At 36.1% G+C, this 72,089-nt stretch overlaps 3 protein-coding genes and 2 pseudogenes across 3 annotated transcripts; 4 read left to right on the top strand and 1 right to left on the bottom strand.

The window, feature by feature from the left end:
- Nucleotides 1–5,248: 5,248 nt before the first annotated feature.
- On the top strand, nt 5,249–6,181 carry LOC134379936 (olfactory receptor 2A2-like). Its single transcript, XM_063099340.1, has one exon. It carries the CDS (start codon nt 5,249–5,251, stop codon nt 6,179–6,181), a length of 933 nt encoding a protein of 310 aa, XP_062955410.1.
- A 26,030-nt stretch (nt 6,182–32,211) lies between these two features.
- On the top strand, nt 32,212–33,144 carry LOC134379969 (olfactory receptor 2A2-like). Its single transcript, XM_063099416.1, has one exon. It carries the CDS (start codon nt 32,212–32,214, stop codon nt 33,142–33,144), a length of 933 nt encoding a protein of 310 aa, XP_062955486.1.
- Nucleotides 33,145–36,591: 3,447 nt separating this feature from the next.
- On the top strand, nt 36,592–38,038 carry LOC134380829 (olfactory receptor 2A2-like; annotated as a pseudogene).
- Nucleotides 38,039–44,698: 6,660 nt separating this feature from the next.
- Nucleotides 44,699–46,269, top strand: LOC134381159 (MARVEL domain-containing protein 2-like; annotated as a pseudogene).
- An 11,094-nt stretch (nt 46,270–57,363) lies between these two features.
- LOC134379994 (olfactory receptor 2A2-like) lies at nt 57,364–58,296 on the bottom strand. The gene has a single exon (XM_063099455.1). The coding sequence runs from the start codon at nt 58,294–58,296 to the stop codon at nt 57,364–57,366; it is 933 nt and encodes a 310-aa protein (XP_062955525.1).
- Between the last annotated feature and the right edge of the window lie 13,793 nt (nt 58,297–72,089).

The following is a 72,089-nucleotide window of genomic DNA, read 5'->3' as shown; positions in this document are numbered from 1 at the left end:
CTCCTGAGACAATCAGACACAGTCTTTGCTCTCCTCCAGAGAAAAAATTCAGAGATCCCCATCCCCCTCCATCCCCACCTTAGGGAGACAATAAATAGGTGTGATACCTTGTGATCCTTCTGGGAATTTTAACTCTCAGTAGACAATCTAGAATGTTTTTATTCATCTGATTCTAAAATAAAAGCTATGTTCCTGGAGCTCATTGGAGACGTTTCATCAAGTCCAGTGAATCCTCCCAAATGTGGGATTAATTTTATGAAGGTTACTAGATGGGGTAGAATTCCAGGCCCAATAAAGAGGTATGTTTCTCATCTCTGTAGGGTTTATTCTAGGTCAAAGTCTTTTCCTGAGAGAAAATCCAGGACTAACATTTCCTTGTCTAAAAGAGATTCATTTGTGCTGAAAGGTGGTTTTCAGTACAGATAGTTGAAGTAGGACAGGATGACAGCAGAAATCACCATGGCGATCCCAGAGGAACGACATTCCCGGGTGATCTTTCCTCCTGACTCCAAGTCCGCATTGCATGTGGTTGGGATAGACACCCATGTTTCCCTCCCCACCAGGGAACTTCTTCCTGCTGTGCCATGGACAGAAGCTCCCAGGACTCCCTCAGCTTCTTTCTCACCATCACCTGCCTAGGGACTCAGTGGTGGTGCCCAGAGCTGACACAATAATCTCAGTGAGAAAGGGCTCAGAGATGAGCAGCTTTATATCCAGGTGTTGTCTCTATAATGTTCTGAAAGAGCCAAATTAACGAAAGGACTTTATATATCACCTACCCTAAATGAAGATATTGGTGGCCAGGAAAGCATCGTCTCAATGGAAAAGAAAGCCCTAGCAACAGTTGCGGTAAATCGTTTCCTTGCTATAAAGGGTAAGTCTGTTATGTATATATACATATGTTTTTTGTTTTTTTTTTTTTGGAGCTAAACCAGGTTACCACCCATCATAATAATTATCAAACTCAAAATTACCATATTATATATAAATATTATTTCCTATTCCAAAATTGAACAGAACAAGTCAGCAGCCGAAACTGCTGGTATGAGCTGGAGAAATGGAATAAAGCTCACTATCTGGAGAAATATTGTGGGTTGCAGAAATATCTGCATGGAAAATTGTTCAAAATGATCATAAAAACCTTTTCCTTTCTGAGCTGCTATTTTATTTTCTCTATTAAAAATGTAAAATTCTAGTCATCATTACTGTGATATTTTCTTCTCTATTCCAGTGTGATAGCTGCTGAAGGATTTAATCTACCTTTGATTTTATTTTTTATGTTGCATTTTTTAACAGTAAAATGGAAATGATAATGAAGATAAAAAGATTTGTTAATCTAGACACAAGAATAACCAGACTAAAAAGCCAAGAAGCAAATGTGTCTACTAGGTAGCCATAGAGTGAATTATCTTCAACAATATTGTTATCCTTTATATTCACAAATTAAATGTGTTTCAGACACTGCTCATTGTGTCCAACTGTGTCTAAATAAAATTTTACAATAAGGTGTTATTACCACCTATTTGGGATACTATAGAAATATTCTTTAATTGTACCAAAAATAATTCAATGCATATTTGTGTAGAACTCTCCTCAAATATAATAAATTAATAGAAGTTAAAGAATCTATGATTTTGTCTCTGTTTTACTGAGCCATTGTTCTCAGAGAAACACTGCCCGTGTAACTGATCCCTCACATAGGCTCATAGTATGTAAAGTTCATAATGTGACACATGTATCCTCAAGCCTACTTCTTTGGTTATTTTACGTTCATATGAAGTAGTTTCTGCAGAGCTATTAATTATAGTATGTCTTCTTATTAACACCAATTCAAAGTCTGAAATCTAGCAGGATCATGCCTCCTTTGGGGATTCTAGGGGCGAACATGTTCCTTGCCTCTTCCAAATTCTCATGAGTGTCAGCATTCCTCGGTTTCTGTTCATATCTCTCTGCCCACCTTTACATCATTTTGGCCTCTGTGTGTTTTCTTCAGTTTACTCCAAATCTTCTCACTATGTCATAAGGACACTTGCTATTATAATTTATGTAATTTATGCATGGTAGAGACATTCCCTTTTCTTTACTGTATACTGAAAATTAAAATCATTTTGGGTGTCATTCTCCCATAAAAAAGAACTTCCTCTCCAGCCCAAATTGAAATTGAGAAGAAAACACTAGGTTGGATTCAAAAGGAGAAATCTTTATTTCCAGATCTGAAAAATACAAGCAGAAAAATGTCTAGGAAGAAAATCTAAGAATTGTGTTAAGATGGTTCTTTCACATGGAACTATATGAAACCTGGGAAGTAAGAAACACAAATGTCACACAAAATTGTGTCACCTCCTGTGACTTAGAGGGTAAGTTGCTCAGGGTTTCAGGTAGACTAGGGGAAAAATTCTTCCTGGTAACAAAGTAACTAAATGCATTAAAAGTCAGGTTATACTTGAACTTTGTGGGTATTAATTTCCATTTAATGTATTTTTCTCCTTTTTTTGTATACAATATTAAGCTGAGTTAAGAATGGACCAAAGGAAGTTGATTTTAGACAGGATTTCAGCAAAGCATTAAAAGCAGATCAATGCTCCTCCGGCAGCTGATGTAAAAGTAACAGAGACAGAAGTGGAACAACCATGTGGGAAAGGTTAACCTAGGATTGCAGAATCATGACTGTGAATTTAGACACCCCTTCCCACTGTCTGATTCTTATAGGATAAGCCTTAATAAATCTGGGTTTCTCACTTGTTTGATTTTCAGATAACTAGAGATAACTAGATACCTATACATACATATATAGTTAGATTTTTTGATTAATTTGACAGGGCACTTCTAAGTCTCAGAATGCACTATTAGGATTTCATGAAGCAACAAAACAAACAAACAATGACAACAGCAAATATGGGTGTGTTTGTATTTCTGTGTACATAATTTCATTACTGAAGAGTTATATGAGGGTACCTTAAAAGGTTCATGGAAAGATTTGTATTATCTTTTACTTCTATTTTTCCAGGAACTTTTGGACATACCCTTCTACTGCATTCAAGCTAATGATGTGAAAACACATTAAATCAATTATAATATTTGTATTTAAGGAAATAACAAGCAGCTGTTGAAGGTATGTTGCAAAGAAATATTTTGATAGGGAAAATTGTTCATGATATATTTCTAAATGATAAAAAGATTTAAATAATCAATACGGTTCATATAATTTTAAATTTTATATATGAAAATAAATTTAGAGTAAAAATGTATAAACGCTTATAATACTAAAAATGATTACTATTGTATGTTTTCTCATTAGTCTTTCAATTTGCATTTCATAATGCTTTTCTAAGAAGCTTTTAAAACTTGATGTCACAATCTCATAGAAGGTAGGAACCACCTTATGAACACAATGAACCACACTCTTGAAATGTTAATCTCTAAATCTAGAATGTTCAAAAGTAAGAAATAAGGCAAGAAAATAATATAAACCAGTTAATAAGGTGCTACAATTAAAAAGACATTTTAAAATAAAAATAAAATATTAAATAGTATCAGGACCAATTTCTTTCACGCTAATGTTAATTTAATGAAAGAGACTGACTTCCTAAAGAAAGTCAATTAAGTTATATTCAGTTTTCAGAAGTAACCTTGAGAATATATTGTCCCTTGTAACAATTTTTATATTTTTCCAAATTACACACTCATACTTTTAAATGAAGATACCAGAAATTCATGATATCCTTGTGATAAAAACTTGATAAAATATAAATATTTATTATAAAAATACAAATTATTAAAAGTTCAAAAAGATATTGGTTTATAAATACGACTCTTAATTAAAAGCAAACAGAACTTTGTGTAGACATAGGTGTTTTGTGACTAAAGTGGTGAATATACAAGGTGAGCATGAAATATCTGGGCCTATCAGAGGTAAAAAAAAAAAAATGCTCAAAAATGGGGAGAAGATGCTAAAAGGACAGAGAAGCAAGCTTGGAAAGTCCAAATAAAGAAAAGTTAAGCTTCAAAAAATAATAATAAAAATAACACAAAACCATTGGATAAAAAAATTTAGCATCCATAGTGATGGACGAATAAATAGAAAGTTAGGTAGATAGATAGATAGATAGATAGATAGATAGATAGATAGATAGATAGATAGATAGATAGATAGATAGATAGATAGATAGAAAGAAAGAAGGATGGATATATGGATGAATGGATGTGTGGATAAACGGGTGGATGATACATTTATTTATATTAAAATTGCCAACTAATAAATGTAAAAGCAATGATGTGGTAGAACAACACATTTGCAGTGATCATTACTATATAATTGACTCAGACAAGATAATCAATGCATGCTAAAACTAGTGACTAGTTCCCTATTGAAACAAGATACTTATATAATAAGCTTAAATATGCCTCAGAAATTAATTAGGGAAAATAATAATTATGTAATGGAGATAATTGGGAAGCACAATCTTTATCAAGTTATCCAAGTTAACTTCAGCAATAATTACACAAATTCACATTATGCAACCACTCACAATGCACTGAGAAGAGCATTTGTTTTCTTGCAGAAAGTAAATATTCAGAGTCAAAACATGAAGAACATTGTATAATCCCAGTTTTAGGAATATTCTACTAAGGAGCTGCTGTATAATCTCAAAATGTCAATGTTTGAAAAAGCACCAAAAGACATAATAAATGTTCCAGATGCAAGGAAACCAAAGATAGATGATATTAAACATAATAAGCAATCTTACATTATGTCCTGGGTTGGTAAGAGTGGAAGGAGAAAATACTGCAGATTAGAGAAAAGAACCATGTCAATGTTAAATTTTCTGAGTTGGTTAATTATATTGTCGTTGGGTTAGTGAATGTCTTTTTTCTTGGTGAAAAAATGAGGAATTGGGGGGTAAATGGGCATCTTGTCTATACTTTAATTCCAAATGCTTCTTGTATATAGTGAGAAACAAAATAAGACAAGAATGTAGGAAATGTGAGCCTGTGCTGGATCTGCACTGAAGTATATGGAAGTACTTTGCCTAATTTTTGACACATTCCTGTAAGTTAAAGTTTATTTCATAATAAAGTGTTCAAAAGAGAAAAGTTACAAATCTTGAAAAGCTGGAGAAGTTGTTAAATAGGAAAAAGCATAAAAATTTTCTCAGAACTCATTCGGAGATAAATAACTAATTTTCATTGGTTTTACAGTTCTGACCTTTCTATCACACTCCAGGCCTTGACAGACTGTCATTAAGGAATGGGTGGCAACCAATCATGGGTCACAGAATTCACCCTGGTGGGATTCCAGCTCAGTGCAGACATGGAGGTGCTCCTCTTCTGGATCTTCTCCCTGTTCTATATCGCCAGCCTGTTGGCAAATGGCACAATCTTGGGACTGATCTGTCTGGACCTTAGACTGCATACTCCCATGTACTTGTTTCTCTCACATCTGGCCATCATTGACATTTCCTACACTTCCAACAATGTCCCCAAAATGCTGGCAAATCTTGTGAACCAGAAAAAAACCATCTCCTTTGTTCCGTGCATAATGCAGACATTCTTGTATTTGGGTTTTGCTGCTACTGAGTGCATGATCTTGGTGGTGATGTCTTATGACAGATTTGTGGCCGTCTGCCACCCTCTCCAGTACACTGTCATTATGAGCTGGAGAGTGTGCACAGTACTGTCTGTCACTTCCTGGGCATGTGGATTCATTCTGGCCCTGGTAAATGTAATTCTCCTTCTAAGGTTGCCCTTCTGTGGACCCCAAAATGTAAACCACCTTTTCTGTGAAATTCTGTCTGTCCTCAAGCTGGCCTGTGCTGACACCTGGATCAACCAAGAGGTCCTGTTTGCTTCCTCTGTGTTTGTCTTAGTCGTACCCCTTTGCTTAATGCTTGTCTCTTACATGCAGATCATCTGGGTCATCCTAAAGATCCAGTCAAAAGAGGGTCGTATAAAGGCCTTTTCCACATGTTCCTCCCACCTCTGTGTGGTTGGGCTCTTCTTTGGCATAGCCATGATGGTTTATGTGGTCCCAGACTCTAATCAACGAGGGGAGCTAGAGAAAATGTTGTCCCTATTTCACAGTCTCTTTTACCCAATGCTGAACCCCCTCATCTACAGCCTGAGGAATGCTCAGGTGAAGGACGCCTTCCACAGAGCATTAAAAAAGATGACGTCCATGTGAGGCATGAGTGGAATGTTGGTTCCGTAGGAATTTCCTTTAAAATCACATGGTTGGGGGCCGGCCCCATGGCTCACTTGGGAGAGTGAGGCACTGGGAGCACCGGGCCGGGCCGTGGGTTTGGATCCTATATAGGGATGGCCGGTGCGCTCACTGGCTGGAGTGGTGCGGGCAGCACCAAGGCAAGGGTTGCGATCCCCTTACCGGTAAAAAAAAAATAAAAAATAAAAATTCACATGGTTGGTAATTCAAAAATCAGAAAAAAAATTTCCAATTACAAGTGCTCTGAAAATCTGGCAAAATTACAGTAAAAAATATAATACATTGTTATAATTTCCAGTATGTTCCTCACCCTCTCCACTGAAAACTCTTTGTGGAGAATGAACTCGGTGTCTGAATTAAATGCCAAAATTGAGGGTCACTTCTTTTTGTCATAGAAAAGCTATATTCCCCTATATATTTGTATCAGTTTTTTGGCATTTTATTGCAAAATATGCACTTTGAAAGAAAAGCAAACTAAACTCAAAGCAAGTAGATAGAATGAAATAATATATATTAGACTGGATATAAATGAAATAGAGTGGAAAACCAATACATAAAATCAATGAAAGCAGAAGTTGGTTCTTTGGAAAGATTAACAAAATTGACAACTTTAGCTAGGTTGACCAACAACAAAAAAGAGGCAGAAAGAACGCACAAATTACTATAGAATACTTATGTTACCTTAAAAGAACTGTTTGTAGAAAAATTGAAATTAAACATGCTGCTGGTAAGGGATCAAAAGAAATGGAGGAGCACGGCAGAGGAAATCTATATTCTCTTTGAGAATATCTGAATAATCATACGCAGTCTGTTGGTAGAAATATAGACATTAAAAGTACTTCTGGTGAGGGCCTGGAAGGAAATAAGCAATATTTTATTACAACTAGAGCAAAGGGGATCCTTATTGCATTGTGGCACAAAACTTAGCTAAATTGTGCCCGTATGTGGAAAACAGACTTTGCAAACAATGATCTTGAAATTTTAGGTGAGTAGATTTCCAACCAAAGTATTTAGATAAGTCCCATTTCTGCTTGTTTTTTTATAGTAAAATGTGAGAGGAATGAGATAGACTGAGGAAAAAATCTTTTAAGCAAAGAAGAAACAGGAATTAATGATTGGTATAATTTCAGTCTATCTAGATTGCAGAAGATGCCAAATTTGGAGATTCGTTGTCAGGAAGCATACTCTGGAGAGAAAGCCAAGGATTTTGCTGAACATATTTTTCTACTGCTTCAAGAGAATCAAAGTTAGAGTGTTAAACTACCCAGACGGTTCTCAAGAAATTAGTCATCTACTCATAGATGTCTTTACCATTCTCTGCCAAAGCCAATACTAGGAAAGTAGCCAGGATAGATCAATAGAGGAACCACTTGTATAAAGGGGAATATAAAAGGGGCATATGTGAGACATCCACAAGATTTTTGAAAATACGTTAGCAGAAACACTGCCAGATTGGGCTAAAAGGGATAGAGCAAGGACAAAATGAAAGAAAACTGTCACACTCCCTAGATCTACTCGCTGGAAACAGCCTGATAAAACTACAAAGCTACAAACACCTGCCACCCTTCATGAAAAGAAGGTTGGAATTAGAGGCTAAAGGAACAAGGGTTATTACCAGATCCTGAAACACAATGGAAAGTACACTGCTGTATTTGAACACTTCTTGGGATGATACACTTTTCTTTCATTTTCTCCTTTCTTGAATGAGAATGTTTATAACTGGTACTCTCATTTGGGGGAGTAGATAACTCATTTTCTAGTTTTACAGGTTGACACATGTTGCTGAAGTTTGTCCTAGGATGGATGACACTCAGGATCTAATCTATACATGAATTAAATGATGATATTGGAGACATTTGAACAGATGATATTATGTGAGATTTTGCATTTCAATTGATGATGTAATGAGTTGAAGCTTGAGATCAGGAATGAGACAAATGAAATTTGCATGGTAGATGGACATCAGTATTTGGTGGGCCAGAGAATGAACTCTGGTAGACAGAATAGTGTCTGTCAAAGATGTCCACATCCCAATCCTGGAACTTCAGTATATGTTACTTTACATGCAATAAAGAATTCACAGGTATAATTAAGGTAAAGATCAAGGTGGTGAACTTAACATGAATTATGTGTCTAGGCCCAATGTAATCACAAGGTGTTTTCTTTTTATTTTTGCTTTTGTTTTCTTTTCTTTTCTCTTGTTTATAAGATGGAGGCAGGAGAATAGAGACAACGTTCTAAACTCTGGCTTTGAAGATGGAGGAAAGTGGCCATAACCTATAGGATGCAGGCAGCCTCTGGAAGCTGTACAGGGCAGGGATATCGACTGTCTTTTAATTCCTTTTGAATTCAGAAAGGACACAACACAGTGAACAGATTTTAGACATTGGACCTATAGAATTATAAGATAATAAATTTGAGTTGTTATAAGCCACTATGTTTGTGGTAATATGATTCAGCAGCAGCAAGAAGGAGAAATAAGGACCTTCCAAAACAAGCAAAAACAGGAAATTCATCACAACTGAACTGTCCTCACAAAAAAATGCTTAAGGGAGAGTTACAACTGAAAATAAAAGGATTATAATTACTATCATGGAAACACATGAAAGTATAAAACTCAGAAGTATAGATAAATTTATAATCATATTCAGAATATTCTAGGGATGTAATCATGCTAAGTAAATCATTTTCATCCTCTAGTATGCAGGTTTAAAGTCACAAAATGTCAAAAACTTTAACAACTGCAACTAACGGCTGAGAAAAAAAACAGACGAAGATATAAATTAAGGCAACCAAAATACAAATGGATGGGAGATGAAATGTCTAGAGTACTTTTATGCAATCAAAGTTAAGATTATCTACTTAAAATAATCTATTATAATTAGGAGGCTCTTTATGGTAGTCCCATAGTAATCACAAAGAAAGAAATTGCAGTATATACACACAAGACAAAGCTTAGCATCACAGAGGGAAACAACAAGAGGGGAAGAAAGGAACAAAGGATTGACAAAACATTCTGAAAACAATAAACAAAATGGCAGGAGTAAGTCCATACCAATCAGTAATGCTGAATATAAAAGGGCTAAACTTTTCAATTAAAAGATACAGAGTGGCTGAATAGACAGGAAATAAAAAACAACAAGACCCAACTATATGCATCTTACAAGAGATTTATCTCACTGTTAAAGAAAAACATAGACTGAAAGTGAAGAGATGGGAAAAGATATTCCATGCAAATGAAAACCAAAAGCAAGCAAGAGGAGCCATATTTATGTCAGATAAAATATATCCCAAGTCAAAAACTGTAAAAAGAGTCGAAAAAGGTTATTATATTATGACAAATGGGTCACTTCAACAAGAGAAAATAACAACCTTAAATATATATAGACACAACACTGGGGTATCAAAATATATAAAGCAAACGTTATTAGATCTAAAGGGAGAAATACATTTCAATATAGTAGCAGTAGATAATGGTAACACCCTACTTTCAACAGTGGACAGATCTTCAAGACAAAAATCAACAAAAAAACATAGGACCTAAGCTACACCACAGACCAAATAAACCGAACAGACATTTACAGAACATTCCATACAAATGCTACATAATACATGGTCTTCTCAATGGCACATGGAGCAGAATCCAAAATAGGTCATATGTTAGAACACCAAATAAGTCGTGAAAAATTTAAGAAGATAGAGACAATATCAAGTAACTTTTTGGAAAACAGTAGTATAAAACTAGAAATCAACAATAAGAAAAATTCCAGAAACCTTAAAAATACATGAAAATTCAATAATGTGCTTCCAGATAACCAGAGAGAATGAATACAGTAAAAGAGAAATTTGAAAGTTTCTTGAGACAATTGGCAAAGGAAACACATCATACTAAAATGTATGAAACTCAGAAAAGCAGTTTTAAGAGGGAAGTTCATAGCTATAAACACCTCCACCAAAAAAATATTATTATTATATTATTACTTTTAATAAACAACCTAAGAATGTACTTCAAGGAACTGGAAAAACAAAAACAAACTAAAACCAAACTTGGTAGAGTGAAAGAAATAATAAAACTCAGACCAGAAATAAAGAACATAGAAACAAAAAGTAATGAAAACGATCAGCAAAACCAGCAGTTTTTTTAAAAAAGATAACAAAATCAGCAAACTTTTGCCTAGACTAACCAAGAATGAAAAAGACCCAAATAAATAAAATAAAATAAAAGATGAAAAAGACATGCGACCAAAATCACTGAAATACAAAGGATCACGAGACTAATATGAACAAGTGTATGCCAAGAAATTTGAGATTATAGGAAAAATGGATAAATTCCTAGACCCACAATCTACCAAGATTAAATTATGAAGAAATAGAAAATATGAAAAGGAAGATAACAAGTGAGGAAACAATCACACATCAGTAGTCATCCAACAAAAATCCAGAACATGATAACTTCTCTGCTGAATTCTACCAAAAATTTAAAGAACTAATACCAATTCTCCTCCAACTGTTCCCACAAATTAAAAAAGAGGGAATACTTCCAAATGGATCATGAAACCAGCATTATCCTGATACCACAATCAGAAAAGGACACCACAAAGTAAAGAAAACTATAGGCCAATATCCCTGATGAACACAGATGCAAAAACTCACAACAAGATATTAGCAAACCAAAATTGATAGCACATCAAAAATATCACTTGTTATGATCAAGTGGAATTAATGACAGGGAGGCAGGGATGGCTTAACATACATAAATGTGATACACAACATTAGCAAAAAGAAAGAGAAAAACTACATGATCATTTCAATAGACACAGAAAAAGCATTTGAGAAAAATTAACATTTCTTCATGATAAAAACTTTTAACAAATTAGGTATAGAAGGTACATACCTTAATGCAATAAAGGCCATATATGACAAACTCACAGCTAACATATAGACAAGAGAAAAATGCCCACTTCTACCAGTCCCATACAATGTAGTGCTGAAAGTCCTAGCCAGAGCAATTAAGCAAGAGAAACAAATAAATTCATCCAAATTGGAAAGGAGAAAGTCAAATTTGCCCTGTTTGCAGACAACATGATTTTATACATAGAAAACCCTAAAGACTGCAACTAATAAACACATTTAATAAAGTTGCAGGACACAAAATCAGCATACAAAAATCAATAGTGTTTCTATATGCTAAAGCAAGCTATATTTAAAAAATCGAGTAACAAAAATATAAAATAAAATACTTAGGAACAAACTTAACCAATGAGGTGAAAGATCTTTACACTAAAAATCATAAAATATTGATTAAAAACTGAAGACGCAATTAAATGAAAAGATATGCCGTGTTTTTGGACTGAAAGAATTAATAGTGTTAAATTGGCCATACTACTAACAGCACACTACAGATTTAATGTAATCCTATGAAAATATTAATGACATTCTTCACAGAAATAGAAGAAAAACAATCCTAAAATGCATATGGAATCACAAGAAAAATGAAATCCCGAGTGAAAAAAAGACAGCTGGAGGCATCACGCTACCTGATTACAAAAGTGACTACAAATCTCTAGTAACCAAGACAGCATGGTAATGGCATAAAACAGACACGCAGACCAATGGAATAGAAGAAAGAGCCCAGAAACACATTTATGCACCTAGAGCCAACTGATTTTCAACAAAGGTGCCAAGAAACACACACTGAGGAAAAGATAATCTCTTCAATAAATGGTGCTGGGGAAATTGGATAACAACATGGAGAAGAGTGAGACTAAATCCCTATCTCTCGGGGTGTGTGTGTGTGTGTGTGTGTGTGTGTGTGTGTGTGTGTGTGTGTGTGTGTGTGTGTATAAAAATCAACTCAAAATGGATTAAAGACCTAACTGTAAAACCCAAAACTACTAAAATAAGAGAAACACATTGCAACACTGAGCTGGGTAAGGATTTCTTAAATAAGACCTCAAAAGTGAAGACAACAAATAAACAGATTACATCAAACTAAAAAGATTTTGCACAGAAAAGGAAACAACAGAGTGAAGGGAGAGCCTACAGAGTGGGAAGACATATTTGCAAGTTATACATCTGACAAGGGGTTAATATCAAGAATACATAAGGAACTTAAACAACTCAACAGCAAAACAAAAAATACCCCAAATCTAAAAAATGGCAAAAAGCCTTATTAGATATTTTTCAAAAGACGCTTAAATGGCCAAATGTATATGAAATCATACTCAAAATCACTAATCACCAGGGAAATGCAAATCAAAACCACAGTCAGATACCACTTCACTCCAGTTAGAATGTCTATTATCAAAAAGACAAAATAAGAGTTGAAGCCAATGTGGAGAAAAGGGAACACTTACACACTATTGGTGGAATTGTAAATTATTACATCCACTATGAAACTCAATATGGAGACTTCTCAAGAACACAAAAATAGAAGGACCACAGGACCCAGCAATCCCACTACTTGCTATAGAACCAATGGGAATAAAATCAGTATGTCAAAGAGGCGTCTGCATTCCCATGTTTACTGCAGCACTATGTACAACACCCTAGATATGGAATCAACTCAGGTATTTAACATGGATGAATGCACAAAGGAAATGCGCTAGATATACACAAGAGAATACTATCTAGTCATAAAGAAAATCCTGTTATTTGTGACAACATGAGTGTACCTGGAGGACTTTATGTTATGTGAAATAAGCCAGGCATGAAAAGACAAATGCTACATAATGTCACTCACATGTGGAGTCAAAAAGAAAAAAAGTTGATATTATAGAAGCAGAGAGCAGAGTAGTGATTACCAGAGACTGGGGAGAGGAGGAGGTTAGAGAGAATGAACAGAGCTTGGTCAACAGATACACAGTTAATGTTAGATAGGAGGAACAATTTCTCGTGTTCTACTGCACAGTAGGGTGGTGATGGTATTGTACAAGTGTAATTCAAAAAGCTGACAGAAAAGTGGAATTAAAAGTTAATGAAAATTTTTGATAAACTTTTTGAAGCACCCTTGTATATTATATAATAGCTAGAAGACAGGTTTTTGAACATTCGCACCATAAAAAAAATGCATGAGGTGATGGGTATGCTAAATACCATGATTTCATCATTGTACAGTATATACATGTATATGTATGTATATATTGAAATAAATTATACCCTAAAATATGTAGAATTACAATACATCAATGAAAATAACTGGATAAATAAATAAAATTTTAAAACAGACTGAAGTCCATAAAAAAGAATAATTGCAAAAATAAAAAAGGATACTTTAGCTGATAACTGTACAAACCAGCCTTTAATGATTTTACCATTATTAGAACAATAAATATTGTTCACTCTTGTTTCACAAATCCAAAGAACGTTTTGTCACTACAAAACGTAGATGATGATGGTCATATCAAAGCTGTCTCATAAGTCTTTGTGTCACCAAATACCACTTTAAATTGATTCAAACATTAAAAGTAGTCATAGAATAGAAGAAATTTAAACTACAGCCTCTATAGGTGACACAATCTTGCCTTATTGGTAATTATTACAACCCATGAATATAGTTATGCCCCAGTATCCACAGTTTCATTTCCCGTGGTTTCAATTAACCACAGTCAATCACAGTCCAAAAATATTACAAAGCAATAAATATTTTGAGGGAAAAGAGAGACATAGACCACACTCACATAACTTTTATTGCAGTATATAGTAATAATTGTTCTATTTTATTGTTACTTATTGTTGTTAATTGCTTACTGTACATAATTTATAAATTAAAATGTATCATATGCATGTACTTATAGAAAAAAAAAACTGCATACAGAGCTCAGAACTATCCACAACTTCAGACATACACTGGGGATCTTGCAGTGTATCCCCCTAAGGCAAATAAGGGAGGATTTCTGTAAATGTAAAATTTCAGAAATGCTTAAATCCTTTCTTCCAGGAACGTTAAACATTTGCAAATAGATTTCATTCACTTGATTATACCATACAGTTTGAAATATATTTTTAATCTGTGATATTCTGGATAGATTAAAACTTTCCAAAACTTTTTTCTCCTTTATTCCTGTATTACTTCAAACGGCAATTCAGAGTTTCTCAGTCAATTATTTCATTACAATCAGTGAGCTAGAAACACATCACTCTGCATTGTTGTCAATTAAAGTTCTACTTTTCACAGAAAGTTTTCTCTGTCAATACTAATTTTAACCTAGCATTTTCAGCTACTACATAGGTCCAAGTTGATCAGCCAGAGTAATGTGTTGATGTCACTTTCTGACATTTAAAATAACGATTTATCTCCATATATTTGCATTTCTGATTGTCAAAGAAGATGTCATTATTTTAAACAAAATATTAAATATTCTAATTGAGCCATCTCATTTACTAACATGGCTACTCAGTCTAAGAGAATACTCATATCCATGAAATGGGTTTCCATTTCCATGGCCAGAGTGTAAATAATTCTCATTCTTAAATAAACCCTCTTCTTGGGGAATCTTTCTCATTTTTATTGCATAGGCAAATCAAATCTTTTTTTTTTTTAATCTATTTATTTATTTATTTATTTATTTTACTTGATTGCCTTTTTTTCAATGTTTCTTTGTCTGTTTTAAACTTTTTATTTTGAATTAATTCTAACTCTCAGGTAAATATCAAGAATTATAAACAATACCCCTACATATACTTCACCCAGATTTAACAATTATTAATATTTTTTATATTTTCTTATTGTTCTACTTTCTTATATTAATGTGTATTACATAAATTATTTTTCTGCGCCACTTAATTCTAATGTGCAGCCATGGTACCAATTTACCCCTAACTTTTTAATTTTGTCCAAGAAAAAAGTTATTCACTAAACTAACCAGAGTACCATTACAAAAGTCAGGAAATGTGGTATTGATTTGATACTCTTTTCTAAATGCAGCATTTTCTGTTCCTCTGGTCCAAAATGCGAGCCAAGACAACACAGTCTATTTAATCTATTCTAACCTGGGATCATTACTCAGCCTTTTTCTGCCTGTCTAGACATTGAGTTTTTTGAAGCTTACATACCAGTTGTTTTGCAGAATGTTCCTCAATATGGATTTTCTATTTATCCCCCAGGCTTTGGTTCGGATTTTACTTTTTTTGGCAGGATAAAACTAACGTGTGTTTTTTAATGTCTTCCAGTATTAGGCAGATAATGTTAATTGGTTTCCTCATTGTCTATTCTAGTGTGGATCCCTTGGCTAAGTTGTTGTCTCCAGATATCTTTATTATAAAATTATTATTTTTCACTAATATAATTTTTGTGAAAATATAACAAAACTACTGTAGAAGTATCTTCTTTTTGTTAAACTTTCAGCCACTCATAGCAGCCATTGATTATTTTACCTGACTCGTGTATAAGTACTGTATTTATACCGACTGAAAATCTGCTGTTCTAACTCCATCATTCCTTTGATATTTGCCAGTTGGCTTCACTGTGAGGATGGGCTTTATCTGTCTTTCTGTCTAGCTATATAATCTATCAATATGGACTCATGGATATTTTCATTCAATGGGTTATAACTATAACAATTACTATCTTTATTTATGCTAGAATTAAATTCCCCTATATTTGAACACTTCCAGCTGATTTCTGTGCCCTTTCAACATGTTCTCTTTTTTTTTTTTTTTTTTTTTTAGCATTTTCTTACTTTGGGTTTAGCAGAAGGTTCTAGGCTCGTCTTGTAACATTTCCTAACTCAGTTTGGATCAGTTAATTGACTAAAAAGGTCTGGTTTCTTAGTGGAGAATTGTATTTAAAAGCAATTTCTTTTTTTTAAATTTGGACCTATAATAATATTTTTATCACAGTTTTTGCCAAATTTTTTCCTCATTTTAAAAGGAGAGCATATAATTTAATACAGTACACAAAATCTTACAGGGCATAATGCATTATTAAACTTATTCCTTAAAGCCTAATAGACCCTTACTGACCTCCTTTAGATATCCAAATCTAGTTTAAAATTTAACAAGAGCATCAAAGACAATGAAATTGAGAGCATTCAGTAGTTTAATTCAGGCCAAGCTATATTTATAATCCCAGAACATTATTTCTTTTTTATAATTTTTCCTTTTACTTCCTATTAAGTTCATTATGGACCCTTAGCAATTTTAGATTTACAGATTAAAGATGCAAGATCCATACAGTTTATTGTGTGAAAAAGTGGCAATTACCTCATATGAGATTTTGATATCAAGTTTTTAAAAAATTATTTAAAAAATTAGAAATTTTTGTTTAAAGGACTAAAATGATAATATGCTGAAACGTGGCCATTTTGAGTATCGTCAATAATTTGTTTGTATAGTTTTCCATTATTTACTGTACGTATATTTACATATATATAATTAAAAATTATTTGAGGCAGCATTTTTAATCTATTTCTTTCATTTAGAATCATCTAAATTGTATTTTTCATGTGAAAATATATCTCTGCAAAATACTTCAGTTACATACAAATTTATTGCATACTGATACTTTAATTTATGTGATATATAACCCCTAATTGTATTGTGTGCAATATAATGCTACAGTGATTAAATTTTATACATATATCTTTGTATGTCTTTTATTAAATTCTTATAGTTAATTTCAGGACATGGAAGTTCTCAGTCAAGTATCTTCCTCTCTCATCATCATAATCATCATCATCATCCTCTGTCTCTATCCATCTAAAATGCAAACAAGTGAAACAATCAAGAAATATCTTCCACTACAAGAAACAACCAAACAGGAAAGAGTCTCTAATTTTGCCATCAGAATCCTATACACTCACGATCACCTTTCCTACGATGTTCTCCTACTTTAAACTTTTCAGCTTATGACATGCCAACTCTGACTGGTACATTGGTCCTGTCTTCATATATTTCAGTCAGACATGGAATAAAATCCACCCATTAGAACTTTATGGGACATTTGTCTGTGCTTCTTACTATCTGGGATCCAGAAGTTATCTATGGAAGTAGCTATCTCAACACCCACTATTCAGGATCAACATTTTTCTCCTCAAGATGTATTTGTGACCCAACAAGTACTCTGTTACCCAGACAAGTGACATTTGGAAATACTTGATTTTTCAAAGCTATATTATCAAAACATAGATATGCCTTTACCCATACAGTCATTAAAACTTAAATAATATTTTAATATAATTAACACCACAGCTCTTAAATACAAAATGCTGCATAACCGTGATGTCATTTTTGTTACTTAGGGCCAAGGCATATGTTCTATGGAGTTAACATATGCCCAGGTAAATATAAATTCTATCCATTCTGATGATGGATATAATTTTAACTTGTGTTTATTAAGGATTTCATTTTTATCTTCATGAAAGTAGGATGAATTTAGTAACATAAAAAATTTGGATATTATTGTATATCCCTTTGCAGAATATCAGACTTAGTTAAATGTAAATTCTGAGGCAGGCCTATATGGAGCTGGAAATTGCATATAGATCATTCAAAAATACTAGTGTCATTACACACTGTGCTTATCCACTACCTCATTGCATAGTCCAGAGGGGTGGCTCAGAGAACAGCAAAGATAGAGGGCTCCTTCTTATTAGAGGGATTCACTTCTGTGTCTATAACCAGTTACCATAAAAAGGAAGGTGATAGTCTACGTATTCTTCCCTATGCCTCATTAAAAGTCTAAGTAATTGGAAGTCTATAGAGGGTCTTTCTATTTTAGGAACTCAGTGGAGATTTATATGAGGAGGCTCTACAAGTCCCTATTAAATATGTAGGCTTGGTCAACAATAACTGTAAAAATAGCTATATTCTTACTCTGAAGATCTGTTACATGCTCAAGTTCTAACATAAAATAAGCAGAGGATTAAGACCAAATGTCATTCATGGGAACTGAAGTGCCTACAGTTACAAAAGTGTTGTGCATGAGTTATATGTTTTGTACATCTTTATGCCTCTTACAATGACTAGTATAGAACTAGATGAAACAGGAACTCAGAAAATGTTAGCTAAATGAATTGTTTTTTGTTTTAAATATATATATACTACTCATCTTCTATTAGTCTGTTTTTATCTATTACCCAAGACATGCTTTCTGTTTTAAGAAGAAACAAAAAAGTTCTCAATTAGAATTTAATCATTTAAACATTGAATTTTATAAATCTATGAACATCCAGATAATTTAAAATATACTGTTTCTATGGAATAGGCTTGAATATGTTTAAACATGCACTATATTATATCTGCAGAAAACAATAATAATACATAAATGGATTAGCATCTTATGCCTGCTTTGAATGTGTAACATGAGATGATGGCTACAGGATAATTGAGTTATTGAAAAGTTACTTTATAAAACAGTAATGTAAAGTCAGAAGACACTTTCAAGATACACACGGCAGTGTTTTGAGCTTTTGTGAACATCAACATAAGGAAGGCATAAGTGACATGAGCAGTGGCACTGTAAGAGGAATGGTTAAGGCAAAACTGACAGTCCTGGAATCCTGTGTTCCTATAAATGTGAATACATTTGAGAAGATTTATGTAAATGCACATAAAGTTTGTAATTTTAATTTCTGCACAACTAAAGAATATTCCTGTAATGTGTAGAATGGACATAGTAACAGCTTAACTTTTTAGTTTAGCTATCTTTGTCCCTGAGCTCATAAATCCTATATCTTCATCTCGTTGCCATCAATTTTATTTTACTGCTAACTTTCAGAAGGTGTGAACAGATCTATGGTTACGAGAGATGGGAAAGGGGTAGGAAGGGGGTTAGCAAAAAAGTGGGTAAGGGATACGAAGAAAAATTACTATTTGTATTGATGAACATGCTAATAATACTTATTTGACGTCACACATTGTACACAAAAACTGACAGTCAACTCTGTATTCCATAAATATGTGCAATCATTTACATTTCAATTAAAAATGAATTTAAAATTAATATGAAAATAACAGTAAATGAACACTAAAACTTTTTAGAAGGTGGAACACTGAAATATAGAAAAAAAAATATGATGATACCTAATCAGAATTTTTCCTTCCCAATATAGTCAATAAAATAATAGCAGCTCAGAAAACAATGTTTTGCTTGGTTATAATGTGTAACAATCCACCCAGGCAGTCGTGTCACTGAGTTAGGGACCTTTATCCTATTTCTTCAATTCTTATCAGCAGTGTTGGCGCTCATTGTATCTTACTGTGCTGTAGGACAAATCATGTATCAAATACAATGATTTATTAGTCTAGTAATTTTCCATGCAGAGAATGACGACCAAGAAAATTTTAAAAAGATATAAGTAAATTACAAACTTACTTCTTATCCTGTTTCAGCAAGGAAGATAACTTATTGTAACTGCTTCAAGATTTGTATTTTCCAGTAACAGAAGATTCTCTGATGGTGAATATCTTTGTTTGTGTTTGGACACACACACACACACACACACACACACACACAAATCTTCTATTCTTTTGGTTATATGAGAGTATTAGAGACAATGCCTGCATATGAGGCCCCTCATACTTCTTAGTGGCTTCTTAATAGAGCTGGCAAGTTTGGATGACCAGCACCCATCCACACTGGGAGGTGGTAAGTAGAAAGTTGCTGACAGATCAGAGGACACCCTGCCCCAGCACAGCAGGCAGAAGTTCCCAGAGCTGGGGATAGGAGTGTATCTAGATGTCTGTTCCGTCTCCTGGAACACAAACCTTGAGTTAGAAAGAATTCAGGATATGCCACCCAGGAATGTCATTCCTCTCTGCATAGCCATGGCAATTTCTGCTGCCACCCTGACAACTTCAACTATCCATACTGAAAACCATCTCACAGTACAAAGGAATACTTCATGCATAAGGTATAAGTAATGGATATACCATATTTCTATTTAGAATAAACCCTTCAGAGGTGAGTTACATAATACAAGAACCTCTAGCAGGCTCCAGAGGAACAAATCCCAGATTCAGAGCATTTACTCCATCTGCTCACGGTACCAAAACAGAATACAAAGATCTAAATTAAACATCCAGGAGTAAAGGTTATATTCAGAATTACATAAGAAGTAAATTCCCAGCAGGATTACAATACATCATTCTTCTCTATCTTCTCCCTAAGGATGAATGAAAAGGTTTCCTGAATATTCTCTTTGGAGAAGAAAGATTGTTTCTGTCCTTGGAGGAAAACTGGAGGGAAAAGGCAGGGCACATTTTGGCATCAGATTGTATCCACACAGATTTTCAAATATCTCAATAGTTGAATATCTTAGAGAGATATCACAAATTACAGTATCCAAACACTTAAAATTATTACATATTTCCGAGTTCATGCATCTGTTTAGTCCCCATGTATATCTATGAGAGTCTGGGAATTTTAGATAGTTAAGAGGTAGTTTCAAGGGAAACTGTTATAACAACCCAGAGAAGGAATAGATCCTCCGAATTCAAGGTGTATCTATGTCTGCCATGGGGTTTATAAAGAGGAAGAAATATAATAGTCAGAAACAACTATTATTGAGACCCCTTTGTATTTCAGAAAATGTGCCACATGCTTTACATGAATTATATGGTTTTTTAATTAGTTTTTATTTGTTATATTTGTTATGAATATTCATGAAATACAAAGCTGATTGTCAACACTCATGCCCAAGATGTGATGGCCTAGATCTATACTGGCAGCATGCCCGTTACCACAAATTGTGGTTATACCCCATGTCCCCCAATGAATTATCCCCAACCTACCTCCCCATCACCTTTCCCCCCACTCTACATTATATCCCTACGTATGCTCTTTCACTCTGCAAGTCCAACGCACCACTGTGGTCTTTCTTTCCTTCCTTCTTTCTCTCTCAGTTTCCACTTAGAGTGAGTATATGTGATGTTTATCCCTCTGTGCTTTGTTTATTTCAGTCAACATAACTTTCTCCAAGCTCATCCATGTCATTGCAAATGGGAGGATTTCATTCTTTTTTATGGCAGAGTAGTATTCCATGGTGTATATATACCACATTTTCCTTATTCAATCATCCATCAATGGACATTTAGTTTGGTTCCATATCTTGGCTATCGTAAACACAGCTGTGAGGAACATGGGGGTGCAGTTATCCCTTCAACATGATGATTTCCACTCCTTTGGGTATATAACCAGAATTGTCATTAGTGTATTTTATGGAAGATCTGAGTGTAGGGGGTTGAGAACGCCCCGTACTATTTTCCATAGTGGGTGTACTAATTTACAGTCTCACCAACAGTGTAGGAGCATTAACTTCTCTCCACAACCATGCCAGCATTTGTTAGTCTCCATCTTTTTTATTATAGCCAGTCTAACTGGGGTGAGGTGATATGTCAAAGTGGTTTTAATTTGCATTTTCCTGATGATTAGTAATGTTGAACATTTTTTTCGTGTGCCTCTTGGCCATTTGTATGTCTTCCATTAAAAAATGTGTATTCAGCACCTTTGCCCATTTTTGAATTGTGTTATTTGGTCTTTTACTGTGTAATTGCTTGAGTTCCTTGTATATTATGGATATTAATCCTTTGTCAGATGCATAGTTAGCAAAGTTCTCCCACTCTGTAGGTTGTCGTTTCACTCTCTTATTTTCTTTGCTCTACAGAATTTTCTTGGTTAGACATAGACCCATTTGTTTATTTTTTTGTTGCTGCTTGTGCTTTCAGGCGCATGTTCAGAAAGTCTGTGCCCAGACCTAGTTCCTGAAGTATTTCACCTATTTTCTCCCTTAGTAACATTACAATTTGAGGTCTTATACTTAAGTCTTTAATCCATTTTGAGTTGATTTTAGTACATGGTGAGAGATGTGGGTCTAGTTATATTCTTCTGCATATGGATATCCAATTGTACCAGCACCACTTATTGAAGAGGCAGTCTTTTCTCCAATGTATGTTTTTGCTGCCTTTGTCAAATATCAGATGGCTGTAAGCCTGAGGGGTGATTTCTGGGTTCTCTATTCTGCCCCACTTGTCTGAGTGTCTATTTTTATGATAGTGCTATCCTTTTTTGGTTACTATGGCTTTGTAGTATAATTTGAAGTCAGGTAGTCCCATTTCTCTGACTTTATTTTTTTGTGCTCAGGATTTCTTTGGCTATTTGGGGTCTTTGTTGTTCCATATTGATAGAGTTTGGATTTGTTGTCCCCTCCAAAAATCATGTGGAAATTTGATCTCCAATGTGGCAGTGTTGGAAACTGATTGAGTCATGGGGGCGAATCCCTCATGAATGGATTAATGCTTTCCCTGGGGGAAGAGGGGTAGTGAGTGAGTTCTCACTCTATTAATTCCCATGAGAGCTGATTGTTTAAAGGACCCTGGCACCTCCTCTCTCTCTCTGTCTCTCTCTCTCTCTTGCTTCCTCTCACCATATGATCTGCTCATACACACCAGCAGCCTGCCACTTTCTGCCATGAGTAGAAGCAGCCTGAGGCCCATGCCAGATGCGACCATCCCAGAATCATAAGCCAAATAAACCTCTTTTCTTTATAAATTACCCAGTCTCAGGTATTCTGTTGCAACAACACAAAATGGACTAAAACAGAAAATTGGTACCGAGGAGTGGGATGTTGCTATACAGATACTTGAAAATGTGGATGCAGCTTTGGTACTGGGCAAAGGTTGGAGGCATTTGGAACACTTAGAAGAAGAGAAAAAGATGAGGGAAAGTTTGGAATGTCTTAGAGACTTATGTGGTGGCAAGCGGAATGCTGATAGAAATGTGGACAGTAAAGTCCATGTGGATGATGAGGTCTCAGATAGAAATGAGGAACTTATTGGGAATTGGACAAATGATGACCCTTGCTATACCACAGCAAGGAACCTGGCTGCATTGTGTCCATTCCCTTGGAGTTCGTGGAAATTGGAACTGAAGAGTTGTGAACCAGAGCATTTGGTCAAAGAAATTTCTAAGCAGCAAAGCATTACAGAAGCTGCATGGTTGCTTTTAAGAGCCTTCTCTGAGTTATGGCAGCAAAATCATGATGTAAAGCCAGAGTTTAAAAGGATATCCAAGAATAAAGATTTGGAAAATTTGCAGCCTGGCCATGCAGTAAAGAAGTGGAGAGCCGGTGAACAATGCAAGGGTGAATCAGATAAACTGATTGCTAAAGACATTATGTTGCCTGTTCCACCATTGTATCTTGGGAGTAGATAAATTTGGTTTTGACCTTTACAGGTTCACAGCTGGAAGGACTTTTGCTTTTGGTCTTAGAGGAGATTAGAGGAGACTTTGGACTTTGGACTTTTAAGTTGGTGCTGGAACAAGCTAAGACTTTTGGGACGGTTGTGATAGAATAATTAAATTTCGTATGTGAGAGTGACATGAGTTTGGGGGGGCTAGGGGTAGAATGATGGAGTTTGGATGTGTTGTCCCCTTCAAAACTATGTGGAAATTTGATCTCCAATGTGGCAGTGTTGGAAATTAATTGAGTCATGGGGGAAGATCCCTCATGAATGGATTAATGCTCTCCCTGGGGAAGGAAGGGTAGTGATTGAGTTCCCGCTCTATTAGTTCCCATGAGAGCTGATTGTTTAAAGGACCCTGGCACCTCCTCTCTCTCTCTCTCTCTTTTGCTTCCTCTCACCATGTGATCTGCTTGTACCCACTAGCAGCCTGCCACTTTCTGCCATGAGTAGAAGCAGCCTGAGGCTTGTGCCAGATACAACCATCCCAGAATCTTAAGCCAAATAAACCCCTTTTCTTTATAAATTACCCATTCTCAGGTATTCCATTATAGCAAAACAAAATGGACTAAAACATATGTGAATGTTAAGATTATTTTCTAAGAATATCATTGGCATTTTGATGGGGATTGCATTGAATCTGTAGATCACTTTGAGTAGTATAGACAGTTCCACAATGCTAATTCTTCCAATACAAGAGCATAGAATACCTTATCATCTTTTTGTGTTTCTTTAATTTCTTTCAGTAGTGTTTTGTAGTTCTCATTGTAGAGATCTTTCACCTTGGTTAAGTTGATTCTGAGGTATTTTATTTTTTTCATGACTGTTGTAAATGGGCTTACTTTCTTGATTTCTCTTTCTGTTAGCTCACTATTAGAGAATATAAGTGCAGCTGATTTGGAGGCATTTATTTTGTATCCTGCAATGTTACTGAAATTATTAACCAGCTCTAGGAGTTTTTTGATAGAGTCTTTAAGTTTTGCTATATATAGTATCAAATCATCTGCATATAGGGACAGTTTGTCTTCATCTTTTCCAATCTGGAAGCCCTTTATTTCTTTCTCTTGCCACATTGCTCTGACTAGTAACTCCATCACTTTGATCAGTAGAAGTGGTGAGATTGCACATCCTTGCCTTGTTTCATTGATCTGTTAGCAATCAGGATACAGCAACACATCAAAAAAATTATACACCATGATCAAGTAGAATTCATACCAGGGATGCAAGGATGGTTCAACATACGAAAGTCAATAAATGTGATACATCACATCAATAAACTCAAGAGAAAAAACCATATGATTATCTTGGTAGGGGCTGAAAAAGCTTTTGACAAAATTCAACATCCCTTCATGATAAAGAGTCTCAACAAATTAGGTATAGAAGGAAATTATCTCAACACAATAAAAGCCATCTATGAAAAGCCCACTGCCAGTATCATTGGGGAAAAACTGAAGGCTTTTCCTTTAATTACAGTAACAAGACAAGGATGTGCAATCTCACCACTTCTACTGATCATAGCACTGGAGTTACTAGTCAGAGCAATGAGGCAAAAGAAAGAAATAAAGGGCTTCCAGATTGGAAAAGATGAAGTCAAATCTCTATTTGCAGATGATTTGATACTATATATAGCAAAACTTAAAGACTCTATCAAAAAACTCCTAGAGCTGGTTAATAATTTCAGTAACATTGCAGGATACAAAATAAATGCCTCCAAATCAGCTGCACTTATATTCTCTAATAGTGAGCTAACAGAAAGAGAAATCAAGAAAGTAAGCCCATTTACAACAGTCATGAAAAAAATAAAATACCTCGGAATCAACTTAACCAAGGTGAAAGATTTCTACAATGAGAACTACAAAACACTACTGAAAGAAATGAAAGAAACACAAAAAGATGATAAGGTATTCTTATGCTCTTGTATTGGAAGAATTAACATTGTGAAACTGTCTATACTACTCAAAACAATCTACAGATTCAATGCAATCCCCATCAAAATGCCAATGACATTCTTAAAAAACAATCAACATTCATACGGAACAACAAAAGACCCCAAATAGCCAAAGAAATCCTGAGCACAAAATAAAGCCAGAGAAATGACACTACCTGACTTCAAATTATACTACAAAGCCATAGTAACCAAAAAAGGACAGCACTATCATAAAAATAGACACTCAGACAAGTGGGGCAGAATAGAGAACCCAGAAATCACCCCTCAGGCTTACAGCTATCTGATATTTGGAAAAGGCAACAAAAACATACATTGGAGAAAAGACTGCCTCTTCAATAAGCAGTGCAGGTAAAATTGGATATCCATATGCAGAAGAATATAACTAGACCCACATCTCTCACCATGTACTAAAATCAACTCAAAATGGATTAAAGACTTAAGTATAAGACCTCGAATTGTAATGTTACTAAGGGAGAAAATAGGTGAAATACTTTAGGAACTAGGTCTGGGCACAGACTTTATGGATATGAGCCTGAAAGTACAAGCAACAAAAGAAAAAAATAAACAAATGGGACTATATCAAACTAAAAAGATTCTGTGTAGTGAAAGAAATAATCAACAGAGTGAAACAACAACCTAAACAGTGAGGGAAAATTTTTGCTAACTATACATCTCACAAGGAATTAATATCCATAATATACAAGGAACTCTAACACTAAAACAACAAATAACCCAGTTCAAAAATGGTTGAAGTTGTTGAACAGATGTTTTTCAAAGGAAGACATACAAATGGCCAAGAGGTACATGCAAAAAATGCTCAACATCAGTAGTTATCAGGGAATGGTGAATTAAAACCACATTGAGATATCATACCACCCCAGTTAGACTGGCTGTAATCAAAAAGACAGAGAATAACAAATGCTAGCGAGGTTGTGGAGAGAAGGGAATGCTCCTACACTGTTGGTGGGACTGTAAATTAGTACAAACACTATGGAAAACAGTATGGACATTTCTCAAACAACTACAGATAGATCTTCCATAAAATCCAGCAATGCCACTTCTGGATTTATACTCAAAGGAATGGAAATCATCATGCTGAAGGAATACCTGCACTCCCATGTTCATCGTAGCTCTGTTTACAATAGCCAAGATATGGAACCAACCTAAATGTCCATCGATGGACAACTGACTAAGACAAATGTGGTTTATATACACCGTGGAATACTACACTGCCATAAAAAAATGAAAGAATTCTCTCATTTGCAACAATGTGGATGAGCTTGGAGAAACTTATATTGAGTGAAATAATCAAAGCACAGAGGGATAAACACTGTATGTACTCACTCATAAGTGGGAGCTAAGAGAGAAAGAAGGAAGGAAAGAAAGACCACAGTGGTGTGCTGGATTTGCAGAGGGAGAGAACATACTTAGGGATACAAAGTCGAGTGGGGAAAGGGGTATGGGGAGAGAGGTCAGGGATATTTGGGGTGATAGTTGGGGGGAGGGAAGTTGGGGATAATTGGGGGGATAATTGTGTGGGGAACACAAGGTATAGTACAATCACAATTTGTGGTAATGAGCATGCTGCCAGTATGGATCCGGCCATCACATCCTAGGCACAAATGATGACAATTTGCTTTGTACTCAATGAATATTTGTAAACAATAAAAAATAAGTAAAAAAAGGAACAGTAAAAAATAATAATTATTATTATTTTTTTGGTTTCAAGACTGCTTTACCGTTTAAAAATTCCCGAGGATCCAAAGACATTTTGTTTCTGTGGGTATTTGATTATATTTACCATACTACAATTTAAAACATCATCTTAAAATATTTACATTCAATTCATTTAAAAATAATATTCCCATCATGTGATAATGTATATAACATAATCACTTAAATTAGCTATCTTTTGTAAAACCACATAAAGTGGAAAGGTAGCATTTTATAGTAGTGTAAAATTCTTTATTGTCTACATTACAAAATGTTTAACTTGTATATTTATTCTTGCATCCAATCTGTTATTATTGCAAATGTCATATTGCCTTTGGAAAACTCCCTTGTTCCCTCACAAGAGAATGAGAGCAAATAATAATAATAATACATAATAATAATAAAATTATTATAAAAGCAAAATACGACCTCTCAATTGCAGCTGATCTCAGATGTCCCAGATTAAGGAATCACTGACTTAGTGTATTTAAACTTTATTCCCCACACCTGTAAAATGAGGGTAAGGATATTCAAGAAAGCATGTTTCACATCTTCTGGAACATCATAATGGCTCAATAATTGCTGCTTCTAATTACTATGTTCCTTCCTCATTGCACACACCTACAACTGCAGACAGAGGTACTCCTTGGATTTGGGGGATCTATTCTTTCTCAGGGTTGCCATAACAGGTTCACTGGGAACCACCTCTCAACCACTAAAAATCCCAGCCTCACATACATCTTTGCGGGGACTAAAGAGACGCATGAACTCATAAAACTGCAATAACATTAAATGTTTGAATACTGAAACATGTTATATCTCTCAGGTTTTCTGCTCTCAAGATATTGAAAGTCTGTACAGAGACAGTGTGATGCCAAGAAGGGTATTGCCTTTTCCCTACAATTTTCCTCCAAGGACAGAATCAATCTTCTCTTCCAGAGAGAACAGTCAGGGAACTTTTTTCGTTCTCCCTTAGGGAGAAGCTAGATAGATGTGATGTCTCATGATCCTCTTGGGATTTGAGTACTTGCCTAATTCTAAATAAATCCTTTACACCTGGAGGTTTAATTTAGAGCTCTGTAGTCTCTTTTGATACCATCAACAAGTAGACTAAGTGGTCCTGAATCTAGGATTTGTTCCTCTCAAGCCCACTAGAATTTCTTTTAGTATGTAACCCACCTCTGTAGGGTTTATTCTAGGTTGAGGCAGATTTTATAAAGGACATCTTTATAAAGGATATTCATTTGCAGTGTGAGACAGTTTTCAGTACAGGTAGTTGAAGTAGTCAGGGTGGCAGCGGAAATAGCTATGGCTGTGCAGAGAGCAATAACGCTCCAGGGCGGCATATCCTGAGCTCTCTCTAACTCAAAGTTTGTGTTCCAGGAGTTGGAATACACATCTAGATATACCCCCATCCCCAGCTCCAGTAGCTTCTAAATTAGCCCAACTCTATTGATTGAGAAGCCACTTAGAAGTGTGAGGCTTCATATGAAGGCATTGTTTCTAAATAGGGCTCCTACATAGCCAAAAGAATAAAAGAACCATATATATGTGTACACAAACACACACATACACACACACACACACACACACACAAACACACACACACAAGTCCTAGCACAGAGATGTTTACAGTCAGAGAAACTAACCAGAAGACAAAACTCCAGTAGCAGTTGCAGTAAATTCTTTTCCTTGCTGAAATAGTGTAAGAGGTAAGTTTGCAATTTTGTTATTTGTTTTTAAAACTTTCCTAGGCTATCCCTCTCTATATGGAAAATTATTAGACTCGGGTATATCACTTTATTTGATACAGGATTTGTTCCAAAGAACACGATAGAATGAATGCCAATACTGCTGATCAGAGCTGTAGAAATAGGATACAGTTGCCTAGCCCTGTTACAGGACTGCCCTGATAAGTATTGCATGCAATGACCAAGCAAACCTTTGTTTTCTGAGCTTCTATTGTTTTATTGACTGTACTGCAAAAGAACATTTTTAGCTAAGTATCTTAAAATTTTCTTCTATATTTCAGTGCCATGCCTTCTAAAGAGTTTTGATGTTCCTTCACTACAATTTTTATGTTTACTATTTTAACAGTAAAAGAAAACAATGGAAATGGGGATGAAAATAAAAGATTTATTAATTCCAAGTCCAAAATAACTAAAAATTCAAACTGTTACTATGCCCATTTTGCACATTATAGGAATATCCTTACATTGTAGCAGAAGTTAATGTTACAAACTTAATGCACATTTATATAAATCTTCCCTAATGCATGCATATTTATAAAAGACAAAGATCTAAGACTTCTTCCTTTATTTCACTTTTTCATAAAATAACTATTCAATAAAACAGTTATCCTGAAACTCTCTTCTTATATGCAACACTCAAAGCAGATATAAGATGCTAGTACTTTTATGTATTGCCATGGTTTTCTACAGATATCATTTACTCTATTGTTTAAGCTTATTAAGCATATCTTATAGAAATACCATGTTTTAATTTACATGGATTATATATAACATTCTAAAAATCAATATTCGAATGATAAATTCTAATTTTGAACATTTTTAGTGAAGTAAAAATCATGTCTTGGGTAATACAAAAAAAACCCTGAGAAATAGAAGATTGTGGGTTTATGTATTTTTTGAACTAAAAATAACATTAATCCATGTGGCTAACATTTTCCAAGTTTCTGTTTTATTCAGCACCATATCAGTTGTTATAAGAGACATGATGATGTATAAAACATATAACCCACCCACAAGACTTTTATCACTGGTTACAGGAGGCATTTCCATTCACGTGAATAACATTGGGTATCAATCCTCTCCACATTTTTAAAATTTTTTCTTGACCATGTAAAAGATCCTCAAAATAAGAATATAACTCTTTTAAAGTTATTTTTGACCAAGCCTATAAATACTTAATAGGTGTCTGAAGAGCCTCCTAAAATATCGGTACACAATAAAATGATATGCAACTGCCTAAAGTATGTTGCAGAGGAATATTTTGACATTGAAAATGTTCATGATATGATTCTAAATAAAAATAGATAAAATACCTTCATTTATACTTTTTAGTTAATTACACATGAAAATATATGTACAGTAAGTAATGGAAAATTATACATAAAAATTAACAATAATCCCATGTGGTCATATGTTTCATAGTATTATCACTTTAGTCTTCTAAATCAAATTTTATATTTTTCAAAGTAATTTTTGAAAACTTTTTTGAAATGTCATAATCTCACATTAAGTGCCACCTTTTTCATGCAATATACTAGGCAACTCTTGAAACTTTAATCTGTAAATCTAAAGTTTCCACAGGTGACTGTCTTACTAGGAAATAAAAGAAAAAAGTAAGCAAGATAATTAATAAGATTATGGCATTATAAAAGTAGTTTTATGTAGAAAAAAACTACAGAATGCTATCAATTTCATTTTATTTGATGCTAATGTTAATTTATTAAAATAGATTTGGCTCTCTAAAGAAGGTCAGTGTGTCTGTTAGACTTTAAGAAGTTTGAGAGTCTATTAACCCCTGTAACAATTTGTGTACTATACTAAATTATAAATTCTCCCTTTTAGATGAGAATATCAGAAATTTGGCAACAACTGTGATAAAAACATTATACATCTAATAAAATCCAGATATTGCTGTGAAATATGATTATCCACTAAGAGTAAGCAGACCTTTTAAGTGAATTAGCTGATCTGAACTGAGTTAGGAATTGTACAAGGTGAGCCTAGAACATCTTGGTAAACCAGAAGGACGAAAGTGTCAAAAAAATTTTTGAGAGTACTTTAAAATGGCTCAGGAATCATCCCGAAGAATCCAAATCTAGGAGAATTTAAGCATTAGCATAAATAAAGGCAGTAATAGTTATAATACATTGAATAAAAATATGCATGCGCCCAAATTGATAGAATAGAAAGATAGAGCCCATAGTAAAGATAGAGCTCAAAGTAAAGCCAACTAATAGATATAAAAGGAATGATGGATTTAGAACAACACTTTCTGCAACTGTCATTACTAATAAGGTTTTTATATTTGTGTCAGGTAAGGTAATTAATGGATGCTATAATGAGTGATCGAAAGACTAATAAAAACATGGTATTTCTATAGTAGTTTAATATGTTTTCACAAAATTATAATAGGGAATTATAATTTTATAATAAAGGTGTCTGGGAGACAGCATCTTAGCTAAGGAATCCACATTAGCACCAACAATATTAACATTACCTGTCTAATAATGGAAGGCATTAAAAAGTACACATGATTTTTTCCTGCCAAAATGTAAAATCTGAGAAATCTATGTACGATTAAGAAAAACCTAATACTGAGTAGCATTCAACAAAACAACTGTTCTGTACTCTTCAAAAATATCATTGTTCAGGCAGCAAGAAAAAGGCTGGGTAATGATCCCCGATTAGAATAGATTAAATAGACTGTGATGCTGGCTTGCATCTAGGACAAGACGGGCAAAAAATGCTGTATTTAGAAAGCAATATCATGTCAATAGTACATTTCCTGATTTTGGTAAGTTACTGTGGTTAGATTAGTGAATAACTCTGTTCTTGGATAAAACTTAAAGGATAAGGGTAAATTAGTATCATGGAAGCACATAGGCTTTAAGTGGCCCAGAAAAAATAATAATAATACACATTAATAAGGAGAAAATAGAACAATAAGCAAATATAAAAATTATTAATGTTGTAGGGGCTGGCCCATGGCTCACTCGGGAGAGTGCGGTGCTGATAACAACAAGGCTGTGGGTTCGGAGCCTATATAGGGATGGCTGGTTCACTCACTGGCTGAGCGTGGTGCTGACAACACCAAGTCAAGGGTTAAGATCCCCTTACCGGTCATCTTAAAAAAAAAAAAATTATTAATGTTGTTGAATCTGAATGAAGTGTATGTAGAAGTACTGTTTATAATTCTTGATACTTATATGAAAATTTGAATTATTTCACGATAAAATGTTAAAGACAAACAGGCAAAAAAACATGAAAAATAAAGATGAAGAAACAAGTATAAAAGTTTCCTTTCAGCACACTTTGAGATAAATAGCTCCAAATTCTTTTAATTCTCCAACTCTGACCTTTTCTTCATACTTTGGACCTTTCCACGTTGTCATGAAGGAATGAGGGGCAACCAGTCATGGGTCACAGAGCTCATCCTCTTGGGATTCCAGCTCAGTGCAGAGATGGAGGTGCTCCTCTTCTGGGTCTTCTCCCTGTTGTACATCTTCAGCCTGATGGCAAATGGCACAATCTTGGGACTCATCTACCTGGACCCCAGACTGCACACCCCCATGTACTTCTTCCTTTCACACCTGGCCATAATTGACATTTCCTATGCTTCTTGCAACTTACCCAACCTGTTGAAAAACCTAGTGACACACAAAAAAACTATGTCCTTTGTATCATGCATTATTCAGATGAATTTGGGTTTGACTATTGCATCTACAGAGTGCATGATTTTGGTGGTGATGTGCTATGACAGATTTGTAGCAATCTGCCATCCTCTTCAATACACTGTCATCATGAACTGGAGTATGTGCACAGTGCTGGCTGTCAGCTCATGGGCATGTGGAATTTTCTTGGCCCTAATAAATCTAATTCTCCTTCTAAGGCTGCCCTTCTGTGGACCTCAGGAAGTGAACCACTTCTTCTGTGAAACACTATCTGTCCTCAAACTGGCCTGTGCTGACACCGGGACCAGTGAAATTTTTCTCTTTACTGGTGGTGTGTTTGTCTTAGTCGGACCCCTTTATTTGATAATACTCTCCTACCTGCGCATCCTCTGGGCCATCCTGAAGATCCAATCAAAGGAGGGCCGCAAGAAAGCCTTTTATACCTGCTCCTCCCACCTCTGTGTGGTTGGGCTCTACTTTGGCATAGCCATGATGGTTTACTTGGTCCCAGACAACAGAAAACGACAGAAGCAGGAGAAAATCCTCACCCTATTTTACAGCCTCTTCAACCCATCGCTGAACCCACTCATCTACAGTCTGAGGAACGATCAGGTGAAGGGCGCCTTCTACAGAGCACTGCGGAAAAAGAGGACCATGTGAATGAGTGGATAATTTGGATTCAGTGGATTTTTCCCCTTACGAGATGTGGTGTGCTTATGCAATAAAAATGAAAAATCCGCCAAGAAGAAGCTTTATTTAAGAATTAGAATTATTTATATTCTGGCCCTGGAAATAGGAACACATTTCATGGATATGCGTGTTCTCTTAGACTGAGTAGCCATATTAGTATACGGGATAGCTGAATTAGAATATTTAATGTTTTGTTTAAAATAAATACATCTTTTTAAAGAATCAGAAATGTGAATATATGGAGATAAAATGGTTGTTTTAAATGTCAGTGAGTGACATCAACACATTAATCTGGCTGATCAATTTGGGCCTCTGTCATAGCTGAAAATGTTCGGTAAAAATTAATTTTAAGGGAGAAAACTTAAAGTGAAAACTAGAACTTTAATAGACAATAATGCAGAGTGATGTGTTTCTAGCTCATTGATTGTAAGGACAGTGAAATAATTGAGAAACTCCTAATTGCCATTTGAAGTAATTCAGGAATAAAGGAGAAAAAGGGAAAGCTTTAGTCTATCCAGAATAAAAAGATTAAAAATATATTTAATACTCTCTGGTATAATCAAGTGAATGAAATCCATTTGAAAATGTTTAATGTCCCTGGAAGCAAGGGTTTTAAGCATTTGTGTGATTTTACATTTACAGAAATCCTCCCTTATTTGCCTCAGAGGATTAACTGCAAGACCCCCAGTAGATGTCTGAAGTTGTGGATAGTTCTGAACTGTATATGTATTATTTTTTTTTCTGTACATACATACTTAAGATAAAGTTTAATTTATTAGTTAGGCACAGTTAGAGATTAACAGCAATATCTAATAATAAAATAGAATAGTTATTACAATATACTGCAATCAAAGTCATGTGAATGTGGTCTATGTCTCTCTCTCTCTCGAAGTATTTATTCTTCTGTAATACTTGTGGACCGCGATTGACTGTATAACTGATACCATGGTACGTGAAACTGTAAATACTGGGGCACAACTATATTCATGGGTTATGATAATTACCAATACGGCAAGATTGGGAAACCTCTAAAGGCTCTAGGGTGAATTTTTTTCTACCAATACTTCTAATATTTGAACCAATTTAGTATGGTTTGGGGTGACACAAAGAGGTATGAGCCAGCTTTAATATGACCATCATCATCTACGTTTTGTAGTGACAAAAAGTTCTTTGCATTTGTGAAAGAAGAGTGAGCAACATTTGTCAACACAAATGATGGTAAAATCATTAAAGGCTGGTTTGTGCAGTTATCAGCTAAAGTATTTCTTTTTAATTGTTGAAAGTATCCTCTTTATTATGGACTTTAGTTTTTTAAAAAAATTTTACTTATTTATTCACTTATTTTAATTGATGCATTATAATTGTGCATATTTATGGGGTAAAATTCAATATTTCAATACATACATATGCTGTATAATGATCAAATCAGGATATTTAGCACATCCATCTCCTCATGCATTTATTATTTCTTTATGGTGAGAATGTTCTAGCTATTTTCAAATTTACAATCATGCTTCAGAAAGTTCATGGAAAGATTTATATTATCTTTTAATTCTATTTTTCCAGGAACTTTTGTAAGTAGCCTTGTATTGCATACAATCTAATGATGACATAATATATTACATAAATTTTAATATGTGTATTTAAGGAAATAATAAGCAGCTGTTGAAAGTATGTTGCAAAGAAATATTTTGATATGGAAAATGGTACATGATATATTTCTAAATGATGGAAAGATTTAAACAATCAATGCTGTTCATACAATTTTAAAATTTATGACATAAAAAATAGATTTAGAGTAAAAATGTATAATTGCTTATATTTTTAACAATGATTAACATTGTTGTGTGCTTCAAAGTATTATCTCATTAGTCTTTTAACTAGAGTTTCATAATGCTTTTCTAAGAAGCTTTTAAAACTTGATGTCACAATCTCATAGAAAGCAGGAACCACCTTGTTCACACAATGTGCCACACTGTTGAAATGTTAATCTCTAAATCTAAAGTGTTCAAAAGGCTGTAATTTTCTAAGTAAGAATAAAAGCAAGAAAATAGTATAAACCTGATAATTAATAAGTGTTAGAATTAAAAATATATTTTTTAGTAAAAATGAAATAATAATAACAAGACCATTTTCTTTGATGCTAATGTTAATTTAATGAAAAAGACTTCACTTCCTAAAAAAGTCAGTTTAGTTATACTCATTTCTCAGAAGTAATCTTGAGAATGTATTATTCTTTGTAACAATTTTTATATTTTCCCAAATTACTACTCTTACATTTACATTTACAAGAGAAATTCATGATATCCTCTTGATAAATTCATGATAAAATATAAGTGTTTATAATAAAAATATAAATCATTAAAAGTCCAAAAAAACTGTTGGCTTATAAATATGACTCTTACTTAGAAGTAATCATACATTTTTGTAGACATACCTGTTTCGTGGCTAAAATGGGGAAATATACAATGTGAGCCTGAAACATCTGGGCCTATCAGAAGTAAAAAAAATGCTCCAAAATGGTGGGAAGTTTCTAAAAGGACAGAGAAGCAAGCTTGGAGGGTCCAAATTTTGAAGAATTAAGCTTCAAAAAATAATCATAACAATAACACAAAACCATTCAATAAAAAAGTTCAGGAGTCCATACTGATGGATGAATGACCAAATACATAGATAGACAGATGGATAGATAGATAGACAGAGAGACGAATAGATAAATGGATGGATGGAGGGATGGAGTGATGGAGGGATGAAGCATTTTTTTATATTAGAGTTGCCAACTAATAAATGTAAAAGCAATGATGGGGTTAGAACAATACGCTTGCAATGATCGTTATTAATAATTGACTCAGTCAAAACAATCGATGAATGCTAAAACTAGTGACTAGTTCCATAATGAAGAACATGATATTTATATAATAAGTTTAATGGATGCCTCAGAAATTAATTAGGGGAAAATAACAATTATATAATGGAGATATCTGAAAGGCACAATCTTTATCAAGTGATCCAAGTTATGTTCACCAGTAATTACACAAATTAATATTATGTACCTACTCATATAATACACTAAGAAGAGCACTTTTTTTTTTTTTTTTTTTTTTTGTGACCAGCCGCACCACACACTCAGCCAGTGAGTGCACCGGCCATCCCTATATCGGATCCAAACCCGGGGCAGGAGCGCTGCTGCGCTCCCAGCGCCGCACTCTCCCGAGTGCGCCATGGGGTCGGCCCAGAAGAGCACATTTTTTTGCAGCAAATAAATAATCTGAGTCAAAATATGAAGAGCATTGTATAATCCCAACATTCTACTAAGGAACTGCTGTATAATCCTTAAAATATCAATGTTTGAAAAAGCACAAAAGACATCGTAAATATTCCAGATTCAGGGAAACTAAAGAGATATGACATTAAACAATGTGTAATCTTGCATTAGGTCCTGGATGGGTGAGGGTGGAATGAGAATACTGAAGATTAGAGAAAAGAACCATGTCAATATTAAATTTTCTGAGTTGATTAATTATACTGTGGTTAGATTAGTGAATGTCTTTTTACTTGGTAAAAAAAAAATGAGGAATTGGGGGTAAATGGGCATCATGTCTACACTTTAAACCCAAAAGGTTCTTGTATATACAAAGAAAAAGAATAAGACAAGTGTGAAAGAAATGTGAGCATTTGCTGAATCTGCATTGAAGTATATTGGAGTTCTTTGCATAATTCTTGACACATTCCCATAAGTTTTAGTTTATTTCATAATAAAGTGTCTAAAAGAGAAAAGTAACAAATCTTGGCAAGCTGGAGAAGTTAAACAGAAACAAACCTAGAAACTTTCTCTGAACTCATTTTGAAATAAATAACTAATTTTCGTTGGTTTTACAGTTCTGACCTTTCTATCACACTCCAGTCCTTGACAGACTATCCTTAAGGTATGGTAGGCAACCAATCATAGGTCACAGAATTCATCCTGGTGGGATGCAAGCTCAGTGCAGATATGTAGGTGGTCTTCCTTTGGATCCTCTCCCTGTTATATATACCTTTAGCCTATTGGCAAATGGCACGATCTTGGGACTGATCTGTCTGGATAAGAGACTGTACACTCCCATGTACTTGTTTCTCTCACATCTGGCCATCATTGACATTTCCTACAATTCCAACAATGTCTCCAAGATGCTGTCAAACCTAGTGAGCCAGAAAAGAACCATCTCTTTTGTTCCATGCATAATGCAGAAATTTTTGTATTTGGGTTTTGCTGCTACTGAATGCCTGATCTTGGTTGTGATGTCCAATGACAGGTTTGTGTCCATCTGCCACCCTCTCCAGTATAGTCATCACAAGCTGGAGAGTGTGCACAGTACTGGCTGTCACTTCCTGGGCATGTGGATTCATCCTGGCCCTGATAAATGTAATTCTCCTTCTAAGGCTGCCCTTCTGTGGGCCCCAAAACATGAACCACTTTTTCTGTGAAATTCTGTCTGTCCTCAAGCTGGCCTGTGCTGACACCTGGGTAAACCAAGTGGTCCTGTTTGCTACCTCTGTGTTTGTCTTAGTCAGACCCTTTTGCTTAATGCTTGTCTCTTACATGCACATCATCTGGGTCATTCTAAAGATCCAGTCAGAGGAGGGCCACATAAAGACCTTCTTCACCTATTCCTCCCATCTCCATGTGGTTGGGCTGTTATTTCATATTGCCACCATGGTTGTTTATTTGGTCCCAGACTCTAATCAATGAGAAGAGCTTGTGAAACTGTTGTCCCTATTTTGCAGTCTCTTTAACCCAATGCTGAACTCACTCATCTACAGCCTAATGAATGCTCAGGTAAAGGACACCTTCAATAGAGCATTACATAATATGAGGTCCAAGTGAGGCATGAATGGAATGTTGGTTTAGTACGGATTTCTTTTAAAAACATGTGCTTTGCTGAAGCAAAAATTAGAAAAATTTTCTAATTACAAGAGCTCTAAAATTCTGACAAAATTACAGTTAAAAAATTATATATTGAACCCACTGACCCCCAGACTCCAAGGCATCAGATCCAAATAGGAAGCAAGACACCAGGGTGGAACGAGTGGACTGTGAAACCCCCTGCCACAATGACTCAATACCAACAGAGAGATACCAGAAATATGAAAAGCCAAGAATATATGACATCACCAAAGGAATATAATAACTCTCAAATTCCAGACACTATAGAACAGGAAGTCCTTGAAATGACAGACAAGAAATTTCCAGGAACAATTCTAAGGAAACTAAATGAGATACAAGAAGACACAATTAGACCACACAATGAAATGAGAAAAAGTATGCAGGACCCAATTAAGAAATGTACAAATAAATTGATGCCCTGAAAAAGAATGTAGCAGAGCTTGTGGAGCTGAAGGAATCATTCAACAAAATAAAAAATACAACAGAGAGCTTAACCAGCAGGCTAGAAGAAACAGAAGAGAGAATTTCTGACCTTAAATGTGGCCTGTTCAAAATAACACAGGCAGACAATAAAAAAGAAAAAAAATTAAAAATTGAAGAAAATCTAAGAGAGATAACAGACAACCTTAAGCATTCAAATTTCTGAATCATGGGTATTCCAGGAGGGGAGGAAAGGGGAAATGGCATTGAAAACATATTCAATGAAATAATAGCAGAAAACTTTCCAGGTATAGGGAAAGACACAGATCTTCTGATTCAGGAGGCTCAAAGATCCCCAAACATATTCAACCCAAAAAGGCCCTCTCCAAGACATGTTATAGTCACACTGGCAAAACTCAGAGACAGAGAGAATCTTAAAAGCTGCAAGAGAGAAGTGTCAAGCCATCTATAAGGGAGCATCTATCAGACTAACATCAGACTTTTCAATGGAAACCCTAAAAGGCAGAAAATAATGGGGTGATATATTCAAAACACTAAAAGACAAAAATTGAGAGCTAAGAATACTTTTCCCAGAAAGGCTATACTTGGGATAGCTGGGAAATGAAGGACAAATAGTATATTTCTCAGACAAACAAAAATAGCGGGAGTTCACTACTGCACGCCCAGCCTTAAAAGAAATTCTCAAAGGAGTACTGGGTCTGGTACCTGAAAAACAACCATCACTTCCATGAATACTCTAGAAAGAACAAATCCCACCAGCAAAATAAAAATGGTAACAATAAAGAGAAAAAAAGTTTATCTACCATCCCAAGAAACCCACAAACACAGAAAATCAGAAAGAAAGGAAGAAAAGATATTTAAAACATACAAACAAAAAAATAAAATGCCAGGAGTAAATCAACACCTTTCAATAATAACTCTTAATATAAAAGGATTAAATTCCCCACTCAAAAGACACAGACTGACTGATTGGATTAAAAAGATAGACCCAACAATATGCTGCCTTCAAGAGACTCACCTCACCTGTAAAGATACACATAGAATAACAGTGAAAGGATGGAAAAAGATATACCACTCTAATAGAAATGAAGAAGGAGCTGGAGTAGCTATTTTTATATCAGATAAAATAGACATTTAACAAAAAAGCATAAAAAGAGGTAAAGAAAGACACTATATAATGATAAAAGGATCTCTTCAACCAGAAGACATCAGAATCCTAAATATATGTGCACCCAGCATCAGAGCAGCAGATTTATAATGCAAAAACTATTAGATCTAAAGAAACAGATGGACACTAATGCCATAATAGTAGGAGACCAGAACACCTCACTCTCAATATTGGACCAATCATCTAGGCAAAAAATCAACAGAGAAGCACAAGATCTAAACAACATTTTAGACCAACTGGACTTGGCAGATATCTATAGTATCAAAAACCTCAGAATATTCATTCTTCTCATCAGCACATGGAACATTCTGCAGGAAAGACCACATGTTAGGGCACAAATAAACACTCAACAAATTAAAAAAATTGGAATTTTACCATGTATTTCTTCAGACCACAATGGATTAAAATTAGAAATCAATAGCAAATGAAACTCTGGAAACTATACAAACACATGGAAATTAAACAACGTTCTACTTAATGACATATGGGTCCAAGAAGGAATTAAACAGGAAATCAAAAAATTTATTGAAACTAATGAAAGTAATGGCACATCATACCAAAACCTGTGGAAAGCAGTACTAAGGGCGAAATACATCACATTAAATGTTTACTTCAGAAGAATGGAAAGATAGCAAGAAAACAACCTAACACTTCACCTTAAAGATCTAGAAAACAAGAACAATCCATTCCCAAAATTGGTAGACAGAAAGAATTAATTAAGATCAGAGCAGAACAAAATGAAATTGAAACCCCAAAAATGATACAAAAGATCAATGAAACAAAAAGTTGTCTTTTTGAAAAGATAAATAATGTTTACAAACAGCAAAACTAAAAAAAGAAGAGAGAAGACACAAATAACAATAATTAGAAATGAAAAAGGTGATATTACAACCAATAACTCAGAAATACAAAGAATCATTAGAGACTACTAAAAACAACTACATGCCAAATAATTTGAAAAACTAGAGGAAGTGGATAAATTTCTGGACACACACAAACTAACAAGACTGAGCCAAGAAGACAAAAATTCCAGAAAAAAATAACAATCAAAGAGATTGAAGCTGTTATCAGAAGTCTCCCACCAAAGAAAAACTCAGGACTGGATGGCTTCACTGCAGAATTCTACCAAACCTCCAAAGAAGAATGAATGCCAATTCCTTACAAACTATTCCAAAAAGTTGAAAGAGAGGCTATTCTCCCAAATTCATTCTATGAATCAAACCTCACCCTGATACTAAAACCAGATAAAGATAGAACTAAAAAAGAAAACTACAGGCCAATATTCTTGATGAATAGAGAGACAAAAATCCTCAATAAAATACTAGCTAACAGAATACAGCAACACATACACAAAATTACACACCATGATCAAGTGTGATTCATCCCAGGGATGCAAGGTTGGTTCAACATACACAAATCAATAAATGTGATACACCATATCAATAAAATCAAACACAAGGACCATATGATCATCTCTATAGATGCTGAAAAAGCATTTGATAAAATTCAACACACATTCATTGTAAAGATTGTCTGCAAGTTAAGTATAGATTGAAAGAATCTCAACATAATTAAAGCCATATATAAACCCACTGCCAATATCATCCTGAATGGGGAAAAGCTGAAAGCTTTTCCTTTAAGAACAGGAATTAGACAAGGATGCCTACTCTCACTACTCCTGTTCAACATGGTGTTGGAAGTGCTAGCCAGAGCAATCAGAGAAGAGAAGAAAATAAAGGACATCCAGTTTGGAGAAGATGAAGTCAAACTGTCCCTGTTTGCAGATGACATGATCCTATATATTGAACAGCCTAAAACCTCTACAAAAAAAACTCTTGGAGTTGATAAATGATTTCAGCAGAGTTGCAGGATACAAAATCAACACACAAAAATTGGTAGCATTTCTGTTCTCCAATAGTAAATATGCAGAAAGAGAAATGAAGTAAGCTTGCCCATTTACAATAGCCACCAAAAAAATAAAATACTTAGGAATGGAGTTAACCAAGGATTTGAAAAATCCCTATAATGAGAACTACAAACCACTGTTGAGAGAAATTAAAGATGACACAAGAAGATGGAAAGATATCCCATGCTCTTGGATTGGAAGAATCAACATTGTGAAAATGTCCATACTACCCAAAGTGATCTACAAATTCAACAAAATCCCAATCAAAATTCCAATGACATTTTTCTCTGAAAAGGAAAAAACTATCCAGGCATTTATATGGAATAACAAAAGATCACACATAGCCAAACAATTCTGAGCAAAAAAAAAATAAAGCTGGAGGCATAACGCTATCTGACTTTAAACTATACTACAAAACTATAATAACCAAAACAGCATGGTACTGGCATAAAAACAGACACACTCATCAATGGAATAGAATAGAGAATCCAGAAATCAACCCACACACCTACAGCCATCTGATCTTTAACAAAGGCACCAAGCCTATACACTGGGGAAGAGACTGCCTCTTCAGCAAATGGTGCTGGGAAAACTGGATATCCATATGCAGGAAAATGAAACTAGACCCATACCTTTCACCATATACTAAAATCAACTCAAAACGGATTAAAGAATTAAATATACACACTGAACCAATAAAACTTCTTAAAGAAAACATAGAAGAAACACTTCAGGAAGTAGGACTGGGCATAAATTTCATGAATACGACTGCAAAAGCATGGGCAACCAAAGGAGAAATAAATAAATGGAATTATATCAAACTAAAAAGCTTCTGAAGAGCAAAAGAAATAATTAACAGAGTGAAAAGGCAACGAACAGTTGGGAGAAAATATTTGCAAAATGTACATCTGACAAAGGATTAATATCCAGAATACACAAGGAACTTAAACAAATTTACAAGAAAGAAATAAGCAATGCAATTAAAATATGGGCATAAAAGCTAAATAGGCATTTCTCAAAGGAAGATATATGAATGGCTACCAGACACATGAAAAAATGCTCAACATCACTCAACATTCGGGAAATGCAAATCAAAACCACACTGAGATACCATCTCACCCCCATTAGGATGGCTAATATTCAAAAACTGTGAATGATAAATGCTGGCGAGGTTGTGGAGAAAAAGCAACCATCCCACATTGTTGGTGGGACTGCAAAATGGTGCAGCCTTTATGGAAAATGGATTTTTTGGACAATATTTTTTTGGACAAATGGTCTTTATGGAAAATTTCTGCTTGATTTTTACAGTAAAATGTGATAAGAATGAGATAGACTGAGAAAAGAAATCTTTTAAGCAAAGAAGAAACAGGAATTAATGATTTGGTATAATTTTCAGCCTATCTAGATTGCAAAAGATGCCAAATTTTGGAGATTCATTGTCAGGAAGCATACTCTGGAGAGAAAGCCAAAGATGTTGCGGAATATTTTTTTTAGTTCTTCACAAGAATCAAAGTTAGAAGGTTCAATTACACAGAGGGTTCTCAAGAAATTAGACATCTACTCATTTATATCCTTTGCATTCTCTGCCAATGCCAATAATAGAAATGGTAGCCAGGATAGATCAATAGAAGAGTGACTTGTCTAAAGGGGAATGTGAAAGGGACGTATGTGAGAGATCCACAGCATTTTTGAGAATGTGTCAGCAAAAACACTACCAGCTTGGGCTAAAAGGGATAAAGAAAGTAGAAAATGAAAGAAAACTATCAGACTCCCAAGATCTACTGGCAGGAAACAGCCTAATAAAAACTGCAAAGCTGCTACCTGCTACCCTTCACAGAAAGGAAGTTGGAATTAGAGGCTAGAGCAACAGAGGGTTATTCCCAGATCCTGAAACTCAGTAGAACGTACACTGCTGGATTTGAACATTTCTTGGTATGATACATTTCTTTCTCCTTCATTTTCTCTTTTCTTGAATGAGAATGTCTATAACTGGTACCCTTGGGAGTAGACAACTTGTCTTCTTGTTTTACAGGTTCACAGATGAAGTCGAATTTTGCCCTAGGATGCATCATACTCAGAATCTAACCTATACTGATTTAAATGAAGATATTTGAGACTTTTGACCACATGGTGTTTGGCAAGATTTTGTGCTTCAGTTGATGGTGTAATAAGTTGAGACTTTAGAAGACCAGGAATGAGACAAATGAGTCCGTCTTTATGAACCAGAGAATGAACTCTGGTAGACAGAATAATGTCTGCCAAAGATGTCCACTTCCCAATTTTGGAGTTTCAGTGTATGTTACTTTACATGCAAAAAGGAATTCACAGGCGTGATTAAGTAAAATATCTAGATGGTGATATTAACATGAATTATATGTGTAAGCCTGATGTAATCCCAAGGTGTTTTTTTGTTTTTTATTTTTCTTTTCTTTTCTTTTCTTTCATTTATAAGATGGAAGCAAGAGAATAGAGACAACATACTATATTCTGGCTTTGAAGATGGAGAAAGTGACCATAACCTAAAGGATGCAGGCAGCCTCTGGGAGCTGTACAGGGCAGGGAAAAATATTCTCTCCCAATTCCTTTGTTATCCAGAAAGAACACAACCCTGGGGACAGATTTTAGATTTAGACCTACAGAATTATAAGATAATAAAACTGAGTTGTTATAAACCACTATGTTTGTGGTAGTGCTGCGGTGTCAGCAGAAACAGGAAGGAGAAATAAAGATCTTCCAGGAAAAGCAAAACAGGAAATTCATCACACCTAAACTGTCCTCACAAAAAAAATGCTTAAGGGAGTGTTACAATTGCAATTAAAAGGATGATAATTACTGTCATGAAAACACATGAAAGTATAAAGCTCAGAAGTATAGGTAAATTTATAATCATAGTCAGAATACTCCAGTGATGTAATGGTGCTACTTAAATCTTTTCGTCCTCTAGTACGTAGGTTTAAAGTCAAAAATGTCAAAAACATTAACAGCTGCAATTAATGGCTAAGAAAAAAACAAAGATGAAGGTGTAAATTCAGGCCACCAAAATACAAGTTGTGGAGGTGTGGCTGCGCAGGTGTGAAAATCACAAATGTCGTCAAGTGACAGAAGATCCAAAAACAAGGACAGACACTATGGTAAGGTCAGAGGACTTGCCCTATCAAGATGGCACCATAAGAACCCTCCAGACTATTCAGGACAGTGAGCTGGCAGTGAGCACTGATCCCTTGCCACCACCCCCTCTCCCATTACAGCCACCATTCAGCCCAGACTTCTACTCAAGTGACACAAAGGAACCAGCCACAGGACCAGATCTCAAACCTGTAAGGCACTTTGTCCTGACTCCTGGAAGAACTTTTTCAGAGGGAAAAAAAAAGGACCCAGAATGGGATAAGCCAGTGTCTGACGTCAGATACATCTCTGACAGAGTGGACTGACTGTTCACTTCCAGCCTCTTCAACAAACCACCACTCACCTCCCAACTCCTGCAGAGATCCTTACAGAGTGTCAGAAGGAACCTTTAGTTCTCAGAAAGACACTGATGCAATGCTTCCCAGGACCCCTATGGATCTGTAGGCCAACGCACACAAACCCCTCAAACGTACGGTGAGAAGGTGGAGAAGTGTAACCTGAGTTATTCCTACATGAAGTCACGGGCAGGCCTGCTGAGAATTCTGGGTGTGGTGGAGCTGCTTTTGGGGGCTGGCGTCTTCGCTTGTGTCACAGCTTACATTCACAAGGACAATGAGTGGTATAACATGTTTGGATCTGCACAGCCCAACAGCATGGGAGACACTGGCAGCCTGGGAAGTATGTACGTGGGGCTATTACTACAGTGGCCCCCAGACCCCTTCTGTACTTGTGGTTGCTGTATTAGCTTGGATCACCACCACTGTTATTCCAGTTCTTGGCATGTCCATGTATTACCAGACTATTCTTCTGGATTCTAACTGGTGGCGCCTAACTGAATTTGGAATTAATGTTGCCTTGTTTATTTTGTATATGACTGCAGTCATAGTCTATGTGAATCATATCAGCCAAGATGGACTCTGCTACTACCCATTATTTAATACGCCTGTGAATTCAGTGTTCTGCCGGTTAAAAGGGGGACAGATAGCAGCAAAGATCTTCCTGTTTGTCACCATGATAGTTTATCTCATCAGTGCTTTGGTTTTCCTAAAGTTATGGAGGCATGAGGCAACTTGAAGACATGGGGATATCTGGAACAACAGGAGATAAGTGAGCCATCATTGCAACCGAAAAGGAAAATGTGTGAAATGGCCACTGGTGGTGACAGATAAAGAGACTCAGAAGCTAATTTCAAAGAATTGAGAAGAACAAAAATGTAACCTGAACTACTGAGTGGACACATCCCCCCAGGCCACATTCCTAAACCCACCATGATGCCTGACTACATGGCAAAATACCCTGTGATTCAGACGGCTGTTGAATGAGAATGCTGTAAAGCTGTGTGCCAAGACCAGTTTTCAGAGTACAAAGAACTGTCTGCAGAAGCTCAAGCCATCTTGAGGAAGTTTGATGAGCTGGATACAGTGATGAGCAGATTGTCATATCATTCAGAAAACCAACAGGAACGTGAGAGAATTTCAAGAATCCATGAAGAGTTTAAGAAAAAAACAGAATGATTCTACATTTTTGTAAAAAAACAAAAACAAAAACAAAAACACTGTTATTAATTAAAGATATTAATTAAAGAACAAACTTTCTCACATAAAGCAAAGAATTCAAGAATATGATAAAGTAATGAATTGGGATGTACAAGATTCTTCTTTTTTTTTTTTTTTTTTTTGTCTTTTTTTTTTTGTGACCGGTAAGGGGATCGCAACCCTTGGCGTGGTGTCGTCTGCACCGCGCTCAGCCAGTGAGTGCACTGGCCATTCCTATATAGGATCCGAACCCGGCAGGAGCGCTGCTGCGCCCCCAAGTGCTGCACTCTCCCGAGCGCACCACGGGGCTGGCCCTACAAGATTATTCTTAAACCTTATTTGAAACCACTTTTTCCAACAACGATTTAATAGCAAATTTACTATTTATTTACTGTCTTTTATGCTAGTCTCTATGTTTGAGAAGCAAGTGCTTCATGAATCAGCTTCCAGTTGGTTTAACCAGGACACAATGTTAAACAGTCTGATTTCATTCAGACATTTCAAAAACTAATTCAAATTTACCAAGTGCCCTCTCTAAGAAAGGAAGAAATCCTGTATTCATCTTTGCACAATTTCATATCATTAAAACATTTTGTTATTTTAGAGATCCTGTCTTTGTGGTGTGATGAGCTAGTGGACTATCAGCTCTGGTGCTGCTTTTTTCTTTTTCATTCAGGCAGATTCCTAGGATTTTTCTATGACAAATTTCTCTCCCTAAGGAAATTCCTAAGGGATTCCTAAAGGATTCTTCCTAAGGGAAAGTGGGTGACACCTTTTCAAAGGTGTCATTTCTTCCCTTGAAAGGGGTTTGAGTCCCAGATCAACATTTTCAAGCTTTGTGATCTTGGGCAAGTTGCTCCTCCCTATGCCTGCTTCCTCTTCTGTAAAATGGGGCTAATAATCATACCTACTTCATAGGGTTGTTATGAGGAATAAATGAGTTAATATTCACAAAGTGCTTAGAACAGAACCTGGCACATTATAAGAACTATATTAGTGTTTGTGAAATCTATAGAAATGTTTGTGAAAAGGTCCTTAGCAAGCAAGCCCAACCCAGTTAACCAAAAGGCTACGTGCCTCAGTTCTTTCTTTTTGGTGCTGTTAGCTCTTTCCACCTGTAGCCTTAGGTAGATGCTTCTCTGGGGTTCTGGGACCCACTGGGGCTGCACACAACCTCCCTATCTTTAATGAATATTACCATACACATGTCTCCATCTCCCCAACAGCCCAGCCTGTCCTGTATACATCAGATTGAAGGACTGTATGATGTTGCTGCCTTTTCTCCCCACTTTGGACGTCCATCCTAAGGCCCAATGAGGTTGTGCTTACTTGGAATCTCCTTTTGATTTATTGTGATGTTTCATTTTTCCAAGAATTATCTTGACTTTGGGGTTTTATTTATAAGAAATGTTTTATTTTTGTTAGTATGAACAATGGACTGCCTTAAAAAACGTAGTGTTTTTTTTTTAAATAATCATTATTAGATCCTATTCAGCAGCGTCTATATTGTAGATAATTTCCTGGTGTAGAATTACAATTTCTGCCTAATGCAAGTATAGCTGCCATTCAAACATTAATGTTCAAAGCATGTCCTAAAGTGATGAAACCAAAGAAAAGCATGTAGAAAAGCAGAAAACTAGAAAATGTTGGCCACTGAATGAACTTCCTAGTTTTTCTTTGTCAATAAAATCTTTATTAGTGTTTATTGTTTATATTTTAATTCCATGGTTCCCAGACTGTACTTAAGGCTGTGCTGTATCTGAAGTGGTAATGCCTGCGGAAGTATGAAGTGTCTTATGGTAGCCACCAACTGGAACAACTTTACTTTCTGTTTATATATTGGTACCCCATGATAACATTTCACTTAACAGGAGCAACAGTGCTTTTTTTTTTAAAAAAAAAAAAAAAAAAAAAAGGTAAAATTTTACCATTTTGGTAGATTGTCAAGAGTTAGATTTATGTCGAAATAACAGGTTAAGGAGATTTAAGTTTGTGAAACTTCACTTTACTACAATTATCATAGAGCTAGGGTGAGATCTCGCAGACCCCTCGAGCCCATTCACAAACCCTTCACATGCAGGTCTATGAGCTCGGTAACAGGAAAAAGGTCCTTAGAGATGTAGGTAAAGAAATAATAGGATTTATTTCTTGACACGAGCTCTGCTGACCAGCCATTCAGAGCTGCTGCCTCACACACTGAAGAGAACATGAAAAAAGCAACAAGCATAAAGGTAAATAGGTGCACATGCACACTAACTCTACTCCCACACAACTTGTATACAAAGGATGTGCTGCACCACACTCAGCTGAACCTGAGGCAAGGGGGCCTGACTAAACTACTCTATTTTCTTCACAACCCGCCCCTTCAGGGTCCCTCACCATACAATCTATGCATTCAGAGTCTTCTATGATGTTCCTTTAGTGAGGATAAATGACACTGACATTTATATAACCTATCGTCTGTTCACTATGCCTTAAGGCTTGTCTTTAAAGTTTGTCCTGTAGTTCTGCCCTTTTAACTATCAGTTGCATATATCCAGTTAGTAGCCATCGTTGGTGTGATTTTCCATGGGAATCCTGTAGTCATACTAATGGGAAGTTCAATGCATATTTAGAAGGCTGACACATTGATCACGTGACTCTGGTGCAGTGCCTGCAGCCCAAATACTATTGGCGAAAAGACAGAAGGGTTATTGGTACCAATAGGGGAAGTTCTTGCCCCTTTGGTAAGATAAATACCAGTTTGCCATCCTGAGAAAGGATAGTTGCAGGAACAGGTATCTTACTTGGTTTATGATAGAATACTTTATCTGCTAGTACTGTTGGATCTCTAGGTTCTATATGTAACAGTATAGGGGAACTCATAATTGGCCATAATGATAATACAAATGTTCCCTTGGGAATAGAGGGCTTAGCTGTTCCAGGCCAGGTACTTGTCACCCAAGGTGAAACTTGCAAGCTTTCCTTTAATCCTTTTCCCCAAGGCCCTATTAGAGCTACCCAGCATATATGGGGGGGCTTCTATTCTCCAAGGCCTTTCCCATTGTACTGTCTGTCCCTATTGCAAACAGAGTGGGGCTGGTAAGTGAATATTTCCATTCTTGCCATACCCCGGCTGCAAAAGCTTATCTTTAGTAGTGACTTGTAGTTGTATAGGTGCTGCAGCCCTATGCAACAGAGCTTCCACTGGAGAGGGCCCAGCCTTGTGGGGTCTCTCATTTAGAACACTGACTGTCGGCCATAACTGCAGTGTCCACCCCTTAAGGGATGGGGGTTGGGCAGATAGCCTTAGTTCCTCCTTTTTTAAAAGACCATTATACCATTCAATCATTCCTGCTGTCTGGGGATGATATGGCACATGTAACTTCCACTGAATAGACAACTGGGAGGCCTACCTCTGAACCCCATGTCCAGTAAAGTGGCCCAATATGCCTGTTCTACTTCCTCAGTCCAATCCCAGAGGGCTCCTTTCTCTGCTAATGCATATAGTGGGCATGCCATTTGGGCCATATGGAGTACAAAAGCTCTCCAATACCCCATAAGTCCCAAATATGTCTGTAGCTGAACTATAGTTGTGGGTCTAGGATATGCCTGTGTCTTGTCTTTAATAGCTTCTGGGATGACTCTCGTCTTACCCAACCAGACCACTCCTAGGAATTTGACTGACAGCCTGGGTCCTTGCACCTTGGCTGTGTTCATGGCCCACCCACATTTTTCCAAATGACTTAGCAGCATTGGAGCTGCCTGGGTTAAATCTGCAAGAGAATCAGAGGTTAATAACACATCATCAATGTAGTGAAACATTGTAACTATGCTGGGCCTAGTCCACCTGTTTAGGTCCCCAGCCACCAAACCATGACAGATGGTTAGGCTATGCAGATAACCTTAGGGCAATACTTGAAAGGTCCACTGCCTCCCTTCCCAGGTGAAGGCAAAGCAATCTTGTCTATCAGCTTAGATTGGAATAGAGAAAAAAGCATTTACAAGGTCCGATACATAACGATAAGTTCCCAACTGAGTCACCAGCTCATCCATCAAGTCATGAACTGAAGGCATGGCTGCATGCAAAGGAAGCACTACTTTGTTTAGTTCTCAATAATCTACAGTCATTCTCCAGGTATCATCAGGTTTTTTCACTGGCCATACTTAAGCATTAAATGGGCTATGAGCTAGATGAATAATGCCAACTTTTCTAACTCCAATATAGTGGCACCTATCTCTGCATGTCCTCCCAGTAGGTGATACTGCTTTACATTAACTACATGTCTTGGCTTGGTAACACCTGTGGGTCATGTTTAGCATATCCCTGTAACACAGGCTTTACTGTCTGTATTTGCAGCTGAAACTCTCCAACTATTGTTTGCAGGTGAAAACCATAAAGTACATCCATACCCATGATGTATTCAGCCACAGGGGATATATATATATTATATATATATATATATATTACAAGGAGGTAATTGCCCTATGCCCAGTGGCAATTATACAGCTTTGACCTCAATAGTATGTCATCCCTAGCCATCTATACAAACTGTGGCCCATGGAATCTTATCTGGATTGTCATATATAAGGCTACATTCTGCACCTGTATCCACCAATGCCAAAACACACTGCACATTTGTCCTTGACCAATATATTGCCAATTCAACATGAGGCCTCTGGTCCTCACCTGCCCACAAAAGACAAGTACCTTGGCCTTCTCCCTAATTGAAATAGAACATTTCATCCACCTCCTTGGGAGCACCCAAACAATCCTTTAAATCCACTGAGTGTACCTTGCTACCTCTTTCTGGACGTTTGGTGAAACATCCTATTCAGGGCACAATTGCTGCCACAAGGCAAACAGGACCACATTTGGCTACTGGTCAGTTTTCTTTTTATCAACCCCTACTGCAAGCAAGTCAAGCCACGTCTGCTTATAGCTAGTCTTGCTTGGTCCCTTTGGGATAAAATCCTGAGCATTTCTTGGGGGTTTGGTCTTAGCCAACTTTCGGACCCATTTTGGTTGTCTTTTCTCCTCTACTTCACCCAAGCTGGCTATCATGGTCATTACCTCATGTATAGGATGACCAATATATGGGGCGAGTATGGCCATCAGAGACCCAAAGGACGTTAACAGGGCATTTTGCAGCACCATGTCTCTCATGCTGCCTGTAAATTTTTATCATCCAGGCCACAAGTGTTCACATTAAACATGGACTACCACATCCCCAGCTCCCAAATGATTTGGACCAACTCAGCCTAGATTTCCCATTTACTCACAGTCTTGGGAAGTTCTCCAGCATTTGCCCACATGGCTTGGGCAGCTGCATTCACCCATTCCGTTACAGAGTGATTACCTGGCCCTTGTGTATATCTGTGGCTATTCTGTAGCCACTGCCTCAGAGACAGGTGCATGGTGATGGGAGCCAATTTTTCCATCTCCTCGCCACAGCATACCACACTATCCACCCCTAGTTCCCATAACCATAGCAGCCAAGCAGCCAGCAGCTCCACCTGTTTCTGCCAAAACTGTCTCCCCAAGTCAATTAATTCAACCTGGGTATATGGGACATACGTGGTAAATTGGGTCACCTGTGGATTGCCCATTGGTTGTCCACCTGGTCCCATAGGCTGCTCGCATTTCACTTTCTGATGCACAACAGGTCATGCCTGGAGATGCAAGTCTCCCCCAACTCACCACTGGATTTGTGGTTGTTGTCCCTGGTGTGCGAGGCAGGGGTGGTCAGTCACTGCACATCATCCTCCAGAACATTTATCCACACTTCAAACAACTCTGCTTTCTGCTTCAGATCTCAATCAGCTTGCCATATAGTGAGCAGTAACGAGGCTCCAGTCAGCAGAAAAGTGTCCACTGGGCACAACATGATCAAGGACAGCCACACTTCATCCCCCTTCCAAGGGGTTCTCCATTGTAGTGCCTGGTCTGTGCTGACTTGCAGTACAGTGAGCAAAAACCAGATCCCAGTCAACAGGAAAGTGGCCATAGAACACAACATATTCAAAAGTAGCCACATTTCATCCTTCTCCCAAGGGCTTTTGGGTCCCGTACCTGCTCAGAATCCTGCTCCAACTACACCTATTGTAGAGCTAGGGTTAGGCCTCACAGACCCCTCGAGCCTGTTCACAAACCATTCACATGCAGGTCTACAAGCTAAGTAACAGGAAAAAGGTCCTTGGGGACATGGGTAAAGAAATAATAGGCTTTATTTCTTGACACGAGCTCTGCTGACCAGCCATTCAGAGCTGCTGCCTCACACACTGAACAGCACATGAAAAAAGCAACAAGCAAAAAGATACATGGGTTCACATGCACACTAACTCTACTCCCACACAACTTGTTTACAAAGGATGTGCTGCACCACACCCAGCCAGACCTGAGGCAAGGGGTCCTGACTAAACTACTCTGTTTTCCACACAATTTTAAATGTTAATCTTTGAAAACCAATGCTGTAACACTGACTTTTTAAAATTTTTTATGGCAATACTTGGGTGTATCAAAATTTCAGTTACCTGTTGTTTTGTGTATTCCCTTTAATGTTTGCTTTTCTAGTATTACTGTGTTCACTGGGTATGTTCTTGGAAATATTTTGGTTAAAGAAAATAAACTGGAAACAAAATACAAATTGTGGGGAGATGAAATGTCAAAAGTATTTGTACACAAAGTTAAGATTATCAGTTTAAAATAGTCTATTATAACTATGAGGCTCTTTATGGTAGTCCCATAGTAATCACAAAGAAAGAAATTGCATTATGCACACAAAAGACAAAGAGAAAGAAAACGAAGCTCACCACCACAGAGGTAAATAACAAGACAGGAAGAAAGGGACAAAGGATTGACAAAACATTCTGAAAACAATAAACAAAATGGCAGGAGTAAAACCATACCTAATAAATGTTGAAGACAAAAGGATTAAACTTTTCAATTAAAAGATACAGAGTGGCTGAGTATACAGGAAAACAAACAAAAAATAAAAATAAAAAAACAAGACCCAACTATATAACATGGAAAATGTTAACACCCTACTTTTAACAATGGACAGATCTTCTAGACAAAAAGTAACAAAGAACCATAGGACCTAAACTACACCACAGACCAAATAAACCTAACAGACATTTACAGAACATTCCATGCAAATACTACAGAATACATGGCCTTCTCAATGGCACATGAAAGAGTCTCCAGAATAGATCATATGTTGGATCACAAAATAAGTCCTGACGAATTTAAGAAGGTAGAGATAATATCAAGTATCTTTTTGGACAACAGTAGTACAAAACTAGAAATCAACAATAAGAAATACTCCAGGAATCTTAAAAATACGTGGAAATTCAACAACATGCCTCCAAATAACCAGAGAGAATAAATAAATTAAAAGGGAACTTTAAAAGTTTCTTGAGACAGTTGGCAATGGAAACACATCATCATACTAACACCTATGGGACCCAGAAAAGAGGTTCTAAGAGAGAAGTTCATAGCTATAAACACCTACACCAAAAAAATTATTATATTATTACTTTTAATAAACAACCTGACCATGCACTTCAAGGAGCTGAAAAAACAAAACCAAACTAAAACCAAACTTGGTAGAGTAAAAGAAAAAATAAAACACAGAGTAGAGATAAATAAAATACAAACAAAAACATAACGAAAAAGATCCGCAAAACCAAGAGTTATTTTTTGAAAAGATAAACAAAATCAACAAACTTTTGTCTAGACTAACCAAGATTGAAAAAGATCCAAATAAATAAAATAAAATCTGAGGTGAAATAGAAGACATTGCAACTGATATCACGTAAATGCAAAGGATCATAAAAGAATATTATGAACAAATATACACCAACAAATTTGAGAACATAGGAAAAATGGTTAAATTCCAGGACACACACAACCAACCAAGATTTAATTATGAAGAAATAGAAAATATGAAGAGAGGGATGACAAGTGAGGTCTGAATCACTAATCAATAGTCTTCTAACGAAGAAAAATGAGGACAGAATGATTCCATTGCTGAATTCTACCAAACATTTTAAGAAGAACTAATACCAATTCTCCTCAAAATGTTTCAAAAAAAAATTAAAGAAGAGGGACTACTTCCAAACTGATCATGAGACCAGCCTTATCCTGATTCCAAAACCAGACAAGGACACCACAAATAAAAAAACTATAGCAAATATCACTGATGAAGATAGATGCACAAACTCACAAGACACTAGCAAATCAAATTTAATACCACATCAACATTACCATTTGCAGCAACAAGGATGGACTTAGAGAAGGTTATATTAAGTGAAATAAGCCAGGCACAGAAAGAGAAATACCACATGTTCTCACTTATTTGTGGGAGATAAAAATAAATAAATATAAATATAGAAACAAATAAATGGCGGTGGGGAGAAGAAGACACAACAATCACAACAACTCCTTGAACTTGTTTAGAAAAGTGAACAGATATGATGTTGATGAGCAGGAGAGGGAGAGGAAGGGGAGGAAAGGAGGAATTGGTAAAAGGACATGAAAAACAACTACACTGTATATTGAAAAATTAAAATAAAAAAATAGATCATTATAATAAAGCAGAATCAATGATAAGGATGCAGGAATGATTCAGCATACACAAATGAATAAATGTGATACACAACATTAACATAAAAAACTATATGATCATTTCAAAAGACACTCAAGAGGCATTTGAGAAAAATTAATATTTCTTCATGATAAAAACTTTTAACCAAGTAGGTATAGAAGGTACATACCTCAATGCAATAAAAGCCATATATGACAAACTAACAGCTAACATATAGAACATGGAAAAGCTGAAACTTTTTCCTCTAAGAATAGGAACAAGAGAAGAATGCTTACTTCTACCAGTCCTATACAACATAGTGCTGAAAATCCTAGCCAGAGCAATTTGGCAAGAGAAAGAAATAAAAATCATCCAAATCAGAAAGGAGAAAGTCAAATTTGCCCTGTTTGCAGAAAACATGACTTTATATGAGGAAAATCCTAAAGACTGCAACTAATAAGCACATTTAATAAAGTTGCAGTATACAGAATCATACAAAAATCAGTAATGTTTTTATATGTTGATAGCAAACTATATAAAGAAAATCAAGAAAACAATTCCATTTACAATAGTAACAAAAATATAAAATAAAATACCTAGGAACAAACGTAACCAATGAGGTGTAAGATCTCTACACTAAAAAGTATAAAATACTAATGATAATTTGAAGATACAAATAAATGAAAAGATACGGCATGTTTATGGATTGAAAGAATTAATATTGTTAAAATGGCCACATTATCCAAAGCAGTCTACAGATTTAATGCAATCCTATCAAAATATCAATGACATTCATCACAGAAATAGAAAAAAAAAATCTTAAATGCATATGAAATCATAAAAAAAACTAAATAGCCAAGGAAATCCTGATCAAAAAGAATAAAGCTGGAGGCATCATGCTACCAGATCTCAAAATATGCTACAAACCTCTAATACAAATCTTTCCATGAACATTTTGAAGCACCTTTGTATATTATATAATAGCTAGAAGACAGGTTTTTGAACATTTTCATGATAAAGAAATGATAAATGCATGAGGAAATGGATATGCTAAATGACCATGATTGGATCATTATACAGCATATATATGTATTGAAATATAAAATTATCCCCTATAAATATGTACAATTGCAGTGTGTCAATTAAAATAAATAAATAAATAAATAAAAATTTTATAAAGACTGAAGTCCATAATAAAGAGAATACTTTCAAAAATAAAAAAGGATACTTTAGCTGACAACTGTACAAACCAGCCTTTAATAACTTTAACATAATTAGCATAATAAATATTGCTCAATCTTGTTTCACAAATGAAAAGAACTCTTTGTCACTATAAAATGTAGATGATGATGGTCAAATCAAAGTTGTCTCATACCTCTTGGTGTTATCCTAAGCCATATTAAATTCATTCAAACCTTGATAGTATTTGTATAAAAAATTTACCCTAGAACCTCAGTAGGTGACCCAATCTTGCCATATTGGTAATTATTATAACCCATGAATATATTGTGCCCCAGTATCCACAGTTTCACTTTCCATGGTCTCAGTTATACACAGTCCATTGTAGTCCAAAAATTTTACAGAGCAATAAACACTTTGAGAGAGAAAGAGAGACATAGACACATTCACATAACTTTCATTGCAGTATATTGTAAAACTTGTTCAATTTTCTTAATAGATATTGTTGGTAATCTCTTACTGTGGCTAATTTGTAAATTAAACTTTATCATACGTATGTATGTATAGGAAAAAACAGAGTGTGTATAGAGTTCAGAAATATCCACAACTTCAGACATCCACTGTGGGTCTTGCAATGTATCCCACAAAGAAAACAAGGGAGGATTTCTGTAAATGTAAAATTATAGATCTGCTTAAGACCCCTGCTTCCAGGAACATCAAAAATTTTCAAGTGGGATTTCATTCACTTGATTATAACATACAGCTTGAAATATATTTTTAATTGTTTATATTCTGGACAGACTAAAGCTTTCCACAATTTTTTCTCCTTTATTCCTGAATTACTTCAAATGGCAATTCAGAGTTTCTCAGTCAATTATTTCATTGTCCTTACAATCAGTGAGCTAGAAACACATCACTCTGCATATTGTCTATTAAAGTTCGAATTTTCACAGGAAGTTTTCTCTCTTAATAATTATTTTAATCTAGCATTTTCAGCTACCACATAGGTCCAATTTGATAAGTCAGATTAATGTGTTGATGTCACTTTATGACATTTAAAATAACCATCTTATCACCATATACTAATATTTCTGATTCTTTAAAAAGATGTCATTATTTTAAACTAAACATTAAATATTCTTATTTACCTATCCCATGTACTAACATGGCTACTCAACCTAAGAGAATATTCATATCCATGAAATATGCTCCCATTTCCATCAGAATATAAATAATTCTCTTTCATAAATAAAGCCTCTTCATGGGAAATTTTTCTCATTTTTATTGCATAGGCAAATCACAATTTGTAAGGAGAAAAATCACAACCAAAATTATACATTCATTCACATGGTCCTCTTTTTCTGCAGTGCTCTGTAGAAGGCGCCCTTCACCTGATCATTCCTCAGACTGTAGATGAGTGGGTTCAGCAATGGGTTGAAGAGGCTATAAAATAGGGTGAGGATTTTCAGCTGCTCCTGTCGCTGACTCTTGTCTGGGACCAAGTAAATCACCATGGCTATGCCAAAGTAGAGCCCAACCACACAGAGATGGGAGGAGCAGGTGGAAAAGGCTTTCTTGCCGCCCTCCTTTGACTGGATCTTCAGGATGGCCCAGAGGATGCGCATGTAGGAGATGATTATCAAGGAAAGGGGCCCAACTAAGACAAACAAACCACCAGCAAAGAGAAAAATTTCATTGGTCTTGGTGTCAGCACAGGCCAATTTAAGGACAGATAGTATTTCACAGTAGAAGTGGTTTACTTCCTGAGGTCCACAGAAGGGCAACCTAAGAAAGAGAATTAGATTTACTATGGCCACGGAAAGTCCACATGCCCAGGAAATGACAGCCAGGACCGTGCACACTCTCCAGTTCATGATGGCAGTGTATTGAAGAGGATGGCAGATCGCCACAAACCTGTCATAGGACATCACCACCAAAATCATGCACTCTGTAATAGCAAAAGTGAAACTCAAATTCATCTGAATAAAGCAGGAGACAAAGGAGATAGTTTTTTTGTGTTTCACTAGGTTTTCCAACATGCTGGGTAAGATGCTGGAGGCATAGGAAATGTCAATTATGGCCAGGTGTGAAAGGAAGAAGTACATGGGGGTGTGCAGTCTGGGGTCCAGGTAGATGAGTCCCAAGATCATGCCATTTGCCATCAGGCTGAAGACATACAACAGGGAGAAGACCCAGAAGAGGAGCACCTCCATCTCTGCACTGAGCTGGAATCCCAAGAGGATGAGCTCTGTGATCCATGACTGGTTGCCTCTCATTCCTTAATGACAATGTGGAAAGGTCCAAAGTGTGATGAAAATGTCAGAGTTTGAGAATTAAGGAACTTGGAGCTAACTATCTCAAAATGAGCTCAAAGGAAGCTTTTATACATTCTTCTACTTGACTGACCTTTTTATTTTTCAATGTTTCTTTGTCTGATTTTAATTTTTTTTTTTTTTTTTTTTTTTTGTCTTTGTCGTGACCGGCACTCAGCCAGTGAGTGCACCGGCCATTCCTATATAGGATCCGAACCCGCGGCGGGAGCGTCGCCGCACTCCCAGTGCTGCACTCTCCCGAGTGCGCCACAGGCTCGGCCCTGATTTTAAATTTTGATGTTAAATAATTCAAACTTTCAGATAAATATTCAGAATTATAAACAATACTCCTACATATACTTCACCCCAATTTAACAATTATTAATATTTTTTATATTTGCTTATTCTATTTTCTCCTATTAATTTGTATTTTATATATATATACTTTTTCTGGGTCATTTAATTAATTCTGATGTGCATCCATGATACCAATTTACCCCTAACTTTTTAATTTTATCTAAGGCAAAAGTTATTCACTGGTCTAACCATAGTACCATTACAAAAATCAGGAAATGCAGTATGGACATGATACTCGCTTCTAAGTACAGCATTTTCTGTTCTTTTGGTCCAAAATGCAAGGCAGGATGACATAATCTGTTTAATCTGTTCTAATATGGGATCACTACCCACCCTTTGTCTGCCTGTCTAGACATTGATTTTGTTTGTTTGTTTGTCTGTTTGTTTGTTTGTTTCAAATATTCATGAGATACAAAGCTGATTCTTCCTCCTCCTGCCCATGATGTGGGAGCCAGATTCATACTGGGGCATGTCCATTATCAGAAATTATTTTGTACCCTTTGTCCCCTTCCAATTATCCTTCAACCCCCCTCCCTTTCCTCTCTCCCCTCAATTCCAATTTGTAGCCCCAGGAATGTTCCCTCCCTCTGTTGGATCATGGGACAACTGTGGTCTTTCTTCCCTGCCTTCCTTTCTCTCTGAGCTCCCACATATGAGTGAGCACATGCAGTATTTATCACTCTGTGCTTTGTTGTTTCACTCAACATAAGTTTCTCCAGGTTCATCCACATTCTTGCAAATGGGAGTATTTCATTCTTTGCTATGGCAGACTAGTATTTCATAGTGTATATATACCACAGTTTCCTTATCCAATTATCCATCGATGGACACTTAGGTTGGTTCCATATCTTGGCTATTGTAAACAGAGCTGCAGTAAACATGGGAGTGCAGGTATCTCTTCAACATGATGATTTCCATTCCTCTGGATATATACCCAGCAAAGGGATTGCTGGATCATATGGAAAATCTGTCTGTAGTTGTTTGAGAAACCTCTAAATTGTTTTCCAAAGTGGTTGTACTAATTTACAGTCCCACCAACAGTGCAGGGGTGTTCCCTTCTCTCCAAACCCTCACCAGCATTTGTTATTCACTGTCTTTTTGATCATAGCCAGTCTAACTGGGGTGAGATGGTATCTCAATGTGGTTTTAATTTGCACTTCCCTGATGACTAGTGATGTTGAGCATTTTTTCATATAGATGTTGACCATTTGTATGTCTTCATTTGAAAAATGTCTATTCAGCTTCTTTGCCATCTTTTAATTGGGTCATTTATTTTTTTACTGTATAAATGCTTGAGTTCTACGTATATTCTGGATATTAGTCCCTTGTCGGATGCATAGTTGGCAAAAATTTTCTCCCACTCTGTAGGTTGTCTTTTCACTCTGTTGATTTTTTCTTTTGCTGTGAAGAAACTTTTTAGTTTGATTAAGTCCCATTTGTTTATTTTTTCTTTTGCTGCTTGTGCTTTTGGGCTCATGTTCATAAAGCCTGTGCCCTGACCTAACTGCTGAAGTGTTTCACCTATATTTTCCCTTAGTAATTTAAAAGTTTCGGATCTTAGACCTAGGTCTTTAATCCATTTTGACTTGATGTTAGTGTATGGTGAGAGATGCATATCTAGTTTCATTCTTCTATGTATGGATATCCAGTTTTCCCAGCACCACTTGTTGAAGAGGCAATCTTTTCCCCAATGTAAATTTTTGTTGCCTTTGTCTAATATCAGATGGCTATAAGCCTGAGGAGTGATTTCTGGGTTCTCTATTCTACTCCACTGGTCTGAATGTCTATTTTTATACCAGTACCATTCAAAAAATTAGGTATAGCAGGAAAATATCTTAACACAATAAAAGCCATTTATGACAAGCCCACCACCAGTATTACTCTGAATGGGGAAAAATTGAAGGCCTTCCTCTTTTTTTTTTTTTTCCAAGATGGCGGCTGCTGCGGCGGCTGGCGCGGAGTAGCTGAGGTGAAAAAGGTGGCCACTGGGCCTCAGGCAGCCGGGAAACTTGTGGACCTTCCTCTCGCCATCTCTTAAGGGAGGACTGCTGCTGCTGACCGGTCGTGGGGGGTGACCGCCACTTTGCCCCCCGGCAGGAGAGGCTGCCTCATTTACAGGCAACAGCTTTGAAGTGTGGAGCAGGAAAAGAACTGTTTCTTAGCTGCAAAAGCGAGTCTCGAAACAGGGAACACGGCGCCAGGGCTGCTGTGGATGCAGCCAGGAACCCGGAGGCCGGGGCCGCGCTGAAGGCGGCCAGCTGCCCTATTCAGGATTCGAGGTTTCAGGCCGGCATTAAAGAAGATACCTGGGAGCGCCCGAGCCGCGCCGCGACTGAACAGCCCGAGGCGGCAGCGGCCGAGAACTGGGAAAGGCGGCAAACCAGAGACAGAGAGCGAGCACCCGACCTGGCACAGCACTGTGAGTGATCCCTGGCATAGCTCTGTTCGGAGGGTGCATGCCCACGCGGCTCCCGCCTGCAGCACCAGGCCACTCACCGCCCGGTGCTGCCTCCATTTTCCCAGGTGCGGGCAGCTCCGCCCTGCTCGGCCATCACTGAGCCCTCCCACTTGCTTGGCCTGGCGCCGGGCTTTCCGGAGCCTGCGGACCGGCCTCGGCTCCCACTCCCTCCGCGGTTCTCTGGCGGGGCTGGTGGCGGGGGTGTCCCGGGCCAGTGTCGGGAGGGCAAGGAAGTACCCGTCACTCCACCATACCCTGGACTCTGGCCCCAGGTAAACTCCCTGTTACTGGGAGGCAGACACCATCTCTGCGGCCACCAGTTTGGAAAAAAGCCTAACGAATTTCTGGTTGGGAATAGTGTGGTAGGAGAGTTCCCAGGTCCGCTTGAACCTGCCGGAGACCAGGCTGCAGGTGGGCGCTAGACTCGGTTTATACTGGGGGGTTACAAAGGTGAACAAGACCCGAGAAAGATCTACATAGTGCTACAAAGGCACCCAGAGAGACCGGTCGTCTGTCCCCAGCAGAAACCTGGTAGACTTCCTGGGCGAGGCGGTGCCGAGCAGGGTCTTGAAGGCCCAGCTGATAGACGAGGGGTGCAGAAGACACGCCCCAGCCCTGCACAGTGCGCACAGAGTGGGGAGACGTGGGGCCAGGGAGGCGGAGACTCGACAGAAACCACACACCCGGTGGGGTCGCCACTGCACGATCTAACAGCCTGGGCCAGAGCACACGGAACAGGGAGAAGTCCTGCACGGGAAGTGAAAGCTCAACAGAGATCACACACCCTGTGGTACGTGATCCACCAGCCCAGCAGAGTCCAAGCTGACCAGAAAGGTGGCTCCCCGGAGAAGCCCAAGACCCGAGGCAACCACACACACAAGGCACTAGAGGCCAACTGAGCAGTCACGGAGGGAGCCATACGAAATTGGCAACCACAGCAACATCCTAGTTAGTCATTAGTCTTAAACCGGTGAACTGTGAAACCCCCGGCCACAATGAATAAACACCAAAAAAAAGATACCAGAAATACAAAAAATCAAGAAAGTACACCACCAAAAGTTAATAAATCTCAAACTCTAGATCCAATAGAACAAGAAGCCCTTGAAATGACTGACAAGGAATTTCGAGTGATAATTCTAAGGAAACTGAATGAGATACAAGAAAACTCAGCTAGACATCATGATGAAATGAGGAAAAGTATACAGGATCTGAAAGAGGAAATGTACAAGGAAATCAATGTCCTGAAAAAAAAAATGTAGCAGAACTTGAAGGCCTTCCTCTTAAGGACAGGAACAAGCCACGGATGTCCACTCTCACCACTTCTATTCAACATAGTACTGGAGGTACTAGCTAGAGCAGTCAGGCAAGAGAAAGAAATAAAGGGAATCCAGATTGGAGAAGATGAAGTCAAACTTTCTCTATTTGCAGATGACATGATGCTGTATATAGAAAAACCTAAAGACTCAAAAAACTCCTAGAGCTGGTTAAAAAGTTCAGTAACGTTGCAGGATAAAAAATAAATGCCCAGAAATCAGTAGCATTTATATACTCAAATAATGAATTAACAGAGAGAAATAAGGAAAGTAAGCCCATTTACAATTGTCACCAAAAAAATATGATACCTAGGGAACAATTTAACCAAGGAGGTTAAAGACCTCTACAATGAGGATTACAAACCACTTCTGGAAGAAATTAAGATGGAAAGATATTCCATGCTCTTGGATTGGAAGAATTAACATTGTGTAAATGTCTATACTACCCAAAGCAATCTACAGATTCAATGTAATCCCCATCAAAATACCAATGACATTCTTCACAGAAATGGAGAAAACAATCTTACCTTTCATATGGAAAAACAAAAGACCCCAAATAGCCAAAGCCATCCTGAGCAAAAAAAAAAAAAAAAAAAAAAGCCAGAGGCATAAATCGGCCTGACTTCAAATTATACTACAAAACTGTTGTAACCAAGACAGTGATCTTTTTGAAGCTTACACACCAGTTGTTTTGTAGAATGTTCCTCAATATGGGTTTTCTATTTATCTCCCAGGATTAAAAAAATTGGTTCAGATTTTACATTTTTGGCAGGAAAAAACTAATATGTGTTTATAGTGTTTTCCAATAGTAGGCAGATAATGTTAATTAGTTTCATTATTATTGATAACTAATGTGGATCCCTTGGCTAAGGTGTTGTCTCTCAGATATCTTTATTTTAAAATTATTATTTTTCACTAATGTAATTTTTGTGAAAATATTTTAAAAGTACTGTAGAAATATCTTCTTTTTGTTAAACTTTCAGCCACTCATCATTGCATCCGTTGATTATTTTACCTGACTCACATGTAAATACTATATTTCTATCAATAGTTGAAAATGTGCTGTTCTAACTCCATCATTCCTTTGATATTTGTTAGTTGGCTTTACTGTGAGGATGGGCTTTATCTGTCTTTCTGTCTATATAATCTACCAATATGGACTCGTGGATATTTTCATTCAGTGGGTTATAACAATTACTACCTTTATTTATGCTATAATTAAATTCTCCTAGATTTGAACCCTTCCAGCTGATTCCTGTGCCCTTTCAACATGTTCTTATATATCCTTTTTTTGCACTTTCTTACTTTGGGTTTAGCAGGAGGTACTAGACTCATCTTGTAACATTTCCTGACTCAATCAGTTAATTCACTAAAAAGGTCTGGCTCCTCTTAGTGGAGAATTGTATTTCAAAGCAATATCCTTTTTTTTGGACCTATAATAATATTTTTTATGACAGTTGTTGCCTAATTTCTCATATTCTCATTTTAAAAGGAGAGCATATAACTTAGTACACTACTCAAAATGTTGCAGGGCATAATGAATTATTAAGCTTATTTATTAAAGCCTAATACAGCCTTACTGACTTCTTTTAAATCTATTTTAGTAGGTTAACATTAGCATCAAAGACAGTGAAATTGATAGCATTCAGTAGTTTAATTTTAGGCAAAACTATATTTATAATACCAGAATTTTATTATCTTTTTTATACTTTTTCCTCTTACTTCCTATTAAGTTCATTATGGACCCTTAGTAATTTTAGACTTACAGATTAAAAATTCAAGGTCCACTTGTTTTATTGTGTGAAAAAGGTGGCACCTACTACATATGAGATTTTGACATCAAGTTGTGAAAAGATTGTTAGAAAAAATATAAATTTTTGTTTAGAAAACTATAGTGATAATACTCTGAAACACATGGCCATTATGATTATTGTTAATAATTTGTTTGAATAGTTTTCCATTATTTACTATACACGTATTTTCATATATAATTAAAAATTATATGAGGCAGCATTTTTATCTATTTCTTTCATCTAATTTATATTTTTCATGCCAAAATATTTCTCTGCAAAATCGTTCAGTTACATACAATTTTATTGCATACTGATTTTTAAATTTATGTAATATATTACCGCTAATTAGATTGTGTGCAATATACTGCTACAGTGAAAATATTTTATACATATATTTTTGTGTATATTTTATTAAATTCTTATAGTAAATTTCTAGACATGGAAGTTCTCAATCAAATCTCTTCCTCTCTCATCATTACCATCTTCTTCCTCTTTCTCTATCCATCTAAAAAGCAAACAAGCAAAACAATCAAGGTACATCATCTGCTGCATGAAACCACCCAACAGGAAAGAGTCTCTAATTTAGCAATCAGAACACTATACTCTCAAGTTTACCTTTCCTGCGAGGTTCTCCTACTTCTAACTTTTCAGCTTTTAACATGCAGACTCTGACTGGTGCATTGGTCCTATTTTAATATACTTCAGTCAAACCTGGAATAAAATCCACTGATCACAACTTTATGGGATACAGATGTTGTCTGTGGAAGTAGCTATCTCAACACCCATTATTCAGGATAAACATTTTTCTTCTCAATACCTATTTGTGACCTAAGAAGTACTCTGTTACCCGTACAAGTGACATTTGAAATTACTTGATTTTTCAAAGCAACATTATCTAAACACATACATGACTTTACCCATAGTCATCATAACTTAAATAATGTTATAATAAACACCACAGCTCTTAAATGCAAAATGCTGCATAACCGTGATGTCTTTTTCTTACTCAAGGCCAAAGCATGTTTTCTACAGAGCTAACATATGCCTGGGTAAGTATAAATTATAACTTTTATGATAATAGATATATTTTTAATGCTTGTGTTTTAGTGTTTGTTAATGATTTTATTTTTATGTTCATGAAAGTAGAATGAATTTAGTAACGTAAAAAATTTGGATATTACTGTATATCCCTTTGCAGAATATCAGACTTAGTTAAATGTAAATTTTGAGGCAGGCCTACATGGAGCTGGAAATTGCATATAGATCATTCAAAAATACTCATGTCATTACACACTGTGCTTATGCACTACCTCACTGCATAATCTGGAGGGGTGGCTCAGAGAACAGCAAAGACATAGGGCTCCTCCTTATTAGAGGGATTCACCTGTATATCTATAACTAGTTACCATAGAAAGGAAGGTGATAGTCTACTTATTCTTCCCTATGCCTCATTAAAAGTCTAAGTAATTGGAAGTCTATAGAGGGTCTTTTCTATTTTAGGGACTTAGTGGAGATTCATATGAGGATGCTCTTCAAGTCCCTATTAAATACATAAGCTCGGTCAACGATAACTGTAAAAATAGCTATGTTCTTACTCTGAAGATCTGTTACATGATCGAGTTCTAATATAAATTGAGCAGAGGATTAAGACCAAATGTCATTCATGGGAACTGAAGTGCCTACAGTTATAAAATTGCGGTGGGTGAGTTATATGTTTTACACATCTTTACGTCTCTTATAATAAGTAGTATAGAACTAGATGAAACAGGAACTCAGAAAATGTTAGCCAAAAGAATTTTTTGTTTTAAAAATATACATACCAAGCATCTTCTATTAATCTGTTTTGATCTATTACCCAAGACATGCTTTCTGATTTACTAGAAAAAAAATTCTCAAATAGAATTTGATCATTTAAACACTCAATTTTTAAAATGCTGTAAACAGTCCATATAATTTAAAATATACTGTTTGTATTGAATAGGCTTGAATAAGCTTAAACATGCACTATATTATATTTGTAGAAAGCAATGACAAACCATAAATGGATTAGTGTCTTATGCCTGATTTGAATGTGTAACATAAGATGATGGTTACAGCATAATTACGTTATTGAAAAATTACTTTATAGCAAAGTAATGTAAAGTCGGAGGAGACCTTCAAGATACACAAGGTAATGTTTTGAGCTTTTCTGAACATCAACATAAGAAAGGAATAAATAATGTGGGCAGTGGTCCTTCCAGAGAAATGGTGAAGGCAAAACTGGCAGTCCTAGAATCCTGTGTTCCTATAAATATGAATGCATTTGAGAAGGTTTATATAAATGCACAGAAAGAATATTCCGGTAATGTGTAAAATGGACATAGGAACAGCTTGACTTTTTACGTTAGCCATCTTAGCCTCTGAATTAATAAATCCTGTATCTTCATCTCATTGCCATCAATTTATTGCGCTGTCAACTTTCAGAAAGAGAGAACAGATCTATGGTTACCAGAGGTGGGAAAGGGTTAGGGAAGGGGGTTAGCAAGAAAGTGGGTAAGGGATACAATGAAAAATTACTATTTGTAATGATGATCATGCTAATAATGCTTATTTGATCATCATACATTGTACGCAAATACTGACAGTCAACTCTGTATCCCATAAATATGTGTATTCAATTACATTTCAATTATAAAATGAATTTTTAAAATTAGCATGAAAATAACAGTAAATGAACACTAAAACGCTTTAGAAGGTGGAACACTGAAATATAAAAAAAATATATGGGGATACCTAACTAGAATTATTCCTTCCCAATATAGTCAATAAAATTATAGCAGCTCAGAAAACAATGGTTTGTTTGGTCAATATTTGCAACACTCCACCCAGGCAATCCTGTCACTGAGTTCGGGAACTTTATCCTATTTCTTCAACTCTGCTCAGCAGTGTTGGCACTCATTGTATCCTATTGTGTGGTAGGACAAATCATATATCAACAGAATAATTTATAAGTCAAAAATTTTCCATACAGAGGGTGATGGCCAAGAAAGCTTTAAAAAGATGTAAGTAAATTTCAAACTTACCTCTTACACTGTTCAACAAGGAAAATAACTTCTTACAACTGCTACAAGATTTTTATTTTCCAGTAACAGAAGTTTCTCTGAATGTGATTATCTTTGAGCTCTGATTCATACACGCATACACACACACACACACACACACAAATCTTTTACATCTTTCACTCTTTTGGCTATATGAGACGATTATCTAGAGACAATGCCTGCATATGAAGCCCCTCATACTTCTTAGTGGCTTCTTAATAGAGTTGGGCAAGTTTGGATGACCAGCACCCATCCACATTGGGAGGTGGTAAGCAGAAAGTTGCTGAAAGATCAGAGGACACCCTGCCCCAGCACAGAAGGCAGAAGCTCCCAGAGCTTGGGGTGGGGGTATATCTAGATGTCTGTTCCGTTTCCTGGAACACAAACCTTGAGTTAGAAAGAACTCAGGATATGCCACCCAGGAGTATCACTCCTCTCTGCATAGCCACGGCAGTTTCTGCTGCCATTCTGACTACTTCAACTACCTGTACTGAAAAGCATCTCACAGTACAAAGGAATATCTTATGCAAAAGGTATAAGCACTGGATATAATATACTCTGATTTAGAATAAACCCTTCAGAGGTGAGTTACATAATACAAGAACCTCTAGCAGGCTCCAGAGGAACAAATCCCAGATTCAGAGCATTTACTGCACCTGCTCATGGTACCAAAACAGAATAAAAAGATCGAAATTAAACATCCAGGAGTAAAGGTTATATTCAGAATTACGTAAGATGTAAATTACCATCAGGATTACAATACATCATTCCTCTCCATCTTCTCCCTTAAGGATGAATGAAAAGGTTTCCTGAATATTCTCTCTGGAGAAGATTGTTTCTGTCCTTGGAGGATAATTAGAGGGAAAAGGCAAAACACATCTTGGCATCAGACTGTATCTACACAGGTTTACAAATATCTCAAGAGTAGAATACCTTAGGGGGATATCACATATTACAGTATCCAAACACTTAAATTTATTACAGTTTTCTGAGTTCATGCGGCTCTTTAGTACCCATGAATATCTGTGAGAGTTTGGGACTTTCAGATAGTTAAGTGGTGGTTCCCAGAGAAACTGTTATGACAACCATGACAAGAAATATATCCTCGTAATCCAAAATGTATCTCTGTGCACACAGTTGGGCATAGAGTTTATATGGAGGAAGAAATATAATAGCCAGAAACAATAATATTGAGACCTCACTGTGTTTCAGAAAATGTGCCACAGGCTTTACATGAATTACGTATATTTTTTTAAATTATTGTTTATTTTTTTATTTGTTATGTATATTCATGGGATACAAAGCTGATTGTCACCACTCATGCCAAGATGTGATGGCCAGATCCATACTGGCAGCATGCCCATTACCACAAATTGTGATTATATCCCATGTCCCCCACCCAATTATCCCCAACCTCCCTCCCTATCCCCTTTTCCCCCGACTCCACTTTATATCCCCAGGTATGCTCTTTTGCTCTGCAAGTCCAGCACACCACTGTGGTCTTTCTTTCCTTCCTTCTTTCTCTCTTAGCTCCCACTTATGAGTGAGCACATGCAGTGCTTATCCCTCTGTGCTTTGTTTATTTCACTCAACATAATTTTCCTCAAGCTCATCCATGTTGTTGCAAATCGGTGAATTTCATTATTTTTTATGGCTGAGTAGTATTCCATGGTGGATATATACCACATTTTCTCTATCCAATCATACATCTATGGACTTATAGGTTGGTTCCACATCGTGCCTACTGTAAACAGAGCTGCAATGAACATGGGAGTGCAGGTGTCTCTTCAACATAATGATTTCCATTCCTTTGGCTATAAACCCAGAAATGGGATTGCTGGATCGTATGAAAGATCTATCTGTAGTTGTTTGAGAAACTCCATACTGTTTTCTATAATGGTTGTACTAATTTACAGTCCCAGCAACAGTGCAGGAGTGTTCCCTTCTCTCCACACCTTTGCCAGCATTTGTTATTCTCTGTCCTTTTGATTATAGCCAGTCTAACTGGGGTAAGGTGATATCTCAATGTGGTTTTAATTTGCATTTCCCTGATGACTAGTGATGTCGAGCATTTTTTCATGGACCTGTTCGTCATTTGTATGTCTTCCTTTGAAAAATGTCTATTCAGCTCCTTTGCCCATTTTCGAATTGGGTTATTTGTTTTTTATGGTGTAATTGCTTGAATTCCTTGTATACTATGGATATTAATTCTTTGTCAGATGCACACTTAGCAAAAATTTTCTCCCACTTTGTTAGTTGTCTTTTCACTCTGTTGATTGTTTCCTTTGCTGTGCAGATGCTCTTTAGTTTGATATAGTCCCACTTGTTTATTTTTCTTTTTCTGCTTGTGCTTTCAAGCACATGTTCATAGATTCTGTGCCCAGACCTGGTTCCTGAAGTGTTTCATCTGTATTTTCCCTTAGTAATTTCACAGGTTCGGGTCTTATATTTAAGTCTTTAATCCATTTTTAGTTGATTTTAGCATTTGGTAAGAGGTGCATGTCTAGTTACATTCTTCTGCATATGGATATCCAATTTTCCCAGCACCACTTATTAAAGAGGCATTCTTTCCCCCAATGTACGTTTTTGTTGCCTTTGTCAAATATCAGATGTCAGTAAGTCTGAAGGGTGATTTCTGGGTTCTCTATTCTGAGTGTCTACTTTTGTGCCAGTAACATGCTGTTTGGATTACTGTAGCTTTTTAGTACAATTGATGTTAGGTAGTATTATGTCTCCAGCTTTATTTATTTTTCTCTCAGGATTACTTGGCTCTTTGGGGTCTTTTGTTGTTCCATATGAATGTTATGATGGTTTTTTCCATTTCTATGAAGAATGTCACTGGTATTTTGATGGGGATTGCATTGAATCTGTAGTTCAGTTTGGGTAGTATAACATTTTCACAATGTTAATTCTTCCAATCCAAGAACATGGAATGTTTTTCCATCTTTTTGTGTCTTCTTTAATTTCTTTCAGTACTGGTTTGTAGTTCTCATTGTAGAGATATTTCACCTCCTTGGTTAAATTGATTCCCAGGTATTTTATTTTTTTCATGGATGTTGTAAGTGGGCTTACTTTCTTGATTTCTCTTTCTGTTACCTCATTATTGGATATTATAAGTGCAACTTATTGGAGGCATTTAGTTTGTATCCTGCAATGTTACTGAAATTATTAACCAGCTCTAGGAGTTTTTTGATAGAGACTTTAAGTTTTTCTACATATACTTCATGTCATCTTCAAGTCGGGACAGTTTGACTTCATCTTTTCCAGTCTGGATACCCTTTATTTCTTACTCTTACCTGATTGCTCTGGCTACTACCTCCAGTACTGTGTTAACTAGAAGTGGTGAGAGTGGGCATCCTTGTCCTATTCCTGTTCTTAAGGGAAAAGCCTTCAGTTTTTCCTCATTCAGATGATACTGACAGTGGACTTGTCATAGATGGCTTTTATTGTGTTGAGCTATTTTCCTTCTATACCTAATCTGTTGAGTATCTTTATCATGAAGGGATGTTGAATTTTGTCAAATGTTTTTTCAGCATCTACTGAGATAATCTTATGTTTTAGTCCTTGATTTGGTTGATGTGATGTATCTCATTTATTGACATCCATATGTTGAACCATCCTTGCATTTCTGGGATGAATCCCACTTGATCATGTTGTATAATTTTTTTGATTTGTTGGTGTATTATGATTGGTTATAGATCAATAAAACAAAAAGTTGGGTTTTTTGAGAAGATAAATAAAATAGACAAACCATTAGCTAGGTTTACAAACAAAAGAAGAGAGAAGACCCAAATAATATACATCAGAAATGAAAAGGGAGACATTGCAACCGATACCACAGAAATACAAGAATCATTTGAGATTATTATAGACAATTGTATGACAGCAAATATGAAAACCTGGAAGTTATGGATAAGTTTCTGGACACATACAAACTATTCAGACTGAACTAAGAAGAGATAGAAAACCTGCAAAGACCAATAACAAACAACAAGATTGAAGCGGTAATCAATCTTCTAACAAAAAAAAGCCCATGTCCAGAAGGCTTTACAGCTGAATTCTACAAAATATTTAAACAGGAATCAATACCAATTCTCCTCAAACTATTCCAAAAAATTGAAAAAGAAGCCATTCTCCTAAACTCATTCTATGAGGCCAACATAACTCTGATACCAAAACCTAATAAAGACACAACAAAAAAAAGAAAATTGGAGGCCAATATCCTTAATGAACATAGATGTATCATATATTTTAATCTAATCAATACCCTCATTTTGCACCTGTGCTTACTGAAGTTTAAATAAACCAAGTCAGTGATTCCTTAATCTGGGAAGCTTAAGATCAGGTGAAATTTTCTGGGAATTAAAAGTTTATGTTTTCAATAATTTGAGATATAATTAGTCATTTTCTTTCACACTTATTCTCTCATGGGAGTATGATGGAGTTTTCCAAAGGCAATGTGACATTTGAAATTGAAACAGATTGGGTACAGGAGGAAATACACAAATCTAACCATCTTATAAGACAGACAATAAAGAATTTTATTCAAATGTAAAGTAATGTTACCTTCTCACTCTGTTTGATTTGTGAAAGATAGCTATTTTTAATAACCATGTTATATATAATCACACAATGAGAATATTATCTTTAAATGAATTAAAAGTATATGTTTTAAATGATGTTTTAATTTGTAATATGATAAATATCAACATATAATCACATAAGCAAAATTTCTTTAAGTCCTCAGGAATTTTTA

Source organism: Cynocephalus volans, chromosome 6 (genome assembly GCF_027409185.1).
Source record: "Cynocephalus volans isolate mCynVol1 chromosome 6, mCynVol1.pri, whole genome shotgun sequence".
NCBI lineage: Eukaryota > Metazoa > Chordata > Mammalia > Dermoptera > Cynocephalidae > Cynocephalus > Cynocephalus volans.
This window is presented reverse-complemented; position numbering and strand designations above follow the sequence as displayed.

Excerpts from the sequence above, each read along its gene's own strand:
- LOC134379936 (XM_063099340.1), top strand. The coding sequence starts at position 5,249 with ATGGGTGGCAACCAATCATGGGTCACAGAATTCACCCTGGTGGGATTC.
- LOC134379969 (XM_063099416.1), top strand. The coding sequence starts at position 32,212 with ATGAGGGGCAACCAGTCATGGGTCACAGAGCTCATCCTCTTGGGATTC.
- LOC134379994 (XM_063099455.1), bottom strand. The coding sequence starts at position 58,296 with ATGAGAGGCAACCAGTCATGGATCACAGAGCTCATCCTCTTGGGATTC.